We start from the raw sequence: 72,089 nt of genomic DNA on the forward strand, positions 1-72,089 counted from the left end.
GATGAATTTGACCTGCTTTGCAAATTCGCAAAATGGCTACCAACTGAGATATTACCCAATAAAATGCCCAGGTCCATTTGTAATAATACCTCATATGCCCAAAGTCTCATAAGTCAAGCAATGGTATTTCAAATTCAAACATGATTTTTTTATTCAAAGATCAAAATAATTTGTTGCTATTTCAGCCTGGCATACTCATTAATGCTAGCTCTTCTCTTCCTACCTGTCATGCCTACATATGTTTAAAATTATGAACGTTCCTTGCAGAGTATAAAAATAGATGAGTACCATGACAGGTGTTGTCACATTTTCAGGGATACTGTGGCCCAAGCATTGTTGAGGATTACATTGTTTTGAGAGATACACACCCGAATTATGCGACAACTTCACAGTGATTTAACTAATTAGCATGTTTCAGGGAAATATTTTACTATATTTTATTTTCGTTTTTATCATTGAGTGCAACACATTAATGCTGTAAACTGTGAGAAATGCATACTGGATGTAAGATTGGACATGCTGTATACAATTAATCTTCACTTCATTTTCTAAACATTCCATTTCCATTAACAAATGGGTGGGGAAGTGTGTGGAAGAAATTTAATTAAAGATTGCTCTATCAATAAGTCCTGTATATTTGATGAGGCTTTATGCTTAGCATACAATATACCTTTGTTAATCATTTGTTGTCACTTAGCACAACACTAGACTGATTCATTGATGTTAAGGTTTTTCCAGGTAGTGAGTAATCTGACACTTCAGGGCAGATTTTTCAAGGGTCGAATTTGAAGGATTTTAGCGCAAAAGCTTTGATCGAATAAAAATCGTTCGATCGTACGATGAAATCGTTTGAATCGAATGATTTGAACGATTTTAATCGATTGATTGAAGGATTTTTATTCGAATAATCTGAAACTTCGGGGCAGATTTATCAAGGGTCGAATTTTGAGGGTTAAAAACCCTCGAATTCGGCACTCAAAGTAAAATCCTTTGAGTTCGAATGATTTTAGCCTAAAAGCTTCAATCAAACAAAAATCGTTCGATTGTTCCATGAAATCGTTCGAATGGAACGATTCAAACGATTTTAATTGATCGATCGAAGGATTTTTATTTGACCCAAAAAAACTTAGAAAAGTGCTGGGGAAGGTCCCCATAGGCTAACATTGCACTTCGGTAGGTTTAAAGTGGCAAAGTATGAAGTCAAAGTTTTTTTTAAAGACACGGTACTTCGATTATCGAATGGTCGAAAGATTTTTACTTCGAATTGTTCGAATCATTCGATTCGATTGAATTTGACCAATTTGATGGTCGAAGTACCCAAAAAATTACTTCGAAATTTTAAAATCTTTTCATTCTAATTATTCACTCGAGCTTAGTAAATCTGCCCCTTTATATATTTTATATTATCATAACAATTATGTAATAGAACAGTATCTCCTGATCCCTTGAGCAAGCTGGAGGATATAGCAATTCTTTATTGAACTATTTAAAATCAAGTTTTGCATTTAGGTCATTTAAGTGCAACCTCACTTCTAATGTCAAAGGACTAAAATAACAGCTTTTAGGGGATAAATCACTGGCTGCAATATAATAATGGGGATCAATAATGTCAGCCATCAACATACAGTTAACTGTACTGTATTTCAAAATTGCAATCTTCTATTGAATGTTACTTTACAGTACATGCATTTTAGGTTTTTAAAACTGCTATTTGCAGAAATGTTCCAAAGAGCACTTTGAGCGACATAACAACCACAACACAGTGTGAAGATCAATATTTCCCATGCATTTTGCACAGCTGGAATTTTGGGTGAGCAACATAAAGGTACTGTTGTCTTTCTTCTGTACCATATTCATTTTAACTGAACATATAATTCTGCTCAAGATGTTATAAATTACATAGAATTTTCTCTGAAGTACAGTAATATGATATTTTAATTTAGTACTTGAAGTATGATAAGATTTCACACCATTCCAATGAGGGGGAGGATAGACTTTACTGTCTCTGACATGATGTATCCTTCTAAATATCCCACTTATATTTCACAAACTGGGCGGTGGTATATAAGTGTACAGAATGAATCATGCAGCAGCAATTTGTTTTACAATATCAGCCTCATATGCAAAATATCTATCTTTATGGTTAGCTTGTGCTTATAGATATGCATCAGAAATTTACTTTCGACAGAATGAATCAATCTTACAGCTGCACCAAGATGAAGAAATATAAAATGATGTCAATGTGGCCTATCCTAAGGATAAGTCATTTAAAGAAATGTACCTATTGTCTTTGCTGCCTTTCTAAGTAGCGTATACATAATATTGCATTGTTATCAGTCAACAAATTCATACTATGGCACAATGTAACCAAACAGTTTATGGCATATTAATATTTATTTGGAAGTTGTCTTTAAAAAGACACAGTCTGACAAGTACAGCCCTAACAAACACTACAAGAAGCGGAAGCAAATAAAACCCCACAGCTGCTCAGTTGGTGTATTAGCACACATGCTATTAATATATTTGTATTCCTTCTCAAATGCCTGCACTTGTTTTCTGAAAATAAAGGATTGACGCTTACTACCACCATCAAGATACATTTTTGACAAGCCTAAGCACAGTGGTGTAACTAAACAGAGCTGGCCCACTGCAAAAATACCTTTGGGTGGCCCAGGGTGCAACCTGCGCCATTCTCTCCTTCCCCTTCCACACAGCACTTGCTTATATAGCAAGCTAGGTTGAAAAAGGCACACATTCATCAAGTACAACCTTTTTGGTCTATATAAAACTATAAAACCTGCTTAACTTCTAGTTGATACAGAGGAAGGCACAACCTCTTCAATTTGCCTCAGAGGGGAAAAAATTCCTTCCTGACTCGAAGATGGCAATAGAACCAGTCTCTGGATCAACTTTGCACTAAGAGCTATTTTCAGTAACTCTATATTTTCTTATTTGATAAAAAGCCACCCAACCCCTTCATGAAGCTATCTAAAATATTAGCTAGTACAACTGTTTTAGTTAGAGAATCTCACAAACGTCATAGCTCTAACTGTAAAAAAAGCCCTTTGTGAATCTTTAGATGGACTTTCTTTTAATTAGAATGGATGCCCTCATGTCATCTGGAAGGACTTACTGGTAAATAAAGCATTTGAGAAATTATAATATGATCCCCCTTATATTGATACAAAGTTATCCTATGTTCCCTTAAGTGCTTCTTCTCCAGCATAGACAACCCCAAATTGATCAGTCTTTCTTCATAGCTGAGATTTTCCATACTGTACCTTTTACCAGCTTAGTTGCCCTTCTCTGGACCTTCTCCAATTCTCCCATTTGAACACCAAACTGCATGGCATATTCTAGATGAGGCCTTACCAGTGCTCTGTAAAGCCCCTCCTCCTTCAAATCTATTCCCCTTTTAATACAACTTAAAACCATGTTCCATGTAAAAAAAGTGGAAGGAGCTGGTGATAGGAACCATACAGCAGACCTCGTGATGGCCTAGCCCCTCCCCCCATGGTTGTGGGGTCTGCAGTATGGTAGCTACGCCACTTGTCCTAACGATTTACTATTGCAACCAGAGTTTTGCAGCTCTGCCCATGTGCTAGAAGCCAATAGTTTGGTCAGACTTCCAGTGATGAAACTACCATAAAGCAGGTCCTTTGAACATGAGGGGGCACAGGCACAGCACAGGGTCTGCTGCATGGGAGTTCTTCTTCCCAGCCACTTTTGACCCTTTTATTTTCCACTCCTCTGCAAATGTGTGGTGGGCAGCAGTGAGCAAGATGGCAGCCAGGAGAAGAAGCGGGCGGTGGGGGAAATAATTTGCACTGAGACAGTGTTGGACTGGGGGCCATCCCAGTTGCAAAAGCCGCCACCAGCCTACACTTAACCCCCCAATGTGTTCTTTTTACTTGAGGCCATGATCAGAGGTGGGGGAGGAGTGTCTGGCTGCACTCGGCACTTGATAAAGTAAAACTGGTTAAATGTGCAGAGTGTCTGAATGATGCACAAGTTAGAAGACAGATAAAGGGTAGAAGAGGGGAAGCCTATGTGCCTCCCCTACCTGCCCCTCATCAATACAGCTCTGTATTCAACGGAGGAATGCAGGTGTCTGTGTGTATGTTTTGGAGAGCAGAGACATGCAGCAATTCTTCTGTGTGTGCAAAGCAGAGTGCAGACAGAAAAAACCATGACAAATTGCACACTTTTGTTTTGCACTTTTCACCTTGTACCCAGTAATACATTAGTTTAGGGCTATACGTGTATATATATATATATGTATACAAATAATTTATGTTTGAGACAAAAATCAGTAGGAAGCCTGACAACCAATGAAGGAAATCTGACCTCAAGATAGGAGATCCAAGTGATTAAAACTGACTGAGGAGTAAGACAGGTGGAAGAGTTGTGGGAATAGATAATGTAAAAGTGTATTCCTAAGACAAAACACTGTAAATTGTTTGGGGCAACAATTTGACTGGACAGTGTCATAAAGTGTATACTGTCTATTCTACAAATGTATATTGTTACAATATCCTGGGCCTACTAATATATTGCCAAAACAGTTTAGCAGCTAAGCTCTGTGTTGTAACTGGTAAACACTCATGTCACCAAATTGCTGCAAACGCAATAATGTACCTAGGCAACACCACACACACACAAACTAGGTAATAGAACTCACACAAACCATAACAGCATACATTGTGGCAGCATCGTGGCACAGAAACCATTTAAAAAAAAATTAATATATACATTATAAATAACATAGGCCTAATACCAACTCTAGGGCATCATAGAAGAAAACGCTGCTTACTACCTATGAAGAAACTTCCATTACAGCACATTTATTTGAAGGATTATGTTGCATTAAATGTCATGTACATATTAAAATTCACTACATCACCAAGATCTAAGTTACAAATGAGTTAGTCTCTTCCCTAACCTCAAACAGCCTTCAGATCTACTCCAAGCTCCATCCCAGTGTGATTTGTCACAGTTCATGGGTGTTCTGCAATGTGAGGTCAAATATGCTAAAGAATGCATATAACCTGGCGCCATGCATGATTGTTAGGTACATTGACTTTCTTTTCTAAATAGTATTGGGCACACATGCTAACAATGGTAAGTCACCATGCCTACATCAAGTGGGATTCACCTGAGGTTTGTCCCCAACAGCTTGTGCCACAATGTCTGCAATAAACAAGATGAAGGCTTAAGTCCGTGTGAATTTGTGTGCTTCTTCCCCTTACATAGCTTGGATACTATTGGACTTGGAGGCAGTCTGGGAATTGAATGCACCCTCCATGCAAGTAAGTAGTGTGCAGCAGTGAATTTTCATTTCTTAAATCCTTTGGGAGACATTTTTGTCAAAAAATACAACTAAGCAAAGCACAGTAAGTCTATGGAATGCTACATGACCAGAGAGGTATATCGCTTAGTATTTCATGCACAGGGACTAGGAAGGGAAAAGTTGATGTCGGCATAATGGCTTGTATATATGTGCATGTATATGTGTATATGTGTATATATATATATATATACAGTATATATATATATATATACAGTATATATACGCACATGTATATATATATATATATATATATATATATATATATATATATATATATATATATATATACAGTATATATACGCACAAATGCTGTATATACATATAGGAAATATTCTCCCTTTCTCTAATCCTGCTAATTCATCTCTGTTGAGGCTGGACTTTTCCTCTGACCAGCCTGGAATTATTTCCGCTTGCCGGTCACTTTCTGTGCTACATGTGGGTAATGTTGCTCCATATCATGCAGAAATGTGTGGGAGATCAATGAGAAGAGACAGAGTGGAGAAAGCTGAGAGGAGTCGTCTACACCAAACAGGTCACAAGTCTTGACCTTGGCAACAATATATCCAAATTCTCTTTTACATTTATAGCTGTCCGTCCTCCGTAAGAAGCATTCTGCCAGCAACTGGAAAATCTTCATCTAAATAGCACTCCAGGAAGTTATTTTATTACCTCATAAATATATAAATTTAGGATAATTGACAAAATCTATTATCATGGTTCTTTATGTCCTTCTGTTAGAGTGGAATGGAAAATATAGAATGAAATTAAGTCAGAGAGACATACTTTTTTATTATTATTACTCTTACTACTACTTATTCTGGTAGGACTATTTTCCACTGTATGGCATACATATACTAAATGATAATAGCAAAAGACAAGGACGGCATATAGTAATTACGACCTGCTATTCTTTGTGCATGTTCTCCAGATAAAGGTCCCTATATCCAAGGGGTCAAATAGCATTGCCCTGTAAATGATGTAATAAGTAAACATTTGCATTATTTAAAAGGAGTGCTATGTTCTGATAATGATATCTACTTAGTATTTGGGGCTTTCTGTTGATTGTCCTTATTAATATTAAATAATACTATATGAGATTTGGCATGCTATATATATATATAGACATGTTGTGCTAATTTCTTATTCCTGAGAAGCCATGTGACTGTGTACCTCATATTTCTTTTTAAAACCAGTAGTCTGTATATCTCAGAGAATTAGCTTCAATGTTTATGAGAATACAGTACAGGAAGAAACATTGAAAACTGACTGTAACGAATGGTAAAACAGTTGCCTTATAGGCATTTTTGTGAACTACAACTTTTAAAACAGCTAAAGGGCTGCTGTGAGTTTTAGTTCAAGAACATCAGCAGAATTATTGCTTTGAACTATCAATGCAAGAGGACACTACTTTTCATCATATTTTTTCAGCATTATCAGAACTATGTTGACATAATAATATAATTATAATATAAATGTAACTTAATATACAGTATGCTTTACTAAATTGAAAGGTATTTATACAGGTACGGGATTGATTATCTGGAAACCCATTATCCAGCAAACAGGCTGGCAATATCCCATAGACTTCATTTTGATTTTTATAAATGATTTTCTTTTTCTCTGTAATCATTAAACAGTATATTACACTTGATCCCAACTAAGATTTAATTAAATATAAAATTCCATCTTGTCAAGTTGTTGAATTATTTAGTTCTCGAGTTTGGAATTTCAGCAGCTGATTGCTAGGGTACAATTTATCTTAGCAACCAGGCAGTGGTACCAATGGGAGAATGGAAGATGAGTAGAAGAGGCCTAAATAGAAAGATTATTAATAGAAAAGTAACAATGACCATAACATTGAAGCCTTAAATAGTAATTGTTTTTGGCTGTCAGGACATTGGCCACATTTAAAAGCTGTCAACAGACAGAAGAGAAGATAGGGTTATAAAAAAAAACAACCAATTGAAATGTTGTTAACAATATATTGTATATGACTTTCTTTAACACACTAAACATTACTTAAACAAACTTTAATACATAGCCATACATTTAAGGGTCTATTTATTAAAACGTAATTTTTTCTGGTCAAGTTTTTAAAAGGGAAAACCCTTAAAAAAACATACATTTTCCCAGATTTATTATACTCCAAAGCTGCTAAAAATCAGAAAATTCTCCAGCTAAAACCTTTTGAGGTCATGTAGAAGCCAATGGCAAATATCCCTTGTACAATTTGAAGAAATGCGCTAGTATTCGTTCAATAATCTGAAAAAGTCAGGGTTTTCGGGCAACCACTCGAAAAAAATCATGCGATCAAGCGTCAAACTCTAAAAAATCGTAATATACAAATTGTCGCTGGATCTTGTCAATACTTTTCCTGCACTGACTTTTTCAAGCATTTTTTTGATATATGAGTTAAATTCGTGGATGGGAGTTAGGTCGAATATGTTTTAATAAAAAAAAAAAAAAGAGATAAATTTGAGTTTTAGTAAATACCTCCCTAGGATGTAAGTTTCTCTGCTGGTAATTGTAAAAAGACATTTGACAATCTTCATTAAAAAATGTCTTTGGTAATTTAATAGTGTATTAAGTTAGCAAAGCAAGTCAAATAATTGATGAATATACACTTTGTACTTTGGTAAATACATCCCATTATAGTCATTCTAACAGAGCCCCTTGTGTATTGTGCAGCAGTGTTTTCTTTTCCTTCAGTGACAAGATTGTATTAGCATAAAAAAGGGTTACATTAAAGTATATTTAATGTTCCCTTCGGTAACCTAAAACAATTTGTAACTTCCCAAACCAGCAAAATACATTAAAAAAAACAACCTTTGGAAAGTTTGAAGAAACTCTGACAAGTTCAAAATGAAGTTTTATGCCCAGAGCAGATGTCAGATGCTAAAGATCGCCTGCTTTCAGATCAAGTTGCTGCTGCCAAGTCTCGCGAGCTTTAATTCAGAGGCAGTTTCTATTAATGTCAGTACTATCCAATTTACTGAACTAAAACAGCAGATGTGCAGCAGTCACTGAACTACTTAAGATCCTTGCTGTTTAAAACTTTTTAACATTGACACGGGTAAGTGTTCATCTTGTTCAGCTTTTCTTCTCTGCTAATTTGGGCTTTTTGCTGAAAGACATGGGGCAAGAACTAAATCCAAACGACTTGCTTTATTGTACTGCTTTTAACTGAAAGTCAGCTTCTTGCTACAAGTCACTAACTTGCACATGGTAACATGCTATTTTGGGTTTGCAACTGCATATATTTGTATGTGTACTTTTTAACACAAAACACGTTTTTAAAGTACAGTGTAGTAAGTCTAGTTTATTTTCTAGGGCAATCTACATTATTTGCTAATAAACTATTTATTTATGATATACAATTTAAAAAATATTATTATTGCTAATAAACTATGTATTTATGATATATATATATATATATATATATATATATATATATATATATATATATATATATATATATATATATATATATATATATATATATATATATATTCAGAATAATTGTGAAATTCATACAAAAGTCACACAGACATCAATGCAGGAATAACTTTAATATGCCATCACATTTAATAAACCCCAGTGCAACTGAAACAGTACTGCACTCTTTTTCAATACAAAATTACCTCTTATTTCTTTTTTTAATTGGCATTTTCAAAACAAATCATTATTTTCTAAAGTGCAAGGTCCCACTATTCATTTTAGTGCTCAATAATGTTGATTTTTTTCTATGTTTAATAGCATAATAATTGTGCTTTAGTTATTCATCTTGCATTTATATACAGAACATATCTGCTTTAGCTATTACAAACAGAAGATAATTGATATAGCCGCATTACAGCCATAAAACTATATACATTGTATTATACATATTACTGCCTCATTATAACTTGTACACAAACGTTAGCCAGCAAACTGTAATGGAACTTTATTCAAATAAGGGTAATTTGTTTACATTTTTGTCAAAATCTTTTGGGGGATCTGTTTAAATTTAGTTTAAATTTACATTTGGAAAATGTTTAAATTGTGTTCAAATTTATATGTAAAATGTTGCCAATATAAATAGAAAAATCTGATAACTTTCGTTATCGAGAGAATCGAATATGTAATTCAAACAAACATGGAACAAACAACACTGTGGAGTAACAAGCACCCGCATGCTAACAAAAGATCACTTGTTATGACGATACACTGCATGATCAGAAGAACAGTTATCTTATTTTTTATTTAACAGAAGTAAAAATATATAATTATATAAGATGCAATATGAAGAAAAAAATATTGGAATAAATGCATCAGTAATCAAATGTCGTATTAGGACAAGTGGTAGACATCAAGGCATATCATTTTTACAATTTGCTTATCTACGATAGATATTTTTCTGTCTGTGAAAAAGGAAAGTATCGACTCCAAGTGAAAGATAGCTAATTAACAAGATAATGTTTGTGTGCAGCAGTGAGGGGGAATTCCTTGGAGCTAGAAAGATTTCACTGGGGATTTTAACCCACAAGTATCCCAAGTTAGCTGGGATCTGTCTAGTGATACTAGAATAATGAAAACAAATGCTGATTGCCCGCTGTATACGACTATGATTGGACACACTCCTACATGGTTCCCATCTTCACCCCAGAAATCATACTGCATTCCAAAAAAACTCCACCTTTATCTGCTTTCTTCTCCTCTCAAACTTTTGTCTATGCCACATAAAGGGAAACTAAACAAGCTAAAATAAATTAATGTAAGCCATGCTCAGAGGGCAGTCCTGAACACTTTTGCAGTTAGCAAAATGCAGACATTAGCAGTTTTCACAGTTAATATCATGCTTTTAAAAAGTTACACTCCTGTGGTTCAGGCTGATTAGCTACGAGAGAGTCAACAGACTGTTGCAATTGCTGATGCTTCGCTTCCCAGCTCCTTTTTAGGTCATTAGATGAAGCGGGATTACAGGGTGACAAAAAACAGAGTAGTCAGAAGAATCTAAAGGCAATAAGAAGTCATGTAAATTATATGTGTTCAGAGGAGCGATCTATGCAATTTCAAATAATTTGTATGGATTTGTATAGTTGAATAAATTGACATTGGATATCTCACCATTGATTGTCGATGTTCTAACTACTTAATAAAAATAATAGCACCAATGTAATTGCTTTAGAAAATGTGTAATAAGACTGATAGCAATACTTTTCTTGAATTGTATGAGACAAAAGATTTAGTACAGATATATAAAATATTGAGATTATCAATATGTGAAGTCATTGAAATAGACTTTATTCACTATATTCTACAGCAACTGCAACAAATATCCATAAAAATCTATAAATACTCTATAAATACTCTATGGCTAGTGATGGGCGAATTCGCGAAACGGCGCCGGCAACTCATTTTTGATGCTGACAGCCGTTTTTGACGCCGGCATCCGTTTTTTGACGCCGCCGGGCATTTTTTGACACCGGCGTCCATTTTTTTTGTCGAGAATGCGCCGGCATAAAAAAAACGGACGTCCATTTTTTTTACACCGGCAGCCGTTTTGCGAATTTATTCGCCGGTAGTGAATTGCACAAATTTGCCACGAATTTGCGCCTGGCGAATAAATTCGCTCATCACTATCTATGGCATATCAATAACATGTTAAAGACATGCCTTGAGACAATGCATTAGGCTCTTGCTTAAAAAGTAATCTAAATGTATGTTTATTACACTGTAGCCTACTGCCTAATGCTAAAATATTGCTTCCTTTGGAAGGAACTGATACAGAAATGTCTAGCTCACACACTACATTGCACAGTTCATGAGTATTAAAGGAAGACTGAAGGCAAATTATTTGTATTCTTATTCTTATTAATAACAGGTGTTTGTAAAATGCCAACATATTCTGTAGTATTCTACAATATAAAACATAAAAATAAACAACAAATACAACAGGCAAAGAGGACAAGAGATGAAGAGCTTACAATATAAGTACGATCTAATAATAATCATACTTTACATATAGATATTTAATATTAATTGTATATAAACTGGCAGCAGCCTACAGCAGAAAAATTAAAGATGGCTATACACCTTACAATTTTTATATTTTATGACACCTACGTGCTGGGCCAAATTAGGCTACAGTCATGATTAAAACCTGACTAACAGACATGAGCCAGATATTACTTTTGCAGGATTTTGGCAGAAGCCTTATACTAAGGCTAATAAGCTGCCGACTTGGTCTTGAGGGGTTGATTCGGCAACATACATGTATAATGGCCCATATATAGTCACCTTAAGACATTGCATTATCTTACAAGTAGCCAAGTGCATTAATGAGCATTAATTCTTCCTTAAACAGAGAATCAATTGCCTAAGGAATCATATTATAATAAACTGACATATTATACTTTTGACAATATTGTTACAGTTGTGACATCATCAACCCCTCCTGCATATAACAGAAAAGTTATAGACTATCAGCATACTAGGGTCCAATATTGCTAAGTTTTCCTAACTATAAATTGTATAATTGAGTTATGATAATACTAATTAAACTCTATATTCCACTGTTACAGTCCTAATAAGTGCAATATATTAAATGTTCTTCCTAGCCATATTATTTTATGTGTTGTTTTGTAAAAATTAAATATTATTTGCTGAACACTTACTTGATCATCTTTAAATATTATACTGCTGTAAAACTAATCTGTGCTTTTCAGTTGACAGGGATGTTGTACAAACTGACCTCTCTAAAGACAATTTTTACAATTTGCTTCACAGTAGTTTGTGTATTTTGCATGAACTGCAATGGTGATACGGATATTGTCAATACCACACATGGAAAAGTAAAAGGGGTGCAGGTTTCAGTGTTCTCTGGAATAATAACAGCTTACCTTGGAATACCATATGCAGAGCCACCAACTGGTGATTTAAGATTTAAGAAGCCTGAGCCACGCAAACCATGGTTAGAGATATGGAATGCCTCACAATATGGAAACTCATGCTATCAAACAGTTGATGACATATTTCCTGGTTTTTCTGGAGCTGAAATGTGGAATCCAAACACTCAACTCAGTGAAGATTGCCTGTACCTTAATATATGGATCCCAACTCCAAAGCCAAGAAATGCAAGTGTTATGGTTTGGATTTATGGTGGTGGATTTGAAACAGGGACATCATCTCTTGATTTGTATGATGGGAAGTTTCTGGCCAGGACGGAACGTGTTATTGTAGTGTCCATGAACTACAGATTAGGTGCACTGGGTTTTTTAGCTTTTCCAGGAAATAGTGAATCTCCAGGAAATGTTGGTCTCTTTGATCAGAGATTAGCTCTTCAGTGGGTTTATGAGAATATTGCAGCATTTGGTGGAAATCCCAAGAGCATAACCATTTTTGGAGAAAGTGCTGGGGGAGCCTCTGTTAGTTATCATATGCTTTCCCCAAAAAGTCATGGGTTTTTCACAAGAGCTATTATGCAAAGTGCAACAGCTAATGCTCCTTGGGCTGTTACAACTAAAACTGAAGCCCACAGTAGAGCTTTGACATTAGCCAATCTTCTGAATTGTTTTTATAGGAATGAAACAGAAATCATTGTTTGCCTTCGAAGTAAGAGTCCAGAAGAAATATGTGAAAAAGCTGCTTCAGTTCTTCCACACAGATCAGTGATAGAAGTTTATTTTCCTCCTACTGTCGATGGAGATTTTCTTATAGAAATGCCAGAAGTATTAATGCAACTTGGTCAATTAAAAAAGAAAACACAAATATTAACTGGGGTTAACAAAGATGAGGGCTCATATTTCTTAGTATATGGACTACCCGGATTTAGTAAAGATCACGAGAGTTTTATAAACAGGACACAATTTCAAGAAAGTGTCAAACTAGCATTTCCAAAAGCAACCGAACTCGCTCTAGATTCTGTCCTTTTTCATTATACTAACTGGGAAGATGAACAGAATCCATCTCATAATCGGGATGCCATGGATGATATTGTCGGAGATTACAATTTCATATGCCCATTGTTGGAATTCACCAAATGGAATTCTGAACTTGGTAACAAGGCTTATTTATACTACTTCCATCACAGATCTTCAAAACTAACCTGGCCTGGATGGATGGGTGTTATGCATGGCTATGAAATCGAATTTGTATTTGGAATACCAATGTACAGAAGACTTAATTATACCAAGGCAGAAGAAACTCTGAGCCGCACTTTAATGAGATACTGGGCAAATTTCGCAAAAACAGGGTAGGTAGTTATGTTTTTATCTATCTGGCTACTAAAACCATTAATTAGGGATTTATATTAAAATGTCTATTGGTATGGTTGTACCCATTTTTTTTAACTGGCATTCATTAAAAAGTTTTGTCAGTAAGCTTGTTGACCATATGCATTTTTCAGCATCGCATTTCAACAAACTTAAGTGAATGTTAGGCAGCAGAAAATCATTTTAAACCTTGTCTTTCCATCTTCTCAACAAATAATGTCAAAAGCAGCAGCTGTTCTAAATTAAACAAAGCTAACAATCCGCCAATGTGGATCTTGAATATAATTCCACAATTGCACATTTTTTTCTAGGCAGCCGATATACGTTTATTGTACATCTTACATACTGTATAGTATTTCATGCTTGCATATTTTGATTTCTCATATTATTGCTGATTTTTGTCTTTTTTTAAAAACATTTATATATATATATATATATATATATATATATATATATATATATATATATATATTATATATTATATATATATATATATATATATATATATATATATATATATATATATATATATATATATATATATATACAACTTAACAAACAAAATACAGTACAGAGGATTTTTTTTACTAAGTAAGTGCATACTATACAATTATATGTGAATTTTTAATGGATCACCAGTCTGACAAAACGATTTACTGTTTGTTTTTAAATGCAGAAGTTTTATAATTTATTTATTTTTTAACAGATGTATACACAATTGCCTTGACCCATAACCCCTTGTTTTACTGTAAATCTAAAAATAACAGTAGGTAAGGTGCATGTTTATTAAAGTTGAAAAGAAAATGCTCTATAAAAGCTCCAAAATCAAACAAATTGATTTTATTGTTGAGATGTTCTTTTTTGTGAACTGAGCATTTTATCTTATTTGGACCAAAGCATACATATACACAACAAACATTAATACTGGTTTGTCAAGACTCAGGAAGTGGTTGTTTAGGTTTATAGAATTTTCAAAGGCAATAAAGGTTTACAAGCCAATGTACTTGTTAACTTTTCATTGGCAATAACCCTTTCAAAATGAAAAGGAAACATTAAAATCATCATCAATCATTTTAAAAGAATCTACATTTTAAAAACTAGTGAAAGTAAATGTATACAATGATGATGAAGATGATTATTAATTTTAATACTGAGAAAATAAATGAAAAGGAAACATTAAAATCATCATCAATCATTTTAAAAGAATCTACATTTTAAAAACTAGTGAAAGTAAATGTATACAATGATGATGAAGATGATTATTAATTTTAATACTGAGAAAATAAATGACTGCTGTATGACGTTAAGAATAAAGCAAGAGTTTGTTACTACGTGCCCTCGGTTTTAAGACATGAGCAATGTGCATGATTGCAGATGATGTCATATGTGACATTCAGACAGGGCCACCAATCCTTTCTCCATAAGAGTCATATAAACAATTCTTAGTCAGAGTGACTCCTGTTTCTTGGTCATCTATGAAAAAAACGATTTATAATACTGAGGCATTGGAAACACTGGGCAAACTTGCACACGACCAGTATCCCATAGCAACCATTCAGGGATTGGCTTTTTTCAACTAGCTACAAGTTGAGCTTTCATGTATATATTTAAGTATATTTATGTAAAATTTAAAAAGAAAAAAGCCACACATTTTAGTATCGCTCATGTTACAGCTTTTTCTTTTAAAGATTGGATATATTATACAATTTACTCTGAAATTTTATAAAAACATAAAGTTATTGTTAATAAGACTTGCTGGGCTTTCAAATAAATATAATAACATTTGCAGTTGTATAAGCATTTCATTACATAGAACTGGTACATTTAGGAACACTTTACAGAAATTATTCATCATTTACATCAGGCCCTGCCCTAGTGGAGCTTACAATCTATGGTCCCTATCTAATTTAGAAAGCACCCTAAAGTCAGTTTTATAAGGAGTCAGTAAACCTTCCTGTATGTTTGGGATGGTGGCTTATAGGTTAGCACTGCAGCCTTGTAGTGCTGGGGTCCTGAATTTAATTAAAAACTGGACAAGATCTTAACAGTTTAGGGTAATTAACAAATTCACTCACAATTAATGGTAAATATTTAACAGGTTGCTAAAAGTCAGTAGTGATGTTTGCCATAATGGTTGTGAATTATTTAGTTAATAATGTACGTTCAGCCAATCATTGTCTTACAGGAATTGCAAATGCTACATTCTTAACATTGAGATTTGTCGGAATTTTGACTCATATCGACTGATTTACTCATCTTTACTAGTGTGTAAAATAAAGAATTTCCTCATTATTCACTTTTATAGTACAGACCAAACAAGGTTTTACTGTGCAATTATTGATAATGAACACAGTATTGCAAGCTTTATGTGGCAGAGAGTATAAATGACGCGATTAACTTGCTGGAAGATAACATTCCTGTAAAGAGTATCTGGGCTCTATGTATAATTTGAAATAAAATATTGCAGCTGACTATATAATGTGCCAAAATGTCAGTTATGTGTAATATGATAAAGCACATCCAGGGATAATTCGAAATGCAAGGGACATTTTTGGAATCTGGGTATTCCAGGCTAAAGTACCTCTGTTGGGTTTTAAAGATTTAAGCTGATAACACAAGGGGCATTTTGTGCATAGCTGCTATTCAGCAGTAAGTGGCTGTTGCTTATATTATTATTAAATTGAAAGAACACTGGTTAATGCACATGGATCAGTGACTGAAGAATGTGTGCACAAAATGGTCAAGTTTTTGCACAGATAGCAACTGTCACTAACATATGCCAGTGCATTATATTGGGCCTGTGTGGGGTTGTTTTGGCCTTGTGTACTTGAAATGCTAGGGTCTAATATCTCAGTTAAGTCATGTGTCTTTAGGCACTACTGTAACTAATTTGGGTTTTTCTAATAAAGGGACAAAGCTTTCTACAGGTCTAGTCACATAAAGCAACCAATGATTAGGTACTGCACCTGGGGAACCTTTTCGTCCTTTATTTCAAGATTTATTATGCCCCAAAGCTGCAAAAATCTGAAAATACTCCATCTAAAACCTGTCAAGGTCATGCAGAAGTCAATGGCAGAGGTCCCTTGAAACATCTTAAGATATTCATAGCCTTCATGATTTTCATTCTTTTTGGTAATTTGTGCTCGATAATTTGATTAAATGAAGCTATTCAAGTTTTTTTTTGGGGGGGGGGGGTTTTGTCGATAACTCAATCAATTTGAGTATTCGAGTTTTTCGCCTCAACTGCATTGATTCAAGTTTTTACATTCTGATTTTTTCATAAATAAGCAAAAAATCAAGTTGTGAGTTTATTCGAGGTAGAAAAACTTCACAAACCTAACAAACTTGACCTTTGATAAATAACCCCCTTAATGTTAGGAACAATGAGAACTCAGTGTAGGGAAATCAGTAAGTTGTGGGTATAATTGGCAGAGTTAAGCAAAAGGAGTCATCTAAATGAGGTCTATGCTTCTTTTTCTGCTGACATTTTTTACTGTAGATTTTTTAATGAATACTTTCACATTTCATTACTAAAATAATGAGTTATGATTTACATATCAATGTAAGTACAGATGGAAAGCATTAATTATTTTTAAGTTTATAATTAGCAATTACCACCCACCAATGATAAAAATAAATGAAAATTCCAAGAAGGTTAGAATTAGTAAGAGGAGCCTATGAACGTTACATAACAACAGAAAATATTGTGTTCAATGTATCTATAATTAACCGTGCATGGGCTTTTCCCATAATAATCATACCTGTAGGAAAAATTACTTCTTTGTTCATTTAAGAACATTATGCTATAATTCCAGAATTATAATATGCCTTTGAGACCCTTTGAAATGCAGTTAATTTACTGTCAGTGCTTTCTAGTGATAAAAATTATAATAGATAAAACTTTTATACGTTTTTAAAAATTTCAGCAGGCTATGAAAAGAAAGTTTCTATGTTTTATAATTTACAGTATGTCATCTGCATATCTATTTGTACATTATTTATCCATAGATTTTAATACACTGCTCAATGTCCCAAGTATTATCGGGACTTTTTCTGAATGATGTCATGAGGTGGGGCAGGTGATTTTGGGGGCAGGGTGATGATGTAGAGTGGGCATGCCAATGACAGCAGGGGGCAAGGCTATGATATCACAATAAGCAATTGGCTAATCTCTGTGACATTCATTAAGAGTCCTGTTGAGATTTCCAAATTGGGCAGTTTTTACTTTGACAGATCTTACAAAAACCAGGCTACCAGGTAAAATCCAGAGATGCACATCTTGATCTATGTCCGAAAAAAAACCCCATAACATTACTTGTCTCAAATAATTTCTTGAGTAGCCATACAAATATTATAAATTAGACCAATCACAAAAACTTTTTTCTGATTATGAAATTGTCTGGTTAATTTCAAATCAAAGAATGCTCCATGAATCGTTTGAAGTCAAGTGTTTTAAGTATGGAGATCAAGCATAACACAATCATGTGAGAAACATTGTTTTGAAAGAGAATGTACATTGAAATGTATTGCAAAATACATTGTGTGAATTTCATATACTGCATATGTAAAAAGTAAAAAGTTTACACATGTATAACACAGTGCCTAAAAGGTATGTTTAAAATGTATTAAAAGTTCACCATGCAGAGCTTGAATAAAAACAACACAATGACAGGGTAGCAACTAGTGATGGGTGAATTAATTCGACAGGTACGAATTTGCGGCAAACTTCGGCATTTTGACGACAGCAAATAAATTTGCGAAACTACGATAAAAATTAGCCAGCTAAATATCTGCAGCGACAAAAAAAAAAAAAAAAAAATTGCATGCCAGAATAGTTTCACACATAAAATTTTGTGCATCAAAATTATTTGGATGACCATTGACTTTAATGCATTTAGACAAAATAGTCGCGCATATAAAAATTGACGCTTGTGTCAAAATTATTTTGACGCCCTTTGACTTCAACGCGTTTCGCAAATTTTACACTGTTTTGTGAGTTTTTTGGTAAATTATATATGTTTGTTTTTTCTTATTTCTCATTGTTATAATACTGATATAAACCATATAAGCACAGAAGAAGGATGCAAAACAAAGATTAATGTCATTAAATATAAAACATGTGTATGTATAATATATAGGGATGCACCAAATCCACTATTTTAGATTTGGCCGAATCCCCGAATCCATCTTGGAAGATTCGGCCAAATCCCGAACCGAATCCGAATCCTAATTTGCATATGCAAATTAGGATAGGGAAAGGAAAAATGGGAAAAAATTGGTTTACTTCCTTGTTTTGTAACAAAAAGTCACGTGAAATCCCACCCTCCCCACAATTTGCATATGCAAAGACAAAGACAGAATCTTGGCAAAATCCCGAATAATATATATATATATATATATATATATATATATATATATATATATATATATATATATATAGGGCTACAGGGGCAAGTACTGAGAGTCACAATATTGCACATTATTTATAAAAAGATTTACAGGTATATTAGTGTCATAGCAAGCATATACATTGACAACATGGCAAAACATTTATGGGAATGTCTTTGGTTACCAATAGAAATGAATGTATCCCTGCACTAAGAGTCATCCATCAATCAGCAAGTTTTATGTGTAGCATCAGTGGAAGGATTATATTACATTATTGTAACTGTCTTTGGAACTGAGTGTCTAAACAGTTTTATGTAATAGAATTTTTCAAACAGGTGCAATTACTTATTAAAATAATGATACGCTATATTAAGAAGAAACATGTTTGAATGCTTAATATTCATATAGTTAAAGTTACCAGATAAAATATTTAGAAGTGTGCAAAATATTAAAGTAGACTGAATACTGCATTGTTCTTCAGAGTGTAAATATAAAACTGTTAAAGGGAATGTTATTCTGTGAGTGCTAAATTTTTCATTGTAGCTGCAGTATCAATCTTACTTAATAAGGTATGGAAGAAAGAACAAGATTGAAATAAATTCATAAATTCAGAGGGAAAAAAAGTATGGCCAGGACCCAAATGGATTTCATTCCAACAAACCACAAAGTAACTTACACCAGTCACCCTGTCTGAAAAAAGAAATGTTATGTTTTTCCTTGTACAGTGTTGCCAAGACACTAATCAACTGAAGGAAAGCAGCATGTTGACAGTAGGATGGAAACTTGAGTAACACAGTGTGCTGGCTTTTACCATTTTGGTCATACATATTAACAACCAATCCAGTAGCTATTAGTGTCAGGGAGGTCTAGCTTTGCAAAACAAAGTAGAACAATGCAGGCTTAAGTCCTACATTAATTAGCATTACCCTGTTAGTTGTGACACCACTTGAGGTCACAAATGACATTTTCTGGGGAACTTCCATGCACAATAATATATATGTATATATGAGCAAATCTGCCCTGTTTCCCTTTGCCAAAATTAGCTTGAAACGGCAACAAAAACTCTAAACTTTTTTAGTTATTTTGTTTTGCAACATTTTTGTAGCAAACTACATTAGAGTCTATGGGCGTATTTTCGTGGCACCTTGTTTATGCTCTGGGGCTACCAATATTTTCTTTTCCTTACTTTCAAGTCTTGTTGACTGTGTTAAGCGAGTCTGCCATGTTTTGCTTTGTGTCAAAATTCGCAAACATTTGCTGCATTGCATTGGCATCAAATCACATACATTTTTTGCTTAGTTTACTGCTACACACATGCACTACATTGTTGGAGAAGCTCCTATCCACTAGGCTACAACTGCTTTTTCAATAAAAAAAGAGGATGGCATGTTTATTAAAACATGTCTGGGATTTTTTACATTATCTCTGTCTGACTGGACTGGAGATATATATGTATATATATATATATATATATATATATACTGTATATATATATATATATATATATATATATACAGTGTATATATATAACAAACAAGGGAAAGTTGTGCTCACCACTATTTTTTAAAACCATTAGGCGGGGGTGCAATGAGGGTGTGACCACAAAATACATATAGTCAACTACAAGAGGTCCTCTGCACTCAACCCATTGAGGGGTTGGGTGCAGAGGACCTCTTGTAGTTGACTATATATATATATATATCCCCTGCCAAGAGGCACATTTACTTAGCTCGAGTGAAGGATTAGAAAGAAAAATACTTTGAATTTCAAAGTATTCTTTTGGCTACTTCGACCATCGAATTGGCTACTTCGACCTTCAACTACGACTTCGACTTCGAATCGAACGATTCAAACTAAAAATCGTTCGACTATTCGACCATTCGATAGTCGAAGTACTATCTCTTTAAAAAAAACTTTGACCACCTACTTCACACCTAAAACCTACCGAGCACCAATGTTAGCCTATGGGGCCCTTCCCCATAGGCTTTCTAAGTAATTTCTGATCGAAGGAAAATCATTCGATCCATAGTAAATGTGCCCCTCAATCTAAACCCATTGGTTGTCTTGTTTTTGAGAACAAGATCCATTTCACCTCACTCTTATTTAGCATAGTAATAAGGATGGGATGTAGAGGGGGTAAATATACTTACCTTAAAAAAATTAGACAACCAATGGGTTTAAATTCAGGCTTTGGTTTATTTTTTACTATGAATAGCCAAGTTTATTGGAACAAGCTATTTTATGAAATTGTCTAATTACTGTGCTTTTTCCTTCCCATTTCACTTCCCTGGTTAATTGGTGTTCTACATTTGTTTGTAATAAAATGCATGCGATCTGTGAGCATGTGAGTGCCTGCTATTATCTATTGTTGGTATGGGATACATTATCAAGAATGCTTGAGACATGGGGCTTTCCAGATAAAGGGGGTTTCCTGTAATTTGAAGTACCACTCCTTACGTCTACTTAAAATATTTAAATATTGAAAAAATCCAATAGGATTGGTTTGCCACGAACATGGATTTATGCTAGCTTATGTATCATCAAGTAAAATGCATCATGATGTGTGAATAAGGATCATGGTTGATAAGTGAAAGGTTATGCAATTTGGTAGAAATTACATAACTGTGAGTTTTATACATTGTGATTTTTGTAGATAACAAGCTGTGTAAATTCTAGGCAGTGTCATTCAGTGACTACTACATCAAATACTTAAGTACTGTCTTGCATAAAAATCGCATTTACTCAAGAAATTAAAACATAATTCTGCCTATTTATAGGTCTCTGGTAAGGCCTCATCTTGAGTATACAGTGCAATTTTGTGCTCCAGTCATTAAGAGGGATATTAATGAGCTTAACAGAGTGCAGGGACATACAACTAAACTGATACATGGAATGGAGGAATTAAAATACAAGGGTAGGCTGTCAAGGTTGGGGTTATTTTCTCTGGAGAAGATGCTTGCGAGGAGACATGATTACACTTTACAAGTACATTTGAGGACATTATAGACACATAGCAGGGGATAGTAAAAATCAACATACAAGAGGTCACTCAGTTACACTAGAGAAACAGAACTTTAACTTGAAGTAGCGTAGGTGGTTCTTCATGGTGAGAACTGTGAGGTTGGGGAATGCCCTGCTGGGGAATGTTATGTTGGCAGATTCTATTAATGCCTTTACGAGGGGCTTGGATAATTTTATAAATAGTGCACTCAGGCCTTTTGCAGACAACATTTATGCCAAGGGGAAGCTCACTGTTTGTTTAAGGGGGTTATTTATCAAATTTTAGAGTTTATGTAAATAAACTCAATTTTACCTTATTTATGGGTAAACTAGAACATCTAAAATTCAAACGAATGTTAATTCTTCAAATAAGTCAGCGAACCTCTGCCAATGACTTCTACATGAACTCGGCAGGTTTCAGGTGACGACCTTCTAAATCGTGTTACTTCCAGGATAGGGGGACGATAAATCTCAAATTCTAATTCAAATTTTCGAATGTGAGTTGGCGGTTTTAAACTCGATATTGTAAGTTTAGACCAAAAACCAACTCACAAATTGGAATTTGAATTTACCTTAGTAAATCTGACCCTAAATGTTGCCACTTATAAATGTGTATTTTAATTTATGCCACATTTTTAGATTTGTAGTGTAGAATGAAACACACGTGCCCTTTGATTTATTTCTAGATGCTTTGAAACATAAGTATATGCTGTTTATTAAAGATACTGGGGCATTTAATTATAACTTTACTTTGACTTATTCTAATATATGTGTGCCGTTTGCTTCTATTTTTACTCTTTTACATAGATGGTCCCTAGCTGTGACATGCTAGGGGTCTGGTATGTTGCTGATGATTTGGCTGTATTTCCTTATCTTGTAACTGATCTCGTTGGCAGCTTATGACTCTTTTCTCCATCTGTAAATATAGGAAGGAAATTCAATCTAAAAGAAAACTTCCTGTTCTTTATCATTAGCACATAAACACACTAAATAATATGCATAATAATATATTCAATATACTGTATATGTAAATAGGTAGCTACAATCTGAACATTTGGAAATTGGTTTCTCAAGTTTGTTCTTCAACAATGTAATCATCTGCCAATAAATTATTATTTGATCCTTTTCCCAAAGATTTATTATTCTGGCATACAGCAGAACTGCTGGGTCTCCCATGAGTGATTATCCAGTAACAACATGATCCAATGTAATCCAAGTATATTCTGATGCCAAGAACATATGGCCAAATGTGACCTCTGCTACACATATATTCTACAACATTAAAGAATAATTTATTTTTAGCTGTGACTCTTTAGCTGTGACTTACAAATATGCAAAAGCAGTTACAATATTTCAGTGAGGCAAATATTAATGATTAGTATATTGTATGTTCATTAAGCATGGTGCTATAATAAAAAATGGATCTTACTCCCCCTAATATTCATAACTATTTCACCCACTTACAAAATGTGTTTCTTAGTTCTGCTGCAGTTTCTGCACCAGACAACCCAAATGCCTTGTGTGCTCTCACCTGTTCTAACCGGAGGACAGGTTTGTATTGAAGGAGCTTTGATAATCATCTGCAATATAAATTTACATGCACATACTTCCCCCAAAAGTCAAATAAAAGCCAGCTGGAGAACAGATGCATACATTTTAACTATAGACACTGCAGTCTGATTGCTGAGGCTTTTCCCCTACAAAGCTGATTTGCTGTCTTCAAATAAGGATAATTCTGAGTGAAGCAGTAAATAAAGTTAAGGAAAGCTTTTGTCTACTTATGAATAAAACAGTCTTGATGAAGATGCTATACTAAAACAATCAGGTGTTACTGGCCCTTTAAAATATAAATATGCTATAAACTTCTTTGGGATGATAATATTGGATGAATGACTACGTGAGTTCGCTCTGTGAGTGATTTTTATATAATGGATGTACATATATATATATATCGTAGAAGGATTCCCAGGTGTATATCTTAGACACAATTGTGTGGAGATATTTTCCAGGAAGATCATTGAGTTATTTTGAGTGTATGTATATATATATATATACTGTATATATATACATACACTCAAAATAACTCAATGATCTTCCTGGAAAATATCTCCACACAATTGTGTCTAAGATATACACCTGGGAATCCTTCTACGAAATAAATGTTAAATAAATGTTAACACACAAATACAATATAAGTATAAAAGTCAAGTAAAATAAATAGACATAAAAATCATAAATTGCAGTGTTTGTTAGGTATTAAATAAGCTCTTCTGTGGACTGGTGAGTTGTTTTAAAGCTTCTCCTCTGCTTGACAGAACTAGGCACTAGTTAAAAGGAAGTTAAAAAGGGAAAATGGTTTTTTTTGTTTGTTTAGAGCAAGAAATTGCATAAAACAGATATTTCCTAATGAAAAAAAGCAGTTATATATTGCCCTTCTAATGATGCATGCAAAACATACTAGCATTTAGTGAAAAAATGCTTTTAAAGAAAACATCAATTTAGAATCTCTTAGTGGGTAATTTAAAGGCAGCTTGCAGTCTATGCAGAAAAGTCCCTCCCCAAGAGCTCTAAAGCCCTAAATCTCCATTACTAAAGTAAAACTTCATCTTTATTGGCTTACTGTAAAAACACTGAAGTTCAGTCATGACAATAGGCTTAAAGCCTGACACATTTCAGACCTTCCTGGTCCTTACTCATAGGCTCATGATGAAGAACCAGGAAGGGTCCGAAACACATCTATTGTGATAAACTGCTTGGCTAGCAGTGGGTTAAATGATTCTGCTGTGTTAGTTCTGTTGTTAGTTCAGACAAAGCAGTCAGACAACCACAGGAACTTTTGGTACATTTATTACAACATGGCAAGTAAGACCTGCTCCATGCATGCTCTTAGCCTAGACAGGAAGAGGGAAACAGGAGAATGAATATGAATCATAAGGCAATGGCAGAATAATCAAAATGTCCATGCAAGCAGGATACCACATTTGTCATGATCCAATGCTGATGTTTTTATATGAAGGGAGTATACAGCAGGCACAACACAAGACCTGTGTCAGTGCCTTCCTAGTGATGGATTTCTTACTGAGGTGCCCATAAAACTACTTACACTGGAGATCACTAGCACTTTTGACACAGAGTTTTTGGTGACCAGGGGTATAATCACTACCTTCAGTCTGTGTCTGAGCTCTAGTCCTTTCTCCATAATTCTCTGATTGATGGAGAGGGAGTGTAAGAGCCTTCTGCTTACTTATATACCAGATTTGACTTTGCACTAATCCAATCTCGTTGCCAGTGAAGCACACTACAGAAGATTTTATTAAAAAATACTGTATGTTTGTTTCTAATAGTGATGGGCAAATCTCTCCCGTTTCGCTTCGTGGAAAATTTTGTGAATTTCCCGCAAAATTCGTGAAACGGCGAAAAATTTGCGAAAAATCTTGGAAAAGGGAAGTTCACAAAAATTTGAGACTTTCGGCTATGTTCATGAAAAATTTGTGAAATTCAAACCTTTTCACGGAAAAAACTAGCATTTTGAAAGTTTTTGCGAAAAAATCATGAAAATCGGAAATTGCCGCAGGCGAATTTTCACCGGTGAATTTTCGTGAGAGATTCGCGAATTTATTCACCCATCACTAGTTTCTAATGTTGTTTGTTTCTAATGTTTTGTATAAAAAAACAATAGGCATCAAATGTGATTAACTGCGTATGGAAGATTGCCATTTGATAACAAATAACATTTTTAACAAAACGCATTGCTTATTTTATTTAATTAAGCCATAATTAGTGAATGATAACACATCTGTGGTTCACACTACAGAAAATGTAGATTATCCATATTTGTATTAACTCATCACCAAAAAAGAAATGTAGATATCATCTTCAGAAAATCAGCTGTTGCGAATTATAAATTAATGTAATAACAAAGAATGCTGAGAATCAAGCAATTCTTTACATTTTGAAGTTTAAGAAGTGGAAAATGCATTCGATTCTTGACATCATTGTGATAATGAAGGCAGGAACAATTACTACCATAAATTATCCAGATATTTTGAACAATATTATTGTTCACAGTGAATTAAACTATGAATAATTGCTAAGAGAGAAAGCCATTGTTGCCAAAGTGTTGACATGTTAAATTAATTAGATGACACTTACCTTCCACATCAATTTTCAAATTCTATATAAGAAATTAAAAAAGAGATCACTGATGCCATTAGCTAAGGGGAGTGTTTACTGGAAAGTCATGGAACAAGGAAAACTCTCCTCTTTATCTACAGATCTTCATATGACCTGCTAGTATGCTTTACCAGTCTTTGGAACATCTCCTAAGGAGCCATGGCTGTCACATTGATGTAGCACAACTGGTAGGCAAGTGCTTTCTTAGGACTAAACTACACGGGATATTTTGTAGGGTGTGTTGGATCAACTGAATGCATCCTACAAGTCGTATGTAGTCGTATGGGTTAAAATATTATGTGGCCGATAAAAATAATTTGATGTGTAAACTACATGGAAGTTTTGCCATCCGACGAGACACAACTGTCGAATGGGAACAGCTACATGCTGCGTCTTCATTCCATGAGATAAAATCTTATGGTATCTGACTGACTTTTTTTTTCTCATTGATATTCATTGACTGCCGAATGTAGATGCATGAAAAAAATCAGAGTTTTAGAAATTACATTTTTTTTATGAAATAACTCCCCAGTCGAATTTTGAATAAATTTGAATTCAAGGGAGTTAAAAAAACTCACATGAATTCAAAATTTGACCCTTGATAAATGTGCCTCTAAGAGTCAAATTATCACACTTAGGGGCAGATTTATCAAGGGTCGAAGTGAATTCGAGGGAATTTTCAAAGTAAAAAAATTCGAAATACGAAGTAATTTTTTGGATACTTTCGACCATCGAATAGGATACTACGACTTCAAATTTACTTCGAATTCGATTCGAAGTAAAATAGTTCGAATATTCGACAATCTAAGTACTGTCTCTTTAAAAAAACTTCGACTTCAATAGTTCGCCAAATTAAACCTGCCGAAGTTCTATGTTAGCCTATGGGGACCTTCTAGACCATTTTTCTAAGTCTTTACGCATCAAAGTAAAATCGCTCGATTGTACGCTAAAATCGTTCGAATCGATTCAAACGATTTAATCGTTCAATGGCCAAATTTGATATTCGAAGTCAAAGCATTTTAATTTCTTCCCCTTATTGTTTATATCTGTGATGTAAATGTCTGACTATATTATATATAATATTTTCATTTGTACACTACTAAGTTTATATTACATATGCTTGAAAGGCACTTATTATTATTATTATTATTATTATTTAGAAACAAATAGCCTAAATTAAGGCTCTGCTGACCACCTGCCAACCCGCTGAGGAAATCTGAGCTCACCTCATCCCTTTTGGTTTTATGACTTCTAGCTGCAGAGGATGTTCTGGTCTGCCTTCCTCTAAATTCCATTGAAATCCAAGAAATGCCGACAATGCATTCAGGGAGGTTATTTCTCTATTTTGTTAGTGATCTGGATATGTGATATAGTGGGCCCAAATAACCCTGGTAAGCAAAGATAATTGGCTGAAGTGCAGAAAGTAGAGTGTGTCAGGTTCTGTTAACTGAACCTAGCTAGTCCCTGGTTTTCCAGGGTAAATTAAAAAATTGTAACATTCTGGATTAATTTATAACCCTTAAAGAAGAGCTAAAGCTTAACCAAAGAAGCAGACTAGAAATGCTGTACATTACAGGGGTTATTTATTAAAGTCTGAAAACCCAGCATCTCAGACATGCTGGGATTTAATATAAATCAATGGGAGAGGTTCCTGTCATATTTGGACTTTTTTCTAGCTTGCGCTGGAATTAGCACAAAAATCCAACTGTTTTGGGCTCTTCGGGCAAAAATACCAAAAATTCTGACTTTTCGGGGAGAAAAATTATTTTATTACGTTTTTAACCAATCCGATTAAATTGTACTTTTTTAATAATAGATAAGGTCAAATCATGGATTCTAGTTTGCTCAAATCATGGATTCTAGTTTGCTCTGTCTTCTTTAAATAAAATAATCAGATAGATTCTGATTTTAATAAATATGCCTCTATGTTTTGGGCTTGTATACCAGCCCACCTTTTAGTGGGGAAGATCAGTGCCTGCAAAGCCCCATCTTCTTTTCTGCTGATTAATTAACACAAATAATTACTACAGCACCGAAACCAGTGCAACTAGTATCAGAATTTAATAACCTGCTCTGTAGGATCAGTTTATATTACTGGCCAACCTCATTTTCTGCTTGATAATTTGTGACAACTCCTAAACTTAGCTTCTCAACAGCTGCTCAGAGCCCACTGTGAATGTGAGTGTAGCAGACACTTTCCAAGTTGGTGAACCCCTCTGACAAGTTTGAAGTCCTGGATCATTGCTGCTATTGAAAAGCTAAAATTTAGGCTGGTGCAATAAGTACAGTATATAAAATATGGCCTTTTTAGCCATATTCATTTTAAGGGTTTAGTTCTCCTTTAAATCAAGCAAAGGATTTTTTAAGTGATTAGGGTGGCATTACATCACAATCTGCATCTGGTTGATTGAGAATCTATATCAGTATTTCCTATCTACTATAGTAATGTACCAGAGCTTGGGACTACCTTGCACTCCTTTGCAGACACTCCATTGCAAACATAGTCTAGATAAGTATCCAGGGTGTTACAGTCACCAGTAGATCAGATAGCAGTACCATAAAGGATCCATTATCTGGAATCCTGTTATATAGAAAGATTAAAACTAGGGGAAGGTCATGTCCCATAGACTCCATTTTAATCAAATTACCAAATTTTAAAAGCACATTTTTTTTTTCTTTAATGATAAAACAGTACCTTGTACTTGATCCAAACTAAGATATGATTGATCCTTATTGGAGACAAAACAATGCTATTGGGTTTATTTAATGTTTAAATACATTTTTTGTAGATTTAATGTTTAGAGATTCAAATTACGGAAATATCCTTTACCAAGAATACCCTGGGCCCCAAGCATTCTGGATAACAGGTTCCATGCCTATATTATAATACTGCTAATTATATTATAAGCAAGAATATGTCATGGGCTTTTTCCCAAGTGATTAGTGCAGCAAAATATCATAATCTGCAATATCATCTGAATACAGGTACAGCAAATGCTTTCTTCTTGACCAGATAGATCTCTGCAAAATGTTTTCATTTATATACAGTATATAAAACCCATGTGGTCTGAAATATCAACAGATATTAATATTAATGAACTGCCTAGACTACCATCTCACTTTTTGATTTCTTAAAATGCAGTTGCATTCCCAATAAAGTTTTAATCTGTAAACCAAGGCCTTTGGAAATCACTTGATAAGCTTGTCCCTTTCATTTTAAAAACTCTATGACCTAGTAAGTAGCTCCATTTCAATCCCCAATTATTTGTGACCTACAGTAATCAGCATCTTCTGCAAATCACTTATTATACCTTCAGTAAGATATTATTTTTTTTTATTTTTTTATTTGTTATTATTAAGCATTTTCTTGTTTACAAACAGGGAGTACAGAAGGAAAAAGAAATAAATTGTCAGAATAAATATATATTTTTTGTACACATTCATGCACTGCAGAGGGGATTACTTGAAGTCTTACAAAGAGCAAGAGAGATATATTCTAGGCTGTTATTTGCAGCAAGGGGGCTGCGGTTTCCGTCAACTCAAGACAGGGCCCCAAACTGCTTGGAATTTATCCAGACAACCTCTGGCACCTGGCGATGACCCATTTGTCAACTGCGGCCTTCGCAAAGTCACTTAACCTTCCTTTGACATAGACACAAACAATATGATTGTTAGCTCTATAGGATGTGTGTCTGATATATATATTATGATTCAATATCGGGAGTCCATATAGTTATTTAGCCAGGCCGAAGGGACCCGCCCCAGTTTCCAAGGCAATCAACTGCAGAAAAGTTTATATCAAAAACGATATAAGTCCCAAGGCCTCTTAAAGTAAAAACAAATTAATTTATTGATATTCACATTAAAACAGTATCTAGTACATACCACCCCACATATCCCACCTTACGCGTTTCGCACCCTCCGGCGCTTAGTCATAGGTGTATCTGTCAGTAAGGGGTCGAGTACAGAATTTAAACCCAAGTCATCCCGCCCCTTTTTTTGTTTAAAACCAATCAAGGGTCACAAGCAATTATCCCTGCTTCGTATTTGTTAACCCATAGTGCTTATACAGGGTGTATGTACCATTTCAGTTATATAGTAGTTTAAAGTTATACATTGTGTTCAAATTATTCACTAGCAACACAGTCCATAAAATTAGTTATTGCACAACATTGTATTTAAGCAGTATATATTCGTTTAATTTACAAACCAATTAGTTAATCTCTAACCTTGCACATACTCCATTACTACCCAGATTATATTGAATGTGTACACTGTCATCATTATCACTGCAATCCATTAATAGTATTATATAATAAGTATATTCCTTTATCATTTTAAACATTCAGGTGTAACATGTCACGTCAAATTCATAGTTAAGTCCTAATGGCAACCGTGTTCCTAAATGAAAAATCCAATAAACTTCTCTTCTTTCCAATAGTTTCTGATGGTTCCCTCCCCTTATTCCTAATCTCACCCTCTCTATTCCCTGTATGGAGAATTGATTTACATCCCCTCCGCTGCATATCGCAAAGTGCTTAGTGATATTACTTTTCTCCACCATTTTGGGGTTTTTAATTTGACTCAAGTGTTCCCTCGCTCTCTCCTTCAGTTTTCTACCAGTACACCCTACATATTGCTTGCAGCACTTCAAACAAGTGATCAAATAGAAGACAAGTTCAATACTTTCTCGGATTTTTCTTTTGTAGGACATATCGATTCTTGTCCTCCTGTTCCCTGGTAGGTTCCTCTGGTTGTCGTTTCCACAGTTCCCTGTTTGCATTTTTCTGTGTCCACTGGCCAGTACCCGTATGACCTTTCTTCAAAAAATGATGTTGTTCTCCCACAAATACATCCCTCGCTTTCTCACTTCTGTTACTCTGTGAAGAGATAGGGGAAGAGCCAGCAAGGGAACCATCCAAAGAATCCCTATCCACACTAGAAAAACTCACTTTTTTTGGAGTACTTGTATTTTTAAGAATCGAACGTTGACTATTATAGTCTCTCCTATTCTCTCGTCTATTACTTGCCCAACTATAGACTTGATCCTTCATATAGTCAAGACTATCTCTGTTGAATTTTTTCTTTTTGTTTTCCATTATATCACTCTCCAACTGCTTTATATTCTTTTTAATAGATTCATACATAATATCAAAACGTGTTTGAGTTCTATACTGTTCTATATCCTTTTCAATCATCTTTAACTCCCCTTTAACATCCAAGTGTATTTTTGTTTTGTACTCAATCATTAATTCCATTAATCTTAATGAGCAGTCTGACAAAATTTTGATTGGTTTTAAACAAAAAAAGGGGCGGGATGACTTGGGTTTAAATTCTGTACTCGACCCCTTACTGACAGATACACCTATGACTAAGCGCCGGAGGGTGCGAAACGCGTAAGGTGGGATATGTGGGGTGGTATGTACTAGATACTGTTTTAATGTGAATATCAATAAATTAATTTGTTTTTACTTTAAGAGGCCTTGGGACTTATATCGTTTTTGATATAAACTTTTCTGATATATATATTACACAACTGGACCTTCATGCTTTTTCTAACAGGTTTCCAGACAATATATACATTATATGAAAGCATCTGCATGTGTGTATTTATATGTGCATCTACACATATATACACACACTAAAATTATGTGAAAAATAAGCAGTGACATTTGTGTAATGTACATCCTTTATTTGGGTCGTAGCTATATTTGTGTTGTATTTCCTTCTTTAAAATTGATTATTTTGACTAAAGCAGCACCCTTTTATTTATCTGCATTCCTATGCTTGACAAATAGGGGAAAATGCACAGCGCAGTCTGCACAGCGTACTGATAAAGCTTACAATAAAACATATTTTGAGATTGTAGGTAACATTACAAGCATTTCCTTTGCATTTTGAATATGGATGAGTAACCCGAACACTTCTGATATAAACAGCATAATACAAACTACAAGCAGAATATTAAATAACAGTTGTTGTATTGAACTATCTGTGTTTTCTAGAAATCCAAACGGGGCACAGTCTTTGGAAAACAGATGGCCTGTCTTCACGCTCGATGAGCAGCATTACCTTCTGTTAGGCACAGAAGACTCAAAGACAAATCGGAAAATGCGTGCCAAACAGTGCAGATTCTGGAACAAATTCTATCCCAAAGTCCTGCAAATCACAGGTAAACTTTCAAAACAGAACAGTCCTGAGTAATTGAAAGTTTCAGTAAAAGCTTTTAGAAGGATAATAGATTTTTTTGTTGTTGATTGTAAAGAATATATATTTTTACTTCCTGTACTAGATAATACAAAAACACCGGTGCAAAGGAAGGAAAATGTGAGAAACGTGAGAAATCTATATGTGGGGGTGCTTGGTTAAGATCTGGCCACACACGGTTTGTGCACAAATTAGTCACATTGTTTTGTACCCCAGGTTACTGATGCATCAACAGTGGAAATGATATGGATATTGGTTAGGTCAATATTTGTTATGACAGTGATAAGCCCTACTCAAGGGAGAAAACATCTTTATGTGAGACCTTTGAAATATGCCCCTACTCTAAAATACATGTATATTAAAACAAATTTAAAATATAATTTATTTATAATTTAAAATATAAACTTGTTAAATTAAATCAGAAAAATGATATTATATGTTATGAACACCTTTGGAGCATTGCAACAAAAAATATACTACAGATGGGTCAGAATTCCAAATCTGAATGATACTCTCATTCCATGACCCTTTCTTCTTTATCAGCCCTTTTGGGATATTGCATGTCACATAAAACAAAGCCAAATCCCAGAGAGTAACTGAGTCTGGTGTGTGTGCTCTTCTGCCTATAACAGTCACCTGGCTTTAAGCATAGTCCTCAGCTACTTGGGTGGCCAAGAACATGGTTTACTGTAAACACCGGTGATTGTCTTGTCAGGTGAATAAAGATGTTTTAAAGTATACAGCTGTCTGCTGTTCCGTTGAGTGCGCACTGCAAGGGAATCATGTTCACTGTGAAGTCTCCCCAAGCTGCAGGTTCGGGGTGCTGCACCCGGACCAGAGATGTGGAGCAGTGAGTGACCTATTAACATCAAATTCTTACTGAATGGTGAAGTTGAATTTTAAGCGATAGGTCCAGGGCAGCTGCACCCGGACCCCCTCACTCACAGGGTGAACGTTACATGATTTATGCCCATTTATCTTAAAGGGCTTGGAATGTAGTAGGGTTGGAGTGCTAATTGGTATATTGGCCAAGTCTTACTGAACAAGAAGCCAGATAATCTCACAGGGGTTGGATTATGAAACCAGATTTGACTGTGGTCAAAAGCAGGAGATCAAAAGCAGGAGATACATGCAATGGACAGGGACAGTGTCAGGGCAGTGCAGGAATCAGAAACCGAAATGTTAAAGTAGGATCCAGAAAACATGGTTACCTATGTTTCAGACTACCAAAATATTTAATTTGATAGATGAACTTCTATGTAGTCAGTAGAAAAAAAATCCAACCTTTATGTTGCCAAAACTAAAAACTGGACAAATTGAATAACCATATGGTGCACAGATTCCAGAAGGTTCACAAGGTTATCCATTAGATCAATGATTTTTTTGGACATTGATGTGTCATGATTGTTTTTATATACCTATATTTGGCCCAGTATTTATATGATAAATATATGCTAAAAACATGTACACAAATGTTTAAAATGTGGAGAAAACCAGTCACTTCTGTACTTATCTATAATGATTTTAGAATAGCGATATTAACTAACTTGATGGGATATGGAATAATAGCATGAAATGCAAAGAATATTAAACCATGCAACTTTGCCATGGGGATCTTATGCAAACTTGTAGCGAGAGCACAACACAACTGTTTTTTATATTCACAGGAGCAACAAGATAAAAATACTTGTAGTGAAAACATGAATCATGCATATATGGAAGTACTGTAGTAAAGTGTTCCTGTTATTACGCATTTGCCACAGTTTACAACAATATTACATTTTATATTTTTTTGTCAGCCACATTTCCTTTTCATATTATGCAATGATTCCAAATTTATACATCTCTAGAAAATGCCAATATAATTTGGTCCCAGATGTTACATAAAGGACACAGTATTCCCAAACCCAAGATTTTAATACATGAAGTTTTGCATTATGTCTTGTGCAAGGGCATTTTATTTTAATTATGGCTGGAACACACTAATCCTTGTTTATTAGCAATAGGCTCATTTCTGTCCAGGGTAGTCATTTCACACAGATTGATGAGGTCAGTGCTAATAAGATGTATGACTTGCGATTTGATTTGTAACCGTATCACTAAAAAAGTAAACATGCGGCCAGAATGTATCAGCCTGTTTTTCCTTTTTTGCCCCATGGAATTTTAGCACTATATGAGACAAAATCACTGTAGAACAATTAATGCAGTAAATATATGTATAGAAACATAGGTCTGGAGATGAGACTTTTGTCACTAGTATTTCTTTTAATGAAAGGTTTTATTTTATATACAGGGAGAGATAAAGCCCAACAATGAATGTATACACCCAGTCAGAACACACACACAAGTTCTGACCTCATCAGTTTTCTCAGCCATATTATTTCCAGAAATATTTACCACCTCTCCTTGAGCTGCATTTATTACGGATGGAAAAATAAATTTAAAATAGCCACTACTGCAATTCAGAGCAGGCAGAAGTTGTGCAACGCAGTATGGAGCCAGCTTCATAAAAAGGCTGACTCAGGTGTGACTCAGTCCTTTCCATAGCTTGCAGACCTGTATGTCCTTTGATTTGCAAGCATATCACATGCCACCTCCAGACATGCACACACACACGCATCCAGGCACAGGCAAAGGCATTAGTTGTCTAAGGAATTCTACATTTAGGGGCCTATTAATTATGCTGTGTAAAATTAAATTATACGAGAAAGATGGTGTAAAAAGCTGTGCAAAATAAACGGTAAATATATCAAAAAGTGTGATATTATACGCCATGCAAATGCCACATTTGCTCCCATTATTTTACACTGACATCAAAGAAGAAGCGTGTAAAAAAATTACGCCTTTTTTTTACATGGCAGTGCCTGGCCAGGTGTGGTGAACTATTCTGCCATTTTTTTACCCCACATAATATGCCCCTGTAGTGAATGATTTTGGCTTAAGGTTGATGGCACAGGGCTCTTTCTTCTCAAGCATATGACAGCCAGCAGAGAGCTACCCAAAATAGCCCATTCCATTCTGCCTATCATTAATTGGAATAGGAAATGACTCTAATAGGGGCAGATTTATCAAGGGTCAAATTTCGAAGTAACATCATATTCAACCGAATTCGATTCAAAGTCTTTTAAAAAAAAAACCTTCCATTTTTCAAAGTCCACCAATTGACTCCAAATAGGTTCTAGGATATCCCTCATAGGCTAAGACAGCAATTCGCCAGGTTTTAGATGCCGATTGATTGAAGTCGAATTTTTAAAGAGATAGTACATGATAAATTTCGATTTAATTTGAATTTTCACTTCGACCCTTGATAAATCTGCCCCTTAGGGGCAGATTCATTAAGGGTCGAATTTCGAAGTTAAAAATACTTCGAAATTCGACCCTCGAATTGAAATCCTTCGACTTCGAATATCGAAGTCGAAGGATTTAGCGCTAATCCTTCGTTCGATCGATCGAAGGATTTTTCGATCGAAGGATCGAACGATTAAATCCTTCGAATCGAACGATTCGAAGGATTTTAATCCAACGATCGAAGGAAAATCCTTCGATCAAAAAAAGGTTAGCAAACCTATGGGGACCTTCCCCATAGGCTAACATTGACTTCGGTAGGTTTTACCTGCCGAAGTAGGGGGTCGAAGTTTTTTTTAAAGGGAAAGTACTTCGACTATCGAATGGTCGAATAGTCAAACGATTTTTCGTTCGATTCGTTCGATTCGTTCGATTTCGTTCGAATTCGAACGAATTTAACCAATTCGATGGTCGAAGTACCAAAAAAATACTTCGAAATTCGAAGTATTTTTCATTCGAATCCTTCACTCGAGCTTAGTGAATCGGCCCCTTAGTGTGCATTTATGGGCTGAAAAGCAGCAGTACTGGAACACGTCAGACACCCCTTGTGTTATCATTCTGAAGAATTATACAAATGGACCCATGCCAATATGCTTCATATTAACCCTTTTGGTGCTGATTACTTTTATGAAATATGGCAGATACTTTTTAAGACTTCCATTCAGCAATACCCAAATTCATTTCATATAACCTTGGCTTCAAAGGAACAGTAACACCAAAAAATGTAAGTGTTTTAAAGTAAGGAAAATATAATGTAGTGTTGCCCTGCACTGGTAAAACTGTTGTGTTTGCTTCAGAAACACTACTATAGTTCATATAAACACGCTGCTGTGGAGCAATGGCGGAAATTGAAAAATGGCTATATGGCACAGGTTAACTAATGGATAACAGATAACACCATTATGTTCTGCAAAGCTTATTTGCTATCTGCTGTGTAACCTGAGCCTTTTCTCCTTTGAATGGCTGCCCCCATTGCTACATGCCAGCTTATTTATATAAACAATAGTAGTGTTTCTGAAGCAAACACAGCAGTTTTACCAGTGCAGGGCAACACTGCATTATATTTTCATTACATTAAAATACTTTTATTTTTTCGACATTACTGTTCCTTTAACTGAATGAAATTAAATCAAGTGGCTTTTTCCCCATTTCAAAAGTACCTTCAGAACCTCCTTTGCCCTAACACTCTTTCTTTTATTCTCAAATGTACAGTTTATACAGTCACATGTTTTACATTGACAATATTTACCTCTCAGTCTTCCTTATTTAGGCAGAACAGTTTTTTGGACCATTAAAGATGTGGCGTTCTGGGAAAACTGTGGAAATCTGTTCAATTGTGTGATCTAGACCATAGGTCTTGATTTTAAGAAAAATGTTTTGTTAAACAATAGAATATTTTTCATATATAGAACCAACTGAGCTCCACTGGAGAAATTTGTTGGCATAAGGAAAATGCAAAGGGCTGCACAGTAACAAAGAGCAAGTTTAGAATAAACAGAAACTGCCAATATTATTTAATTGCAGAGTTCATTGCTCCTTTTCCACCATTTGATAGTGTGCATTAATTCCGTTTTATACATTCCAGAGGAAATGGATTGGATGTTCTGAGAATATTCTTTATGTCACAGGAAATGTTGGGCCTTTGCCTCTATGATAAATTGCAACTTTCACAGATACTGAAAATGCAAAATGTAAGGCAACCCTGCACAATATATCTCAGCAACAGTAAATGTCATGGATCTAAAGAATACACATCTGAATCTAAAGCAGTATACAGTAATTTTCAGTAAGTAAAAATACCCCATGCACCAAGATGACTTTAATTATACAGTTAGCTAAAAGCTTTGGAGAAGGGGAATTACATCTTATTATGAATAATGATAGCTGTAGCAAACATTATTGCATCTGCAACACCTAGCGTTAATGGAGTGTGGTGTTCTCCTTAAAAGTAATTACAATTCACATAAGGGTGGAGGCAGACCCTTACATTTGAATTGGATGTCATAATCTTATACACACAGTTGTTACTGGAAACTAGTCATATAGTAAACCAAAATGCTGGAATGCCTGTTCAGAATAAAATTTGATTACCTTATATTGAGTCCTGATATGGTTGGTTAATTTGCAAGGTACATTTTCTCTCTTACTCATGTATTTATTTTCATTTTAAAGGTTAAAAACCTTTAAAAACTGGCTAGTTAGTGAACAGTTTTCTCACACTGCAGAAGTAAAGCACACCAGGAGACTGGCACAGGGCCATGCTTGATGCTGCATGCATCAATTCTTACCATCCATTTCTCCTTGGCACTCTTTATATTTTAAAAAATGTGCCAGCGAAAATGCGCTGGCATCCAAAAAACGGACACCGGTGTCAGAGAATTTTCACGCCCGTTTCACGAATCACGCAAATTCCTAGAGAATTTGCGCCTGCCGAATAAATTCACACATAACTAATTGTGATCCAAATTACAGAAAGACCCCAGGTCCCAGTCATTATTATGTATGATACATCCAATACCTGTATTAGTAAATAACAGCCTTTGTTAAAGGGAATAAGGGATCAAATACACAACTGCCAAAAGGAATCACATCAATGATATTATAGTCTCCTATAGACTCTATTTTATCCAAATAATCACATTTTTTAAAAATGATTTCCACTTTCTCTGTAATATTAAAACAATACCTTGTATCCAAGCTAACATGTGATTAACCCTTATTAAAAAGCAAAATAAGCCTATTGGGTTTATTTATTGTTTACATGATTTTCTAGTATAATAAAGGTGTGCATATCCAAATCATGGAATGACCCGCAATTCAGAAAACCCCAGGTCCTGAGCATTCTGAATAACAGGTCAATTATACCTGTACTTGATGAAGCTGTGTAGGTACGCTCTAGATAAATATTTCTAGTTACCTGATTAAGAATCAGTTTTTGTATGTCAGCTCTGCAGAAACATGACAGTAGAGTGTGGGCTAAACCAGCCCATAACTCCACTGGGACCATTTGACAAATTAAAAACTTTCTGTTAACACCTGGCAGCAAGTGTGCACCACAAACCTAATAATAGTATACCATGCACATGCAATAAAAATAGTTTTATTTTGCAGCATTGTTGTGGTGCTTTTGTTCCTCTCAATCTACCCATTTAAATGATCTACATTAGGTTAATTTAAGACACAAAGAAACTTTTTACCCTTGACAAATAGCAGATGTTTCTAGGGCTTTCAATGTACAGTGTTCATTTTTTTTTTGAAGTACTAGCATTTATCACTCTTCTACAAAGAAAACCAATTTGCAATGTTTATTACCAATAAACCACAGCATATGCTGGGTCATCTGAGAAAACAAAAAGGATATAAAATGAACAATATCATAAAAAATGGAACATCCAATATGAGAAACATTCTTTAAGCAAATAAAACACAAAGCTGTATAAACACACTGAAGCTAGCAGTCAATGGCCATATAATATATTATTGATTTTAAGCCCTGATGGAAAATGCCCTACTAACCTACTCACCTGTGTATTACACATAGCAACCATAGGTACTATAAGACTGCTATAATATTAGCAACTAATGAAAAGGGAAAAAGGCAAAATAAATATTCAAAATACAGTGGTTTAGAAATTATTAGTGGTGCTTGCGAAGCAAAGCATCACTAATGTTATCTTGCAAACTTATTAGTGGTGCTTGCGAAGCAAAGCATCACTACTGTTATCTTGCAAACTTATTTTTATTAGTGGTGCTTGCGAAGCAAAGCATCACTACTGTTATCTTGCAAACTTATTTTTATTCTTCTTCCGTATGAAAGTTTGGCGCATAACTAGTCCCGCACCGTTTGTCCTAGACCCATGAATGAGGTGTCAAATCGTGCGGCTTAATCGGGAATGGGGTGGTATGACTTTTCTAAGGGGTGGGTGGTTAATTGCCCCTTGCGGGGGCAATTAACCACCCCGAAAAGTCCCATAGATTAACATTGAGGCCAACTTTTGACGGATTCTAGCGCAGAGAGGGAATCTTGTAGAAACGTTAAATTTACCACATTTGAAGAGGTTTGCGACCTGTGTCAGATGATACCCCACACGAGGGTATAAGTTTTACCCCCGGGGCAGGAGAGGTCCCCAAATTTGCCCCATTGACTTATAATGGGGAATTTATCGAATAATTAGTTTGTCGCAGACCCATGAATGAGGTGTCAAACCGTTCAGCTTATTCGGGAATGGGGTGTTGTGACTTTTCTGTCCTATTTTGGGGACCCAAAAAAGTGAGCGGAGCCGCAAACAACCAATCAGATTTTCCCTATTGACTTCAATGAGAAAATGTAAACAGCTGTAATTCTCACAGTAATAAAGCCAGAGCTCCCAAACTTGGCACCGTGGGTCACTGGGTGACTGCAGCCAAAATTTACAAAAAGTGGGCGGAGTCTACAACAGCCAATCAAATTTCAGCCATTCAATTAAATAGGAAAATTTTAAACTGCTGCCGCTCTTACGACGGTTAATGGCAGGGTCCTCAAACTTGGCACAGTTGGTCACTGGGGGACTGGGATTAAAATTAAGAAAAGTGGGTGGAGCCAAAACCAACCAATCAGATTTCTTTGATTGGTTTTAATGGGAAAAATTAAGAAGGCTGCCATTCTCTCAGTATTGATGTCAGGGACCTTGAATATCACAAATGTGGTCGCTGGGGGTTTCCACTTCAAGTTTAGAAAAAGTGGGCGGAGCCACCAACAACCAATCAAATTTCATTCATTGATTTTCAATAGTAAAAAATAGAAATGCTGCCATTTTTACACATTAAATGACAGCATTCCCAAACTTTGGTATGTTAGTCACTGAGTGACTGTGGTTCCCAATTAGGAAAAAAAGGGGCGGGGCAACAACAGCCAATCAGATTTGGGCCTGAGTTTTGCCACGGCAAGCACCACTCACATTTTCTTCAGGAAATGTACCTCTCTAGTTATAAATTATAATTATTAGCAAACATGTCTGATAGCATACAAAAACAACAAAATAACTGATTTAATAGGTAATAAAAAACATATTTGATGGCAAGAGAGGACAGGCAAGCTCAGGAATTGGCAAAGTGAGCATTGGACATTAATTTAGCTAAATATAGTGCACACTGAAGTTGTGCTAAGCTAGACAAGTGTTTAAAGGGATCTTTTGAAGGCAACAAGATTGGGAGAAAGTTGGACAGAATGTAGTAGAAACTCCAGAGAGGTGGAGCAGCCCTTGCAAAGTCTTAAATTTGAGTATGTGGTAGATACTACTGTAAAATTATGGGTGTTGGATGGGGGAAAGACAACGATGTCTGTCTTAGAGAGGTTTTTTGGGTAGCATTCAGAAATCTTTGTATAAAGAGCTAAGAAGAAAGAGTTTAGAGCTCTTGGTTGAGAACAGTAGAGGAGAGATATATTTGAGAATCAGTATAATTTGAGAGTCAGTATAATAAAACATGATAAGGAGTCTTGGACAGAGTCTTGAGGAACCTGAGGATAAGCAATTTGAGTGGAAAACCAGGACAAAGCAGTGCTATGGCCAAGATAATGAAGGGATTGGAGGGGGAGAGAATGGTTATCAGTGTCAAACACAGCTGAGCCATCTTGGATAATTAGTACTGAAAGTGGTTTTGGCTTTAGCTGATAACAAGTGATTAGGTAGCCTGGTTAGAGCATGTTCTGTACAGTTTGTGACCTGTGATATGTGATATGTCCAGATTGTAGGGGGTCCAGCAGGTTATGGTCAGAGAGGAATAGTATTGGTTGCTTGTAAACAATACATTCATGTAGTTTAGAGATAGAGGAAAACAGTTGGGTTACAGATGAGGGTTACTAAGATTGGAGGGATCAATAAATGGTTGCAACAATTTTCAAATATTAATATACCTGGTGCACCTGTGTGCTTGCTCCAGTATGTGCATTTTTCCATTGCAATTGTTAAGTGAGCTTAACAACAATTGTATCTGTTTATATGACAAAATGGAAGGTTAGTATTTTTATGAAGCAATTCTAGGCATGTAGCATGAAAATAACAGTGCTACATTTGAGAGCAAGCAAGTGCAACTTCTGTGTTGTTTATTCAGATACTGTATGTATAGCACTTCATGTTTCTGACCTTATGGGTCCTTCCTCTGGTGCAGTTTACACAAGTGTCACTTGCTTGCTCTCCGTGGACTTTATTATTTTCACGATATTTGTTTAAGTGGACTTGGAGACCCTAAACACTGTCTGATTCAGCACTGACACATAGAGGCATAAAATAGCTCATTATTGAACCCTTCTAGGCATGATCATAACAAACTGATCTATTGGAAACACAGAATAACTAGAAACATCTGCTAAAGAAAGATACTGTAAATATTTTGACTATATGATTCTGAACAGCTTTGTGCTAAGCAGTGGTTTGGCATTTTACCATCAATTCACTTTGCAAAGCTTTCAAACATGTCCAGAGTACGTAGCAGGTATACTGATAAACCACAGAGTCCGGCTGTCTACATGAAAGAATGCAGAATTGAAAAGAAGATATGTGAAACTCTATATTCTAATATATATATATATATATATATAATATATATATATATATATATATATATATATATATATATATATATATATATATATATATATATATATATATATATATATATATATCTCAATTTAGGCCACTAACATAGTTGATCAAAGATTTGATAAAATATTTCACACCACAGAGTGGGCTTTTTATCAAAGTGAAAATATTTCTATTGAAAATGGTGTACTGCGTGTAAGGACATAGCTAGTTCCTGTTCAGGTAAGTACAAGATTTATTTCTAACTTAAGTGCAATAGAACCAAAGCCTGTCCTTCCCTATGTGACTGCAGCGCTGTTATTGGCTTCTCACCTTATACTGTGCTTCTGGCAGGGACCAAAAAATGTCCAACCCTCATTTGAAACACAGACAAGGACCACAGAAGATGTATAGGGAGCTCCATTAAAGTGAGATTCTTACTTGCTAGTTACAGTACCAGGCTGCAACAGGACTGGACCATCAAGACAAACTGGCAGTTAAAAAACATTTAAGTGAAAAAGCGTATGATTAGGGGGCAGATTTACTAAGGGTCGAATATCGAGGGTTAATTAACTCTCGATATTCGACTAGGAACTAAAATTGTTCGACTTCGAATATCGAAGTCGAACGATTTAGCGCTAATCCTACGATCGAACGATCGAAGGATTATTCGTTCGATCGAACGATTAAATCCTTCGAATCGAACGATTCGTAGGATTTTAATACAACGATCGAAGGAATATCCTTCGATCAAAAAAACGCTGGCAAGCCTATGGGGACCTTCCCCTTAGGCTAACATTGACTTCGGTAGCTTTTAGCTGCCGAAGTAGGGGGTCGAAGTTTTTCTTAAAGAGACAGTACTTCGATTATCGAATGGTCGAATAGTCGAACGATTTTTAGTTCGAATAGTTCGATTCGAAGTCGAAGTAGTAGTCGAAGGTCGAAGTAGCCCATTCGATGGTCGAAGTAGCCAAAAAAACACTTCGAAATTCAAAGTTTTTTTAATTCGAATCCTTCACTCGAGCTTTGTAAATGTGCCCCTAAGTGTCCCTTGTGGCACAAAACACATAAGGCTGTTTTTTGTTATAATGCTTTTTAATGAAATATTTTTTTTAACTACTTAACCTTGATGGCCCAGTCCTAAGCTAGCCTGGTAACTATCAAGTAAGAATTTCTGAAAACCTCCCTTAAATTGAAGGTCTGGCTCATGTATATCTGGACCCCCCCCCACATTTTTTGGTGAGTTCACCCCACTAAGATTTATTGGATTCATCATTAAACATAAGCCCCAATAAAGGGGCCATTTTAAAAAATAATAAGTTTTATCCCAAAGTAAAACCACCATCATACATTATTAATTATTGCCAACAAGATTAGGTGTTTTTTCATTTATCCTAAATATCTCCTTTAACTCTGTATTCTAACATATTCCATGCATCAGCAGAGTTGGCATTCCCTATAGAAGGTTAACAAACATTGCAAAGCAAACATTTTGAATGATGATTTGCCAATGCTAAATCATGTAATTACTTTTTTATGTCATCCTTCTTACACAATTCTCTGAAGCATATGTAGACTATTTTAATGCCATATTATGAGCAAAGTCTGTTAAAGAGGGTGGAATAAGAAAATTATCCTCTTAAACAGCTGTTTCCTCCTCCTGGGACCTATTATTATACACATGGCGTCTGGAATCTAAAATGTACTATATTTTACTCCAAAAAAATTTGTTGTAAAAGTAAGATGGCTGCCATGTTTATGAAGCATCACTGTAGTCACAGCATGTTTAGTTATTAAGTAATACTCAGTCTCATTTACTCATGTCATTTATTTTACACTAGTTTTACACCAATAATAACCCCACTTGTTTACTCTAATACGAAAAGGGGAGTGAAATGTGTACATAAAATACTTTTATGTGACTTTTTTCAAGCTAATATCTTTTTGTCACTGGTACCATGTTGGGTTCACAGTGCAAGTTTATTTATTAGAGCTCCAACATGGCTATCTATGTATAAGGAAGTACATCTAAGCATAGAGAGCAAGCAGAAAATGAAGCTAATAAAGTACATCCACTAATAGAGTGAATACATATTAATGAAACAACATTTAAACATTCAGCTCCCTCTATTGGTACACAACATACCAAATTGTCAGTCTATCAATTGAAATGATCTACAATTTTAACCTACATTAGACCAATGGTTCTTCTATAAGATCTCACTTGGTCCACTCGACACTTGAAACCTTAGGCAAACAACACACTGTTCTGCATATAGATGTCTGGTGACAGATTACCCTTTCTATTTTTGGAAAAACTAAATGCCTGTGATAAACAGTTATGATAAACTGTGTTGCCTTCCCAATACTTCTCCAGCCTCCCGTATTAGAGCAGCTAACCTCAACCTACCCACCCCAATTATAGTGGACATAAACATATATATTTATTTAAACCTTTATGTTATTTTTTAGAAACTTATAGTGAACCAAAGAATTTGTAAAAGTCAAGTGTGGAATATTCTCACACATAGTGCATAAAAAGAACTAGAGTGAGATACCAGGGTGTAGGGATGTGTAAGCAAATGGTATACTTCAGAAACTTAAGACCGCACTTGGTTATTTCAAGGAATGCCGTGACCATTTTAAAAAGACCATGTGGAAATTTTACAGAATGTTATTTCTAGTTATAAGCTTATGCTTACTATCTCATCCCCTCACCCCTGTGTTTGTAACGTTATCCCTGTATAAGTGTCATGGCTTGTCACAAATAAGTGACAGGCAGAAGCCTATGTGCTCTATACTCCGGGTACATGTATTTGAATTGATGATAGGCAGGGAACAAGATTATTAAATAAAATAATTTCATTTTAATTTAAATTTAAGTATGAAAAAAACAACACATCAGGAACAGAGCAAGGAGTAATGAGAAAATACTTATTTATACCAAACAAGTGGTTGGAGGTAGGCGGCAAACTATAATAAGTCTGTAAACTGGCAAAAGGTCTGGGCAGGCAGGTGGCAAGGAGAGTCTGACAGGCAGGCAGGCCGAGGTCAGGGGCAGGCTGAAAACAGAGGAAAGTCCAGTAAACATACCAAAGTTAATATCAGGAGATCAAATAGTAATCAGGCAAGGATGGGAACTGGAGCACAGGAACCAGGACATGAAACAGGGAACCAGGCGGGAACTCAGGAACAAAGGCAGGAATCAGGCACAGCAGTCACAGGAACAAGATATAGTAGGCTGGATCTGGCTGTAAAGCTTCAATGACCAAGCAACCAGGAGTTACTTGTAACAGGCTTATACAGCCCATTAATTGATCAACTGAGAACACTTAAAGGAAAACCATACCCCCAAACTATGCAGGTTTCTATAAAATATATTTCCTAAAACAGCTCATATGTAAAACCAGGCGCGTTTCAAGCATCAACGCTGTCTGAGGCAGCGTTCACAATGCCGCCCCCAGGCTTACCTTGGATTGCCGATGATAGGTCCAGTGGGGGGCGCTTTGCTAGCGCAGAGTGCAAAATATCGCTCTCTGCGCTAGAAAAGCCGAATTTCCGGTTTCATAACCGGAAATTCGGCTCTTAAAGTTACAGGATCGGCTTTTTGCCGCCCCTGGTAATTTCTGGGGAGCTGCCGCCTGAGGCAAGGTACTCACCTTGCCGCATGGCAGAAACGCCCCTGTGTAAAACCCTGCTTTATGTACATAAAACATTGTCATAATAATATACTTTTTAATATTATTTGCCATTAGGTAATCCATAATAGAATATTGCCATTTTAAGAAATAAGGGCCACCCAGGGATCATAGGATTCACAGTGCACAAACAAACCAAACATTAGATGACATGAGCCAATTAACAGAGTTCTGTCTTTTGCTCCCACACTTCTTCCTGTTACAATTAGAGCTGCATTGTTTCTGGTCAGGTGATCTATGAGGGAGCACAAAGAATATCATAAAATGGTGGTTCAAGGTAAAAGATGTAAAAAGGTGATATTATTATACACTGTCTAGTGCAAAAAAAGAACTACAAGTATGGTACCCATTAGCAGGAAACCTGTTATCCAGAAAGCACCGAATTACAGGAAGACCATCTTCCATAGACTCTATTATTTATTATTTATTTTTAAAATGATTTCTGGAATAATAATACAGTACCTTGTACTTAATCCCAACTAAGATGTAAATAATCCTTATTTGATGCAAAACTATTCTGTTGGGTTTAATTAATGTTTAATTGATCTTTTAGTAGTCCAAATTACAGAAAAAAATAGGTCCTGAGCATTTTGGCCCTACACCTGCATAAGATTTTTTATAGCAAAACCCAATAAGGAAACTACATATTAACTACAGTCCTTATTTATTTTAACACATGCCCTTTTTAAATGTACTTCTTCCTAGGTTCCTGCATTGGAAAAATCAGGACCAGAAAACTTTCACATCTGAATATTAGGGGGCCCATTTACTTAGTTCGAGTGAAGGAATAGAGGTAAAATAGTGCGAATTTCGAATGGTTGAATACTTCGACCATCGAATGGACTACTTCGACCTTCGATTACAACTTTCTACTTAGAATCGAACGATTCAAACTAAAAATCGTTCGACTATTCGACCATTCGATAGTCGAAGTACTGTCTCTTTAAAAAATTCTTCGACCCCCTAGTTCGCCACCTAAAACCTACCGAGGCCAATGTTAGCCTATGGGGAAGGTCCCCATAGGCTTCCTAACAATTTTCTGATCGAAGGAATATCCTTCGATCGATGGATTAAAATACTTCGAATCTTTCGATTCAAAGGATTTAATTGTTCTATCGAACGATTATTACTTTGATCGCTCGATCGTAGGAATAGCGGTAAATCCTTCGATATTCAAAGTCGAAGGATTTTACTTAGACGGTCGAATATCGAAGGTTAATTAACCATCTATATTCGACCCTAGGTAGTTGCGTTGTATGTTCATTTTATTTTAAATGTATTCATTAACATGAGATTCCTTGTCCAAAAGATAGATTCTTGTGTCTGATAAGGTTCGCCAAGGTACTATTCAAAAAGAAAATGCATTAATTGACTCCACCTTTAAGAACTGTCATTAGTACTGCTTTGTTTTCAATCAATGTAAATACAAAGATTCAAATGTAGATTAATTTGGCCCTTGTAATGTTTTTCAGGAAATATTGATGAAGTAGAACGGCAGTGGAAAGCTGAATTCCATCGCTGGAACAATTACATGATGGACTGGAAAAATCAATTTAATGACTATAGCAGTAAGAAAGAAAGCTGTGATGGTCTCTAATTAAAAAGCTTTACCCTTTAAAAAAATCACCATATTATGATTAGTTGATATAAACATGTTGGTAGTCGTTTAAGGTTTACCCATGTTGCTTTAAAAATGAATGAACACAAAATCGAAACCGATATTGATGCCATAAGATGATTTACAAGAAACGTAGATGGCAAGCTTGCAGTCTTGTTGCTGTTTTGGGACAGGACACTAAAAGGATTTATGAAGTGACAATCAAAAGTATAATACTGTAAAAGGTGCTGACAATAAAAGTCAGCTGCCAGCACAGCACTGTCACAATGCACTAAAGGAGAGGAGCTCCTTTGGAAATATTGCCTGTAGGAATTTATCTATAGGTAGTGATCAGTTTTGAAGTGAAGGAAAAGTCTACTGGCTGCAATATTTTTGAAAAGAAAGGATAACGTGCTCAAAATCAGACATGTCAATTCTTATGTGTCAGTGTCCTTTGTTTAAAAGAAAAGCACATTTCTTTTGTATTTATTTATCTTTTTTTGCAAACCCTATTAACATTTAACAACTTTCTAAGTCTGTACTGGAGAGTAGAGGGATGGTACCTTAAAAATGCCTGACAAGTCCCTGCTCACTGAGTTATTTTATTGGTTGTCCAGCAGCGCTGGCATTCTAGTCTTAGATTAGAAAAGGAAGAGCTGGTTAGTTCAGATTTAAAATATAAAAAGTGGTGAAGATTAAGAAATACACAAGCTATGATGGTCTACTGTCCTTTTTCTTTTTAATAAAAATAATATATGTGTGTAGAAGCAAGATTTGTGTCTGTGTATATACTTATTCATATATTGTTGTTACAAATAGGGGGCTTTATGTCATCAATTCCACTGTATACAATAATTAATGCTTCTCAAGCCTCTATGCTATGTCAACAAAATACATGTTTAAAAAAGTTCTGTAAGGGGGCGTGGTTTGGCTATGGCCGCGAGCAGACGTTAGCTGTTTGAGCTCCGTGCACAGAGTCAGCATTGAGCTTGCTTTTGGACCTGTATTTCGCTATGGGCAAGAATAAAAGAGGTCGGAAGAGTCCTGATGACCTGGAGATTGCTCAGACAACTCGTTTGACGAGATTTTTTCAAAGACGGTCTGTATCTTGCTCAGATGTCCGCGAGGGTTCACCCGACGAGGCGCCATCTTTGACATTGACGCACATGGTAAAGGATCTGCCTGATTCCCCAGAGGACCCCGAGACGAGCACTGATTGTCCAGCAGAATCGGATATGGCGGCAGGTATAGTGCCCTTACCTTCTGTTGATCCTGTAACTGCCGTTGACCCCGTCACTGCCGTACCTACAGCGGCCTCCCCGCATTGGGAGAGTGGGGAGGATTGGCAACTGTCTCTATCTCCCCCTCCTGCACTGGCTTCCGTTAATCCTCCATCGGATAAAGGGGACATTTTGGCCTCTAGGCCCGAACCAGCCTCCGAGCCTGTATTTCCCCAGCCACAGCAAACTGCGTCACAGCAGTCACCTCAAAATGGCGGTCTAGGACAGCGCATGCCGCGCACTAACAATGATACCGCTACCACGCAGATGGATTGGGAATTAAGGGCACATATTCTCTCATTACCATCTCGGAGAGATATTGAGACGCTTGTTCATGATACTGAATCTGCATTAAAGATAGAGATTGCCGCCCTGCATGGTAAATTGTCTGACGTCGGGGAAAAATATTCTCAATTGGAGACGTCAGTTCTCACTAACTCAGAGCACATCGCTCAAATGGATGTGACGATCAATCAATATGAGGCCCGCTTTTGCCATCTGCAGACTCTTTTGGATGATCAAGAAAACCGATCTAGACGGAATAATATTAGGGTCAAAGGCCTTCCTGAGTCGGTAGGCCAACAAGAACTTTCCACTGCAATAACTGCCCTGTTTAATATTCTTCTGGGCGAACAACCTGAGAAATCCATTATACTGGACAGAGTTCATAGGGAATTGAGGCCGAAAGATCTTTTATCTGATTCTCCACGTGATGTTATTTGTAGAGTCCACTTTTATAAGGTGAAAGAGGCCATCATGATGAAAGCCAGAAACAAAAATGAGATCGATTTTGCTAATGCCAAAGTGAGGCTATTCCAAGATCTTTCCAGGAATACCCTACGTCAGAGGAGAGCTCTTAAACCTGTGTTGGATCTTCTTAAAGAACGGGACATACGCTATAAATGGGGATTCCCTTTTGCCCTGTCTGTTTTGAGAAATGGTAAGCCGATTACTATCAGGGCTCCTAGGGATGTCCCCACTTTTCTGCAACACCTAGACCTTCCACAGATTTCGGTCCCGAATTGGCACTCCTGGGAATGGCTCATGTCTACCGCTGATCAACGGAGCAACCCTGCTACTTCAAAGAATCGCCCAGTCAGAGAACATACACCGCGAAGTGGACCCAGTACTCCGACCAAGAAAAGAGTGGTAACTACCTGAAAGCGTTATGTGACTCTTTGTTCCATTTGAACGAACTTACTATTTTTTCAAGTACCATGCTTGTCTGACGCTCTAAGGGTCCAGAAGCATTACATATTAATGTTGCATTTTACTTGTGTTACTCTGTTGCACTAGCCCGGCTAGGTTGCTGCCACATTTCTATAACCATCTTAATGTCGCAGTCCATACTATACCCTACTCCCCCACATAGGGTATTTGAACCATCCGAGATTTTTGTAAGGTTTGCCTTTACTATTTGCTTTTTTACTGATGGTTTGGTTCATTTTTTCAAACAGTTAAAATGTTTTGGGAAAACATTGTTTTTGATGTTAATGCCTATTCCTCTTTTTCAGTCACTTGGTCACTGCTCTGTCTACATGAATGCATATCTATCTAACTATGTCTGACGTTAAGATTTGCTCCTACAATGTCCGTGGCTTTAATTCTCCAACAAAGAGGTCGCAAATATTGACAGGTTTGCATAAACAAAAAGTTATGATAACAATGTTACAGGAAACTCATTTCAAGTCGGGTCACAGGCCACAATTTACAAATAGGTATTATCAAACATGGTTCTTCAGCGATAACCCTGATTCTAAAAGTAAAGGAGTGACAATTGCTTTCCATAAAAATCTTAATTTTTCGGTAATAGATTCGATTGTGGATCCCAGGGGACGGTACCTTTGCATTAAAGTTAATATCTCAGGCCAGATTTTGACGCTGATTAATGCTTATGCACCAAATCACAGCCAGCATAAATTTATGGAGAGTTTATTGACCCGACTTGATGGTTTTTCTGAGGGGGTGCTTGTCATGGGTGGTGACTTCAATGTCTCTCTAGATCCTAGGGTTGATACATCGACTGGGAAATCCTGTGTACCCTTTAGCACAATTAAAAATATAAAATCTCAACTCTACACTAACCGGTTGATGGATACTTGGCGAATTTGTCACCCCACTGATAGGGACTACTCCTATTTTTCGCAAGTGCACCAGACTTATAGCAGGATTGATTATTTGTTTGTGTCGCACTTTGCTCTGGATTGGGTGGTGGACTGCAGTATAGGCATTCAGTTGCTTTCGGATCATGCACCCATATTTCTGACTGTCGTTGTCCCCTCATTACAGCGTAAAGCATGGTCATGGCGGTTAAACGAATCCTTGCTCAGAGACACGGATTGTGTTAATGAAATCAAGACTGAAATTGCCTGTTTTAGGGACATACATAAAACTGATACTACCCACCCGGTGACAAAATGGGAAGCTCTTAAAGCGGTCCTCCGAGGCATCTTTATAAAGCATGGCACTAGACTGAAAAGAGCTAGGTCTAAACGTATATCTGATCTATGTTCTAGCATATCTAAATTGGAATTGTTGCATAAAACCTCTTTATCTGACAATGTTCAAAGGGAGCTTATTAATGCTAGGGAATTATTAAAAGCTGAATTACATAAGAAGTCGATTTATGGTTTGCAGAAATCTAAATGTTATTTTTATGAACATGGCAATAAACCTGGGAAAGCTCTAGCACGTGCTCTTAAGCAGAAAATGAACACCTCCTTTATTTCAGCTATAAAAACCCGTAATGACAAGGTGGTGTTCAAAACGCAGGAAATCGCCACTGCATTACAAAAATACTATACGGATTTATATAACATTCAGAACCCTCTACAGCATACGGATAAACAATTTGTAGTCAAATTGAAGGATTATATTCAGCGAACTGCGCTCCCTTGTCTTAAGCAGACTGATATTGATGCCTTGGAGGACCCGATAACTATGACAGAATTGTTACAAACTATGAAACATGTCAAATCGGGGAAAGCACCGGGCCCAGATGGGCTAACTGCCCTCTTTTATAAGACGGTACAGGATGATATTTCAGATTTCTTACTCTCTGCTTTCAATAATTTTGATTCTCCTCTTAGAACCCCCATGACTATGCTGGATGCTCATATCTCTCTGATTCATAAACCCGGGAAGGACCCTTTGGCCTGTTCGAGTTACCGGCCTATATCACTTTTAAATGTAGATACTAAGCTCTATGCCAAGATACTCGCAGAGCGACTTCAGATTCACCTTCCGTATCTTATTCACTCGGATCAGGTTGGTTTTGTTCCGGGCCGAGAAGCCAAAGACAATGCTTTGAAAGTTATTACAATCATGGATTTTGCGCAGCGTCAGGGGGTCCCTATATTGGCTCTGTCTACTGATGCTGAGAAAGCGTTTGACAGAGTCAATTGGACCTTCCTGCAAGAAACTTTGTCACAAATTGGATTAGGGCCCAAGGCTAAACAACGAATTCTGGCACTTTATTCGACCCCCCAAGCTAGAATCAGGGTAAATGGGACACTGTCGGAACCAGTGAAAATATACAATGGGACGCGACAGGGTTGCCCCCTGTCCCCGTTATTATACGCTTTAGTTATGGAACACTTGGCTGTAGCAATTAGAAATAACCCAAACATTACTGGTATCGCTATAAAAGGGAAAGCACATAAATTGGCTTTGTACGCAGATGACCTGTTGACCTTTATATCCAATCCGATTGTATCTCTTCCAGTATTGATGTCAGAATTTAAGACCTATGGGGATTTTAGTAACTTTAAAATTAATATGGATAAGTCTGAGGCATTGAATGTTTCTTTACCAGCCAATATGCAACGTGTACTGCAGTCCAACTACCCATTCCGCTGGAGGGAGACATCGATAAAATATCTGGGTGTCAATGTCTCGGCAGATCTAGATAAGCTTTACCAACTTAACCATGAACCCTTGCTTACCCAAATCAAAAAAGATCTTATTCATTGGAGACCTCTTCACATCTCCTGGTTTGGGCGTATAAACACAATAAAAATGAATGTATTGCCGAGAATTCTTTATTGTTTCCAAACCATACCCATCCGACCTCCTAAATGTTTTTTTGATAGATTGCAATCTGCTTTTATTGATTTTGTATGGGAGGGCAAGAAACCCAGGATCAGTAAAAATATCTTAGAACGACATAAATCGCGTGGAGGTTTAAGTCTTCCCTGTTTGAGAAAGTATTTAAGGGCTACTGTACTTAATAGGATTCTAGAGTGGTTCCACCACCATGGGACTAAACAATGGATTCAGATCGAACAATCATTATTGGATAGACCGTTACAGGCCTTATGGTGGTTAAATCCCTTATTGCGCCCTGATGCTAGCACACTTCCCAAGATATGTAGGGATACTCTCTTGCAAGCTGATCAATTCCTTAAAGTATCACCATCTCTTATTGCACGTAATGGTCCTCTTTCCCCTATAATAGGAAACCCTGATTTTCCTCCAGGTATGACCCGAGGCCTCTTCTTGGGGAGGAGATATAATGAGAGTCTTTATTGTTCTCAAGTTTTACAGAACCAGCAGCTTATCCCTTTGCCGACCCTATGCCCTCTAGAGGCTGACACTTTCCTTTTGCGATTAAAATATACACAGCTCCAACACTGGCTAAAGAAGCGGTTGAGTTCTTGGCCTCGCAATTTGTCATCTTCTCCTTTTGAAATGCTATGTTCTCAAGATTCACCAGTGCAGCATGCAATATCTGTGTTATACAATTTACCTGATCCTGGGTTGGATAATGTGTTACCTAAATATACGGTTAAGTGGGAAAATGAGTTGCAGACACTATTTACGAGGCAGCAGTGGGAAAATAGTTTTTTGTTGACACATAAATTCTCCATTGCGTGCAAAACTCAGGAAACTAATTATAAAATATTATCCAGGTGGTACAGATGTCCCGATATTCTGCATGCAATTTACCCTACTGTTTCAAATCTTTGTTGGAGGTGCGATAGGGAGATTGGTTCTCCTACACATATTTGGTGGTCTTGCACTAGCCTACAGCCGTTTTGGGCCTCTGTATTTCATATAATGGGTAAATTAACCGGATTAGATTGGCAGCCAACACCGGCTGTGGGTTTGTTGTCTATCCTACCAGGTTCTCCTACGAAATATAAAAAATCGTTAATTGGTTTTTGCTTAGGTGCAGCTAGATCTGTTATCCCTCGCCACTGGAAATCTGTTACTCCCCCGACCATAGCTGAATGGATCTGTGAAATGGGTAACATCATGCGGATGGAGGAATTACTCAGTTATTTCCACATGACGCAAGAGGCCTTTGTGGGTACATGGTCTCCTTGGGTACTTTACCTGGAGCAAAATCGCTGAAAATAGCCACACATGGACTAGGAGCTTGCTTGAGTTTTTTGGACTGTCTTATTCTGTGTCTACTTTGCTATTCTGTTTGTCGATAGTATCTTGTGGATGGATGGGCGAGTGACCAAGTGACTTTTCCCTCTCCCTTTCTTTTTCTCTTCTTTCATTCTTTCCTTTCTCCATTTTTTCTTTTTTCTTTTGTTATTATGTCTTTTGGTTTGATTGTTGGCTTATTACAGAAGCTTATTCGTACTGACGGAAATGTGCTCTCACTGGAATTTGCTTTAGACTTGCTGAACCTGATGTCTGTATTGTTTCCTCATGTGTTATCATACTGCATTTCCTTGTACTTATATGCCCTGCAATGATTTCTTTGCTTTTTTGAAAATAAAGAATATACAAAAAAAAAAAAAAGTTCTGTAAGTATCATTAGTATGGGCTTTGTTGCACACCCAAGAACTAAAAAGTATGTAGTTAGTTGTATCTGCTATTTTGTGCTTCTGTACATATATGACTTATGCAGAAAAATAACGAAGTGTCTTGCCTTTCAACATCCTCACTGTACGACATTCAAACCTGAATGCTAATTGTATAATACAGGACCAGCAGACTTCATAATTGTTGTTGTGTTTGTTCATCGGTTTATTGTGTACCAATCCAATAAAATATCCTCAATATCACCTGCTTCACAGGTTCCATGCTAAAGTATTTTGCAGTTAACCTATTTCATAACGCCTTATCATTCCCTGAAGGAAGACATTGACATTTTTCGCAGAGTCAGGAGGGCTCATTTATAAAAGCAATTAATATTTTAAAAGCAGCGGCATAACAAGCTGGCACCGGGCCCCTCCAAAAAAAATTATCAGAGGGGCCCAGTGTGGTCATTCTTACCCAGATCACCATCCTTCCACTCCCTGGCCACCAGTGTCCTCCACTCCCTGCCTGGCAGTAAGAAAGCGGTTGGAAGGGGATTCCATTACTAATATATATCTATATATACACATAGTCCATGAGCGTTCAGCACACCATTAAGTAGAGAATGACCCAGGTGCTACTCTCAATAGCGGTATGCAAAAAAACAAAAAAATGAGGTGCATACCAGGAGCGTTTTTCAAATAGTTAAAAAAGTTCAATTGAACATCATGGTCTTAGGCACAGACCGAAACGTTGACCTGTTTTTTTAAGTGCATTAAATAAAATTTAACTTTTTTAACTATTTGAAAAACACTCCTGGTGTGCACCTCATTTTTTTGTTTTTTTATATATATTTATATATTGATGCTTTGGAAGTGATGCCATGCGGTGCCTGCTAATTTCGAAAGCATATATATATATATATATATATATATATATATATATATATATATATATATATATATATATATATATATATATATATATATATATATATATATATATATATATATATACACAGTAACCCAAAAAAAAATGAAAGTGTTTAAAAGGAATGACAATGTAATGTACTGTTGTGCTGCACTGGTAAAACTGTTGTTTGCTTCAGAAACACTACTATAGTTTATATGAACGGGCTGCTGTGTAGCCATGGGGACAGCCATTCAAGCACCGGCTACACAGTAGATAACAGATAAGTTCTTAAGAATCCCATTGTATACTAGAGAGCTTATCTGTTATCTGCTGTGTACCCTGTACCTTCTCTCCTTTTTCATATTTGAATGGCTGCCCCCACAGATACACAGTAGCTTGTTTATATAAACTATTGTGGAGTTTCTGAAGCAAAAACACCAGTTTTATCAGTGTAAGGCAACACTACATTATATTGACATTATTTTAAAAAACTTTCAGTTTTTGGTGTTACTGTTCCTTTAAACTGAAAAATGGTCTGCACTCACATGACTTAAAAAATTAACCTGTTTTTTATTAAAGAGTGACTGGCGTTTCAGCTAGCAATCTAGCCTTTTTCAAAGCATGTAAAGCCTAATAAACTCAAAGTGGTGAGAAGGATCTTAAGTGACACCACAGCACGTTACTAGTGAGGGACTACCCAACCCCCAACACAGAAAAAAGAAATAAAAAAAGTGAAAAGGAAATAAGAAACAATAATAGTGGTGTTAGGATTAGGATGTCCTGTTATCGACCTGTTGTTGCCAGAGAATAGAAAATTACGCTATAACAATTCTTTGTCCTTTTGTCCTGGCACTATACTTACTTACTTGGATTACAAAGTATCTACACTAATAACAAGTGCACAAACATTGACCTAGTAAATATGTAAGTGCATACTGATGTGTACAGCTTAGCTAAGACTTAAGCTATATATGATTTACCAGTTGCTATTCTCATACATAATTCCACAATGCTGATGCACATGACTTTTGTTTAAAAATTAACCTTTATTACTTATATTAAAATCAGACAGGTTGGCCTGTCTTATATGTACATTTACAAACTGTATATAAATGCATACACACACAGCTCCCAACGTTTATTGTTTAAAACAGTCAATGCAAATCTGGTGCAAATCTCTATCATCGTGCATCAGGACAATGACCCATAGCACACTTCTAAGATATGCAAAGCCTATTTGTGGTAAAAGCAGGAAGGGAGAGTACAGTATTTGAAGGACTGGTAAGCATAATCACCAGAATTCAACCCTGTCAAGCTCTTGTGTGAAGAACTTCACTGTAAGGTCAGAGAAAATAAACCTCAAGCCAGTCATGGCTCTTGGAAGCTAAAGGCCTTGGTTGAAATAAGAAGGCTCTAATTTGAGCCAGAATGTTGAATAAATATTTTTAACACTTTCACTAAAGACGTGTACAGTAAGTGCTGAACTTTGTATTTCTATGATTCACTATTCCCAATCACCTGGGTTTTGCAGTGTTTTTGGTGTGCACCTACTTAGGGGTTACTTACATAAACTTTTACATAATAAATAAAGTACCATCTGTTGTAAAATATTCAGCTTTTAAAAGTCACATCAGAGTTCCGTGACTCGTATGCTTGTATGAATCTTTAATTTATTTAGTTTTGAAGAGGCTATGGGTGACTTATGGAACAAATCAAGGATGAAGCTCCAGAAAACAAGCAGTGGAAATGTTCAAGACAGAATTTGACATTGAGTGTGGTGTGAGAAGGATGTGGCTCTGAGAAGGATGGAGAAAAGAAGATACAACCAAGAACATAGAAACACAAATTAAGATATAGCAAGGGGTGGGGGAATTAATTTGAAAGTTTATAATATTACAGAAGAATTTTGCAAGCTATTCTTTGCTTACAGGAAGCCATAATGATATTGTAACAGTAGAGATGTTCTCTCTGGAAGCAGTAGAGTTGTAGCAGAAGGATAAAGGTGGGGAAGTAGCAGTCAGGGAGGCCAGTTAGAGATGTAGGTTGCAATAGTCTGGGTTGTATATATAAGATATAAGAGGATATGGATCAGTGTTTTGTAGATTTCAATATCACATAGAAAGTGCAACAGGCTTCAACAGTGATATTGCAATGATTAAAATTTCTAAGGATAGTAAATGAAGGCACTGAAAGCAGTGGTTAAGAAGATACGATGATAATGTTTAATAAATAAGAATCCAATATTTATAATCAGAGCTGGGTCACTTGAACAGATTACAAGAAAATATATTCTAAGCCTAAAAAAGTCTAAACTGATCCTTTTTGCATCATCTGTCAATCTGCAGCATGTACATAATATGTCCTCTCCAAGTACACCATCTTTGTGATGTCTCTACCACTTCTGATCTGAGGTGGGTGAAAATTCACTGTGGTCTAATCATTTAATCTAATACATCTGCATATGAATGCTTAACAAATAAAATGGAAACAAAATATGTCAAAATTGCGCTGCACAACAGTATATAAGCAGCTCACAATTAACTCACTATTTTTAACCATCCATACAAATAACTCAGATGATAGAAATACAGATTGATAAAAACGGTGGACCCTGACAGCTTAGATCCTGAAAGCAGACTGGGGAAACAAAAGGTCTGTGTTTCCAAGGAAACAGACAAACACAAAATGTTCCATTGCTACTGTTTTTGTTTCAGAAGTAACATGGTAATAAAACTGTCCTAAAAATATTTTAAATGTTGCTGATAATGATAATAGCAAGGGTTATTACAAGGGTAACAAAAAAGTTGCATCAAAAAACACAGTAGTATTGCAGTTTATTTATATAACACAAACATATTCTTCACTGACGTACAATTTATTTGGAAATATCAAAGACATTTTAAAAAAAATACATGCAATGGAGCAGACCAAAAATTGTCAGTGATTACACCTAGGGAAATCGGGGCACAAAACAGGCATATACAAGTATTGAAGTATGTGCCAATTGGAGGACAGTAAAGTCTTTTGCTAGGATTGCAATGGACATTGCAGCTATGGAATGATGCAGAAGTTAGATGAAGATAGGGGTATTTAGTTAAAAATTTAGTTAAAAATATATATAATATATTTCAAACAGTGCAACATTTTTTTAACTATCTATTATAGGCTATGGCCATTTTTTCTTGAAATGGGGCAAAATATTTTGCTCATGCCTAGTGTAGTATTATTTAATACAGTATTCAATATTTCATTTTGGAACCGACAAAGCCAGTGGAGGGATCAGCAGAGGTATGGTAGAAGTAGGTTGAGTAAGTAGGAGTTGGTACTGTAGATTGGAAAGCCAGATAGTTGCAGTAGTCTAGATTATAAATGATAAGAGCAGTGGCATCTGCAGTAAACCAAGATTGAAGATTTTTTTGTGTAATGTAGGACTTGATAGGAATGAAGGTGTGGGTAGTAAAATAGTCAATAGTCAAAGTCTGATTTTAATAAAATGCTTAAGCAGCACATTTACTCAACAAACTTCAACAGACAAATCTGGAGTAAAACCTACACCATAGTTACATAGTTACATAGTTAGTTAAATTGGGTTGAAAAAAGACAAAGTCCATCAAGTTCAACCCCTCCAAATGAAAACCCAGCATCCATACACATACCCCTCCCTACTTTTAATTAAATTCTATATACCCATATCTATACTAACTATAGAGCTTAGTATCACAATAGCCTTTGATATTATGTCTGTCCAAAAAATCATCCAAGCCATTCTTAAAGGCATTAACTGAATCAGCCATCACAACATCACCCGGCAGTGCATTCCACAACCTCACTGTCCTGACTGTGAAGAACCCTCTACGTTGCTTCAAATGAAAGTTCTTTTCTTCTAGTCTAAAGGGGTGGCCTCTGGTACGGTGATTCACTTTATGGGTAAAAAGGTCCCCTGCTATTTGTCTATAATGTCCTCTAATGTACTTGTAAAGTGCAATCATGTCCCCTCGCAAGCGCCTTTTTTCCAGAGAAAACAACCCCAACCTTGACAGTCTACCCACATAATTTAAGTCTTGTATCCCTCTAACTAATTTAGTTAAACTTGGAAGTATAAGTGTGTATGTGTAGTGTTATTTGGAGTTTACTCCAAATAACATAACTTTAATAATGTTAAATATAGCAAGAAGATTTTAAACTGGAGGAATTGCTTTACTATAACTTTACTATGAACTTGTTAGTGTTAGGTGCAGGGGCGTTCGGCCAATGAGGCAGCTTGAGGCGCTCGTGTCAGGCGCCAGCGGCAGATACATTTCCAGGGGCGGCAAAAAGCCTCTTCTGTACTTTTAAGAGCCAAATTTCCGGTTTTGAAACCAGAAATTCAGCTTTACTAGTTGCGCTCTCCGCCCTAGTGTTCCTGCCTCGGATGCCTCCCCTGCAGATGGGTAAGCCGGCGAGGGGGGCGGCATTTTGAGGAGCCGTCTCAGGCAGAATCGCCGCTGGTAGGGTGGCATAAAAAATTGTCATCAAGTGAATCATTTAATGATGTTTTTGGTGTAAGCAAATATTTTACTTAATTTAACTCCAAATTTGTCTTTGTCTTCATTTTGCCATTGGGTGGCATAAAACAAAGTCGTGTAACAAAGAACATCAAATTTGTAATAGTTTCTGCTGTCAATTTTACCAAAATGTAATTATCATGTTACTATTGTATATATTACCATTTAGGACTAAGCGGCAGATTCACTAACTGGTGAATTTTCACCAGCGTCCGTTTCTCAGCCATTGCAGCACTTCGACAGGTGCAAATGCGCTCAGAATACGCCAATTCACTAAGTGATTTTTCACTAGCGTTACTTCGGCAGTGTGAGCATTTCAAAGCGAAGATGCGCTAGCATTCATGTCTGCCTAGCGAAAATTCACTGGTAATCTTGCGCTCAGGTCAATTTGTATGGAGGTCTTTGTTATAAATGTTGCTGCAAATGGTTTGTTACTGGTTTATATTACACATGTCCAGGGAATCTAAATAAAAGCAAGGGAGTTAATATAATGCCCTACAGATGAGCCCTCATGTAAATTGGATGTTCCATAAGTTAGGAAATGTCAGGAAAAAAACGGTTCCCCAAAAAAAAAGTTTGTTAGGACTTTTGCAGGCGATCACACTGGTAAAAGGAAAAGATGCCTGTTTTTTTTAACTTTGATGCATTTCCAGCTCACAGGATATAATGTAAGTGACAGAAGATTGAGGAAGATCTAGCTGCTTTATTGCAGTTCACCTGGTCTGAGCTGACAAAGGCAAGTCTGGCAAAAGAGGTAACTTTCAGTAAAATCTGAATTTTAGTGAATTTGCGCAGTAACATCCGTCCGCCAGAGCGAAAAGTTGCCTGGAGATAGAGTGCGCCTGCAAGTGGCAACGCTGTCGAAAAATTGCTAGCGTTAGCCACTTCGCTCTTTAGTAAATCTACCCCTAAGAGCTCTGAATCTCTAAAAATGTGTGTTTTTCCTATTCTACACTAAAACCTCTAATGGAACGGTAAAAGTTGTGGAGGTCCCATAGAAGTCAATGGGAGCTGTGCTGATTGTGTTGGACCTTTTTAACTCAATTAAGACTTTTAGAGATTTTCAGATTTTTTTTTCGCCAAGAATTGTCCAAAAAACTCAACTTTTAGAGGTTTAAGAGGTATTCGGATTTTTTTTTTTACGATTTCCAGTGTTAATTAAATGTCATGGCACTCATAGTTTTAGAGAAAGTGAGTATAGTTATGGTTTCAAAAACCTCTAAATCCATTAAAAGTCAACCTTTAATAAATAGGCCTCAATGTGTAGGTTTGCTCAAACCTGAGTCTCAATTGTGTGTCAAATGCATTCAAGTGCATTCAAAAACACTGGTGTGTAAGAGTGCTTATTCGTTGACTTGTGAAATTTTTATGCACTCCAAGACAAGCGAGCCTATTCATTCCAATAGGGCTGCACTGAACCACCGCATGCAGGTGAGACACTGCACAAAATCAAATCAACCCTGTCTACTCATCATAGAAAAAATAAGGTGAAGATCCTCTTTACAAACCTTTATAAAATATTTAATGAATGCAATCATTTTTTGAAATTAATATTAGTGATGGGCGAATTTATTCGCCAGGCGCGAATTCGCTGCAAATTCCCGTAATTCACCGCTGGCGAATAAATTCGCGAAACCACGTGAAAATTCTCCAGCGAAAATTCTCCAGCGTAAAAAAACGGACGGAATTTTTTGGCGTTTCATGAATTTCACTGGAAATTTGTGAATTTTTCAGCAAAGCGAAATGCCCCAAATTCGCCCATCGCTAATTAATATGTGGGGAAAACTGTGTGCCAAATGATCCAACATTTCCAAAAGAGAATGCTGTCAGGATTCCATGCCTTAGGGATAATGTAAAAAATATGAACAGGAGTACATTTACTGTAGTTAAATGTCATATATATATATTCCCTTCAAAATTTGCTGTTTGAAAATAGCAGCTGAATATGATAAAATCCCTGCTGCCCCCCAAGAGGAAATTGCCATTTTTGTCCATGTTCATTATAAAATACCTGACACGAGCGTTTCAAGTTTTCAGCACTTAATGTGCAGCTCCTTTTTAAGAGAAAAGTCTACCGTTTTAAAGAGGAACATGGAAAGTATGCTATATTATGCACTGTGCATCACAACACCGCAGAATCCAGTATCCTTTATTTTTCAGATATTAAAGGGGGCTGAAGCAGGGAAAGAAATTTGACAGGAATCCAGTTTACTAAGTGTGTGTCCTAAATAAACAGTACTTGTGTTTTCCAGTTACAACTTCCAGCTTTAAGTCCTTACTTCAAAAATCAGTGATCACAAATGTTTTCATCCAATCTGATTAGTCAGCTGCCACTGTGCGAGTCAGCTGCAGTAACCGAATCCTCTCCCAAGATAATTGAGCTGGTAAATGCAATACTGTCTGGCCTGGATTGTGTTGCAAGTGTTTAGCGCCGGTTTTAACTCTGGTCGTATTTGTAATTTCTAAAGTTAAAGAATTCATCTCTGTGATTTTTCTTTTTCAGATAACAGAAAGAATTTTGTCTGGCGGCTTTCCCAGTGATGTAGCATTGCACACACACAATTTTGGAACACAGCCCTCTTATGAGTCACATATTACTGGTATTGCATTTTTGCTAAAACAATTATTTCTACTAATATGCATTGAGCATGACATTAACCTACGTGAACATCTATCATGTGATTTCCTTTGGTGGATATGGGGTTAGCATTAACATAATAATTACTGAGTTTAATGTCTCATTAAACGCCCTGTTAGAGCTCATTTAAGCTGCTGTTGCTTTCTATTACCAATCCCTACAGTGTTACATTTTAGTAAAAGTACCAAAGTAACTGTAATTTATTTCAATGGGACCCTGTGGTACCAAATTACAGGTTTAATAATGTCCCCCCACCCACTAATATGGGTAGCATACTAAATTGGGGACAAACAAAAAGGAATCACAGTACTGGCAAATGCATTATAAATCTACTGTAGTATTAATTGGGTACAGTCAATTATTAACGCTTTTGCTACCTGTCCAAACATTTAAGATGCTGACGATTGAACTACTCTGTGTTAGAGGTCAAGCTGCACAGCTGATACATACATTCTAAGGGGCAGATTTACTAAGCTCGAGTGAATTTTCAAAGTTAAAAAATTTCGAATTTCGAAGTAATTTTTTGAATACTTCGACCATCGAATAAGATACTACAACTACGAATTTACTTCGACTTCGATTCAAAGTAAAAATCGTTTGAATATTCGACCATTCGATAATCAAAGTACTTTCTCTTTAAAAAAAACTTCGACTTCATACTTCATCAAATTAAAGCTACTGAAGTGCAATATTAGCCCACAGGGACCTTCCACTTTTCTAAGTCTTTGCACATCGAATAGAAATCCTTCGATCAATAGCTAACGTTCAATTCGCACTATTTCATCAATTGAACGATTTCTATTCGATCGATCAAATACGCTAAAAATCCTTCTTTTTCGATATTCAAAATAGAAGGATTTCAATTCGAGGGTCGAATTTCGATGTTTTTTTAACTTCGAAATTCGACCCTTAGTTAATCTGCCCCTAAATCTATAACAATGTTGTTAGCTAACACTATGGGGCATATTCATCAAGGATCGAATTTTGAAGTAAAAAAACTTCGATATTCGACCATCGAATTTGAGTACTTCAATAGTCTAAGTATTTTTTCCAATGAAAACAGCCGTATTCGATCGAAGTACGATCGAAGTAAAGTCGTGCGATCGAATGATTTAACCCCCCATATTGAATGATTTGAAGGATTTTTCAAAAAAAAACCTTTGACTTCTCAAAACTTGCCCAAAAGCCTCAGATAGGTTCTAGGAGGTCCCCCATAGGCTAAACAGCAATTCGTCAGGTTTTAGGTGGCGAAGTGTCGAAGACAAAGTTTTTTAAAGAGACAGTACTTCGATTTTTTCAATTGGAATTGAAGTAAAGTCGAATTTGGCCTATTCGATTGCCCCAAGTACCCAAAAATTACTTCGAAATACGAAGTTTTTTAAATTTGAAAATTCACTTCGACCTTTGATAAATCTGCCTCTATATCATGAGGGTAAAAATGGTCCACTCATTATAAGACCTAATTTAAAGCTACCATTTAGCATTTAGATTCGATTTTTAATATATCTATTATCCCCCTCATGACAAGGGGAAGTTCACATTTCTGCATTACCGTTGATAACAATATTCTAGAATACTAATATGGCAAACTAGGACTGTCAAATCAGTCCTTTAGGGCTCTTACATGCAAGTGTTTTGTGTTTTCCTGCGGTGAATCTTTTATGTGTTCCAATGCAGGGGACAAATCGCAGCCCATTCTTCCCAATCACTCTGAATGCCGGTGAAACACCCATGTGTTAGAGCCCTTAAAGCCATTAACAAACTAAATCCAGATCTTTTATGGCCACTTGGCACTTAATTTAGATGCATGGTAGGGCCATATCAAAACTAGCCTTGTCCCACAGTAAGAGATGTATTTAGATCCAGTGCCACCATAGCCATAGGACCTTTACAGCGCCTCCAAACGTGAGAAATTACATCAGGAACACCTTGTATGTGAAGACATTTTAGCATTTACTTCACTTCCGGAATCGTAAAAATTGGCCCTGCCCACAGTACCATGGTCCCACAGTACAGGAGTTTCACAGTAATCTAAATCAAGGGCAAATACAGAGGCCCTTAAATGCTATGGTAGAATTTGATATGCAGCTTCTTTTCTAGTGAAGTCAGGGAGAGAATTAGCGATTAGAGAGAATGGGAAAGCAATTTGAATGTGGATGAAAGTGTGTACCTAATATTGACAGTATTTGTACACGGGGGTGGCAGTCAAATAAACATGTTTTAGGGACACAGAAGCCCAAATTCCTAGCTGGGGAAGTCAGGCTACAATGTACTCACATAAGGAAAAGCAGTCTTCCTAAATTCTAGTATTTCCTTAGTGACTGAGGTCTATAATTTTGGGGGTTTTGTAGTGAAATAAATAAAGTGTGTTGAGAAATGGTGCCGTCCCCGGTGTAATATGGTCAACAGATGTCTTAGCAGAAATGTCAAAAAAGTGTCAGTTTCACTGTAATGATATGCCATAATAATGACATATTGGCACAATTGTTATTACTTAGTTTGTTTACATAGTAATTCAATCTGCTAAACACATTTTAAATATTATAAAAGTGCCATCTTAAAATGTTATCAAAGTGACTTTCTTTAACATGGATAGCGGCAAATATATAAAAATATATGTCCAGTTATAGAGATAGTGGGGGAAGAGATGTTCTCAAGCAGCTATGCCACCCCAATATAAGAAGGTCTGAAGAGAATATTAAATCTGACTGCAGGGTTTAAGATCCATATTCTGTATTGAATGTGCTTAACACAGATGTTAAAGCCTGTTTGATACAGAATCAATGGATGCCTGTCATTCTGGCTCATGTAAGTGAAAACAATATTTGAAACTGCTGACAGATTTTTAAGATACCAGAGACTAATCTTGCCACAATGGACTATTGATATCTCCTGTGTAAAGGTCACACTAAGCCCGGAATATGTATCTCTTTTATTGGTTTCTCCCTTGGTGTATGTACAGCATTTCAGAAACATCAACAGCCGCACAAAACAAATGATTATGAACATTTTTCCATTGACCACTCCATCCTATAGTGCTTTTCATATTTCTACCTTTAAATTTGAACTCTGCTGTTTTTTTAAATACTGGCTTATTGCCAGCCACCATATAATCACCCACCATATAATTAATAGTATAATATTGGCAAAAGACTTTATGTAAAAAATGATGCAGGTACTGTATTATAAGGTAACCAACAAGATCACTTGTTAGGTCCATAGCTGTAGTAACCTAAAAAAAGTACAGTGACATACCAGGTTTGGGCTGGCCCTCCTTGCAAGATCTTTATGGGGGTCCAGTGCACATCTCAAAGGCCAACCACTGGCCACCCACTTTATTGATTGCTACCCAGCACAAATGAATGAGTGGGCAGCATAGTTTTAACTTCAGAAGGGGCTGTGAAAAGCAAACTACAATATAGAAGACCACCGTGGTCTGGTGCCCCTTGTCCCCAAGCCCCTCCACAATGCAGGTTCAGCTTTATGGTAGTTGTACCATTGGCCAAACGACAGGTAGCATTTACTGGTCAGGTATTAGACAGAAAACTTGTTGTTATGGGATACTAGACCTGGAGTAAACGTTGCTCTTTTTATTACTTTACCCCCACAAGAATCATCCCACCTAAAAAATTTGCAACCCCATCCTTCATTATACAGCTATACAGGAATTGGATTCATGATGCAATGAGTTTCCAGCAATCAAAAATGAGTGTTGGGGTTAATTTTGAATGCAAAAGTTTAAAACAGAAACCAGGCCACAATTTATTCTAAGCACTCTTCTATAAATCAGTAATTGTAAGAAAATACCATATTGGTTGTAATCATCATCATCATCATTTATTTATATAGCGCTGTCAAGATATGCAGTGCTTTAATGCAGTTATAGCAAACAGGGAATAAATGGTGGATAACAAACAGATAACAAACAAGGATTACAGAATACAATAGGGTTAGAAGGACCTAGAGATTAGAGTTTACACACAAAAGGTTAGGGTACATTAGGATTATATAAACACTTTGTCATTTTTGGTACAGCAATGATTAAGGTACATCGAATAAGCCTCTTTAAACAGATGGGTCTTTAAGGAGCGCTTGAAAGTTTGGAAAGAAGGAGAAAGTCTGACAGCTTGTGGCTAAGAGTTCCAGAGAAAAGCAGAAGCCCGATAGAAGTCTTGTAGACGAGAATGGGCAGAAGTGATCAGAGTAGAAGTGAGGCGAAGATCAGAAGCAGAGCGAAGGTTTTGTGAAGGAGTGTATTTGGAGATTAGAGATGAAATATAGGGAGGGGTTTCATTATTAAGGGCCTTGATTGTGAGTGTAAGTAATTTGAATTTGATTCTAGAAGAGATTGGGAGCCAGTGAAGGGACATGCATATGGGAGCAGCTGATGTTGAGCGGCGAGCTAGATGAATGAGTCTAGCGGCTGCGTATAGAACAGACTGGAGTTGTGAAAGGTGACTTGTTGGAATACCTGTGGGGAGTAAATTGCAGTAATCAAGGTGGGAGATGATGAGAGACTGAATCAGTGTTTTAGTTGATTCTCAACTGAGATATATCGTATTCGAGCAATGTTGTGCAGTTGAATACGGCAAGATTTTGCATGTGTGGTGAAAAAGAGATGTGAGTCTAAGATGACTCCTAGGCAGCGTGCCTGTGTGGTGGAATGAAAGGTGGTGTTGTTTACAGTGAGTGATATCTGAGGGACAGGGGAAGATCTTGGAGGAAATATAATGAGTTCTGTTTTAGAAAGGTTCAGTTTCAGGTGGCACTGTGACATCCAGGAGGAGACAGCAGAGAGACAGTCTGTGACTTGGGAAAGGACAGAATTAGAAAGATCAGGAGTAGACAAGTAGAGTTGGGTGTCATCAGCATAAAGGTGATACTGAAGTCCAAATGACTGAATAAGTTTTCCTAGTGAAGTTGTATAGAGCGAAAACAGCAGGGGGCCAAGAACAGAGCCTTGAGGAACTCCAACACAGAGTGGGAAAGTAGTAGAAGTAGAGTTAGAGAAGGAAACTTTAAAGAAATGGTCAGACAGATAAGATATAAACCATGAAAGAGCAGTGTCCCGAATGCCAGCTGAGTGTAGAATGTCAAGGAGGAGTGTGTGGTCAACTGTGTCAAAGGCTGCAGAGAGATCTAGAAGGATTAGAATGTAATTGTGACCTTTAGACTTTGCCAATAGAAGATCATTGGTTACTATGGTGAGTGCAGTTTCAGTCGAGTGTGATGGGCGGAAGCCAAATTGCAAGGGGTCGAGGAGGGAGTTGTGAGTGAGATGCTGGATCAGGCGTTTGTAAACAAGCCTTTCTAGTAATTTGGATGCGAATGGAAGAAGGGAGACCGGTCGATAGTTAGTGGGAGAGCTGGGATCAAGGGAAGGTTTTTTGAGGATAGGAGTGATTAGTGCTTGTTTGTATAATGATGGAAAGGTACCAATAGAGAGTGAAAGAATTGAATAGGTGGGTAAGTGCAGGAGAGAGTGTATCAGAGATTGGGTGGAGAAGGCGAGAGGGTATGGGGTCAAGGGAACAGGTCGTGGGTTTTGAGCAGGCTAGAAGTTTGCTAACTTCATCTAGAGTTGCAGGGGTGAAGGAGTGCCTCGTGCCTACATATCAATTATTTCCTAATCCAGATTTTGAACTGCTGAACCTGCCAACTAGATGCATATGCTTGCTGATGGGGTTGCCCATTAGGGGTGTTCCATGCCCTCATGTGAGAAGATCCTTGTAAATTTGAGGGAAGGTTATGTGGTATCAATTGATAATAAAGCAGTATGATCTTGGGAAAGTCTGGCGTGGATACATACAATGTTCCTGCTGTATCTATTTTATTTCCGAATCTGGCAACACTGCAACCCTTTTGAGAGAATGTTCCCCTCTTTTCCAATGCACAGGCTATAAAGCAGATGTGAAGGGGGTGTGAGTGGGGTTCTCAGCTGTTTACATGACAATACCTGGCTCCGAACCTAGAGAAAAGTCCCACATATCAGCTGGCAGAACAAATATGACAAGTAGGTGAGCACAAGTCAATGTGTGAATCTGAGCTCAGTAAGCAAGGCAGATGAAGCAAGTAGCAGAAAAGAGTATGCTGAAATCAGCAGTCACGCTCAAACCAGCATTCCCCACTGAACAGACTCCCACACATTGTAATATACCTGAACCAGAGATAATGCAATGGAGAATGAGACTATTCTCCTGCAGCACCACATTCAGCACTTGCTATCTGCTACAGAAGCCAAAGCACCAGCTACTGATAACATTGGTTCATCTTTGAAGCACTGTAATACAAATATAATACACAAAAGCCATGAATATCTTGTAAATTATATCCTTATAAACGGTGAGTTCTGATGTCATCAGTTATAAACGGTGAGTTCTGATGTCATTTCAGTCACATGACGCACTGAAATTTGTGTATTATAATAAATAAAGTACCCCCAGTTGTAAAATATGAGGATATTAGAAGTTACCTCGGAGTTCCATGACCTGTATAAAAACACTCGGCCTTCGGCCTTGTGTTTTTATATGGTCATGAAACTCCTCGGTAACTTATAATATCCTTATATTTTACAAGAGGGGGTACTTTATTCACTATATACGCAATGCAAACCATATTTTCTTTGTGGGTTTTTAATAAATGTTTTGTGCCTCGTCCACCGGGGGAAAGAAGTTGGTGCTTTTCTTTAATTTGTATTAATGCAGAGTGTATGTCATAAAAAAGTCTTACAAAAAATCTATTTTTGTTCCAAATAATACGCCACCTTCGTGCACATCTTAAAATAACCAGCCATGGGCTATTGCAATTCACAATGTAATAACTGTTTAATGAACAATTTTACATTGTGATATGCAAATGTATATTCTTAATTTTTGGCAAAAATGTTTTCTGTTTGCAACTTTTATTACATTAGTCCATCTGAATCTTGCAATTCAGAGCTCCCTCAGTGGTGGATTTGCTTTGAGAATGGCATATAGTGTATGAATATATTATAAATTAATTAATACATGAATATATTATAAATTAATGTAAAGTGCTGAGTAATTTGCTGGGGCTATATAAATAAATGATGAATATGACGATGGTATATTTCAAGTGGTTGAGCATGATTCATCAAATAAACTCTGCAAGATGGATTAGGAATGCTGGAACCAAGGTCTGCATAGGTTGAACCATGTTGTTCATCTGTGACTCAACTTCTAACATGATGTAGATAGTGATATTCTGAGACCATTTGCAATCGGTTTTCATGTTTTATTACTCGTGGTTTTTGAGTTATTTAACTTTTTATACAGCGGCTCTCCAGTTTCCAATTTCAGCAATCTGGTTGCTAGGGTCCAAATTCCCATAGCAACCATGGATTGATTTGAATAAGAGACTGGAATATAAATCGGAGAGGGCCTGAATAGAAAGATAAGTAATCTTCAATGTGTAACCTTACAGATCATTTGCTTTTAGATGGGGGTCAGCGACCCCCATTTAAAAGCTGGAAAGATTCAGAACAATTATAAAAAATAAAAATAATGAAGACCAATTGAAAAATTGCTTAGAATTGCCAATTATAACATACTAAAAGTTTACTTGAAGGTGAACCACCTCTTTAATCATGACCTTTCCCTTAATGGTTCTATAGAAAAGGAGATACTGATATGGACTCCCCTAAAAAAACATTTAGTGACCTTTAGTTAAAAGTAAAGACTGAGCTCAGTGCTCAGACAGTAACAATAAATGAAAACTGGAAAGGTAAAATACTGATATGTTGGAGAATGTGATGAACCCCTTGCTTTATGAATGCTCTTTACTATCTTTAGAAGCATGTTTCAGAAAAGATTATTTTTAGCTGAAGAGTTGCACATTGTTTTACTGGGAAGGAACAGCTGAAATTCACAGGGAAGAAGCATAACCTGAGGGGGTCTGTGAGAGCTAAAAGACAGATGTGTTGAAAGAGACTAGAACTAAAGGTTACAAGGTATTGGGAGTAAAACACCAAATGTTATAAAGGAAAGTGGGAAGTTAAAGAAAAGGAAAGGGAGGTGAGCTCATGTTACTATTCTAACCTTAAAAGATTCTTACAGTATGTAAGTTTATTGTGTATACACTATTCTAGCTACAGTAGCTGTGTAACCATGGATATCCAAAATGTTTTCTTGTATATTTCAGGGAGAAATCTACATGGTCTTGCATGGGGGCCACTCTGTACACGTCCAGCACATCTCTTGCCAATTGCTAACTATTAATCAGTAAAGTATATGTACGCAATCTCATTTGTCGTCCATGTTATTTCCACAGTGGTATAATTGAGGTGGGGAAGAGAACCAGACCCCTCAATTTCAGATATTTCCCCTCATTGCAACCACTCCAAGTTCTTCTTACATGCTCAATGCTAAAATGTGCTAAAATGCACGCTATAGTGCATATGAGTTTTCGCGAATTGGACAGAATGGCATATTCAAAATGGGGATTGCATATCTTCCAGCATGCTAATGTACAGTATATAGTGTCATGCATGCATTAGAAGCTATTGACCCAACTTGATGTGGGAACCCTGGAATTACTATCACATCCAGGGTGGTGATGATTCTAGCATTAGTAGGTGCACCATTCATCAGGCTGGGCAGGTAGATTGATAGGCCAGTGCAAGTAGCTTGTATAAGCACAAGTATCTTTAAAGTGGTTGCTCACCTTTAAATTAACCTTTAGTATGTTATTGAATGGCCAATGCTAATCAACTTTTCAAATGGTCTTCATTATTTAAAATTTATAGTTTTTTTTTTAAATTTGTGCTGCCTTGTTCTCACTCTTTTAACTGACCCCCATCTAAAAGACAAATGCTCTGTAAGGCTACAAATATAATTGTAATTGCTACTTATTATTACTCATCTTACTATGCAGGCCCTCCCCTATTCATATTCCAGTCTCATATTCAAAGCAGTGCACAGTTGCTAGGTAATTTGTACCCTAGCAGCCATATTGCTGAAATTTCAAGCTGTAAGATCTACTGAAAAAGAGCTAAATAACTCAAAAAACACAAATAATAAAAAATGAAAACCAATTGCAAATTTTCTCATACAGCATACTAAAAGTTACCTTATAGACAAAAAACCTCTTTAATGAATTCCACCAATAAAAGCACAAATTTGCATTCATTTTAGCACACCGGACTTGCACTTTTGGTTGTAAATTAGACTTGTTTTATGTTTATAACCTGAAAGAAATGACAAACTATACTGAATGAAAGACAAATGTTTTAATATAGTCTTAATGGAGGTCAACTGTTATACTATTCCAGTACGTATTAGTAAGAAAAACTCTTCTGCATTAGTGTACATTCCGAGCACGTGAGAGGCATAAAAATAGACACTAGCTATAGCTCATCCTCATGCTCGGAAAT

At 36.3% G+C, this 72,089-nt stretch overlaps 1 protein-coding gene across 1 annotated transcript; it reads left to right on the forward strand.

The window, feature by feature from the left end:
- Nucleotides 1-8,320: 8,320 nt before the first annotated feature.
- On the forward strand, nt 8,321-48,338 carry bche.L (butyrylcholinesterase L homeolog). The gene is made up of 4 exons (XM_018263742.2): nt 8,321-8,423; nt 12,058-13,583; nt 32,169-32,335; nt 47,443-48,338. The coding sequence occupies exons 2-4, from the start codon at nt 12,067-12,069 to the stop codon at nt 47,565-47,567; spliced, it is 1,809 nt and encodes a 602-aa protein (XP_018119231.1). The 5' UTR covers nt 8,321-8,423; nt 12,058-12,066; the 3' UTR covers nt 47,568-48,338.
- The last annotated feature ends 23,751 nt before the right edge of the window (nt 48,339-72,089 follow it).

The sequence above is a fragment of the Xenopus laevis genome, chromosome 5L, assembly GCF_017654675.1.
Source record: "Xenopus laevis strain J_2021 chromosome 5L, Xenopus_laevis_v10.1, whole genome shotgun sequence".
In the NCBI taxonomy this organism is placed as follows: Eukaryota; Metazoa; Chordata; class Amphibia; order Anura; family Pipidae; genus Xenopus; species Xenopus laevis.

Coding starts and splice junctions, on each gene's coding strand:
- bche.L (XM_018263742.2), top strand. CDS start 12,067: ATGTTGTACAAACTGACCTCTCTAAAGACAATTTTTACAATTTGCTTC. Junction 13,584..32,168: donor GCAAATTTCGCAAAAACAGG/GTAGGTAGTTAT, acceptor TGTGTTTTCTAG/AAATCCAAACGGGGCACAGT. Junction 32,336..47,442: donor CAAAGTCCTGCAAATCACAG/GTAAACTTTCAA, acceptor AATGTTTTTCAG/GAAATATTGATGAAGTAGAA.